General features: G+C 38.5%; 2 protein-coding genes and 1 pseudogene across 2 annotated transcripts; 1 reads left to right on the plus strand and 2 right to left on the minus strand.

Moving 5' to 3' along the window:
• The first annotated feature begins 512 nt into the window (after nt 1–512).
• LOC143625857 (uncharacterized) lies at nt 513–12,361 on the plus strand. The gene is made up of 4 exons (XM_077096084.1): nt 513–1,131; nt 1,540–1,627; nt 11,805–11,982; nt 12,283–12,361. The coding sequence occupies exons 1-4, from the start codon at nt 967–969 to the stop codon at nt 12,359–12,361; spliced, it is 510 nt and encodes a 169-aa protein (XP_076952199.1). The 5' UTR covers nt 513–966.
• A 3,821-nt stretch (nt 12,362–16,182) lies between these two features.
• LOC143625859 (putative carboxylesterase 18 pseudogene) lies at nt 16,183–19,151 on the minus strand (annotated as a pseudogene).
• Nucleotides 19,152–21,032: 1,881 nt separating this feature from the next.
• Nucleotides 21,033–25,943, minus strand: LOC143625796 (G-type lectin S-receptor-like serine/threonine-protein kinase At4g27290). The gene is made up of 7 exons (XM_077096040.1): nt 24,516–25,943; nt 24,251–24,406; nt 23,888–24,039; nt 23,249–23,459; nt 22,749–22,986; nt 21,967–22,117; nt 21,033–21,604 (listed from the first exon to the last, which is right to left on the minus strand). Exons 1-7 carry the CDS (start codon nt 25,783–25,785, stop codon nt 21,302–21,304), a joined length of 2,481 nt encoding a protein of 826 aa, XP_076952155.1. The 5' UTR covers nt 25,786–25,943; the 3' UTR covers nt 21,033–21,301.
• Nucleotides 25,944–72,089: the final 46,146 nt, after the last annotated feature.

Here is a 72,089-nt window from a genome sequence, read left to right on the forward strand (position 1 = left end):
CATCTCATTCATATCTATTCATGGGTCATGGGTCAAAATAATTTTGGCAAAAGGGTTATAATTTCCTTTATAATTTTCTAATTCATCATCTTCTAATTTTCAAATCTCTCATCTCAGTTATTACAGTTATTCATGGGTAATGAGTAAAACAATTTTAACAATTGTTGTATATTGTTATAAACTTGTAATGGTTTATCTCATTCTAATTTCTAAATTTGAGATTATGTACTTATTATTTGTAGTATGTATTTTATTTTCTTCTTATATTTAATTTTGTTCATTTCTTTCAAAAAAACGTACCCTACTTATTTTTATTATTTAACGAATTCCGTGTAATATACGAATTCAAAAACTAGTTGAGATAATAAAAAAATATTTTTTCCTACTAAACGTTAATCATTATGGGTGCGAATTAAAAAGAAAATTATCTACTCCAATAACCGTAGACGTCACGCAACATAGTTTTAAAAGTAATAACTTTTCTATAAAGTGTAACAGAATTTTCTCATAACTTTCAAAAATCATAAACAAACACTATAAAGACAAAAGCAACTCATCATGACCATAACAGAAAGCCCAAAACAACATAAAACACCCATATGTAACCAAGCATCCCTTCATCTCTCAAATCCTCCTTGTAATTTCCCACATTCTCTGTCCTGCCATCGTCTGCCGCCACAAAAAAACATCAAGTTCCACCGCCGCCCCCTGAAAAAACCGTAAAAACAAAAGGTTGGTATTCGACAGGATCAAAAACGAGTCACGGGTTTTGGTTTCTTTCGATCTTGTGATTTGACAACAAGTTGTCTAAATTACATGAAAACTTAACGTTCATAATTTTCCGTGAATAGGGTTGACTTTATGCTTGATCGAAATTAATAGTCATTATGTTTTTGGTTCTAATCTGTTTACAGATCAAACAGAGGAAGGTGCACCAGTTGGATAAATGTGTAAAGTTTGACTTCAATGGAGTCAACGGATTTGGGGTATTTATGGACTTGTGAAAAGGGAGCTCAGAAAGTTTCAGTTTGTGACGAAAATTTGAACATGAAATCTGATAGCTTTCAAGTCGACATGGAAGCTTTCTCGCATCTCACAAACAAAGATGCTACATTTAATTCAAGATTAAACGTAAGCTTTGATACGCTATGTTTTTTTTTTTTTTTCATGTAGTCTTCTTTGTGCGTGTATAAGCACCAAATGCTTTTGGACTAGCAGTATGTAGACTATTGTAGAGGGCTTAAGTTCCACGATGACATAAAATTAGGAGTAAATTCAAATAAAAAATGTGTTTCAATTAAATGTCAAAAGGAACCATTTTAACTAGCCGGTCTAACTAACCAAAAACGATTCAGTTTAGTGTGACTTCCCTCAAAATCATAATTAGCAGTTTGGTTTGAACTTTTTTTCATAAGTGCAACAGAAACTACATTTGTAACAGCTGAATGCTCTTTTGTTTGTTATTTGAAATGTGCTATACTTCTAGTTTCTTTTACCAAAATATGTTTTTTTAAATTATTGTATTTGTCTAATTATTAGTTGCCTAGGAGTTTATCCAGAAAAGAAGATAAGAAGGTGAGTAATCCTAGCGTTGACAATGAGAGAGAAGCTATCTTTTCACCTAAAGGTAACCACTTTTTTCTCTTTTTTTATACTAAATTTCTATATGTTATAATTATGAAATATAACAAAACAATTATGGATCTAATTAATCATAAAACATACTTGCTTAAAATACATTTAAATAACAAAAAGATTTGTATTTATTTTCATAATAACATCCAAGAGGTAGTGAGGAAAACGCATGTTTCTTTAATAAAATAATTAATTTTATTTTATTAGAAGTTATATTTATTAAACAAGTGGTTGTGGATTTAAGTCGTTGGCTCTTTGCACAGATATTTTATCATTGAAAACAACATAAAATGCTTTTTAAAATGTATTATGCAATATTATAGATGGATCATCAAGGTAAGGGCTTTTGAGTTAGGTTAGCTACTAAATATAATGTTTTGCGAGTTGATAAACACTTAATAAATACCTAACTCTAACAGAGTATACGTGTCGTATAGAATCGGATAATGACAAAGGAACATCACATTACAAGTTAAGATACTCTCAAAACCATTTAATATATTAAAATACAAAATTGAGAAAAACAAATAGAAATTGAGTAAGTTTTTCATTTTGGATGACTTATTTACATATTAACATAAATAAACCTTTCATGTTATGTCTACTTCTTTACATACTAACAAAATTATTGAACCTTTTCAGGTTAAATTAAATATTTCAATTTCAACCCGATCACCCCGGTAGCTTGAAATATTTTTAAAAAATTTATATACATGTTTTTTCGAAAAAAAAGTTTTTAATGATTCTCGAGTAAAGCCCTGTCTTGACCTTTAAGACATGATGAAACAACTTTTTCCTCTTAAAATAAATTAATTCTTAATGTTGAATGAGTTATTTATAATAAATTAAATATTTTTCATAATTTCTTTAATCTTTAAGAGATGATAAAACAGTTTTCTCCTCCTTTTTATATGTGTATTGAATCGAATGAAATTTCCTAGTAAATATATATATCATTAATTTAATTACATAAAGTTCAACCCAATCAAACAAAATTATTCCTTTCTGTTCCTATCAATATGATCTCTTGAAGAGGTAGGTCCCAGCAGAGCCCAGTTGGACCCGCAAGACTCACCTAAAAAAGGGACGTCTGCGCAGTTGAACCCGCAAGGCTCACCTTCAACAGGGACGTCTGCGCAAAAGCTAAACTCGCAAGACTCACCTTGAAGAGAGACGTCTGCGCAGAAACCAACTGGATCCGCAGGACCCACCATGCTCAAAGACGTGACGTCCTTACGCGCAGTACGCAAGCTGTTCCTGCAGGAAAAGCCTCCCAATGGTCGACGTACTCCGCCTGTTCCCGCAGCAACGGATACTAGCCATCAGGGAAGGCTACCCGCGCAGCAAGGCTACACGCACAAGGCACTTAACTCTTAAATAATTCAGTAATGTCACCTGAAGAAGGAGTGAGCAAGCCGGGAATATTCCCGCCCAAAGCCGGGAAAACTCCCGCCCAAATGAGCCAGTCCGTACGCTACTGGAGGATCTTTTGTACTGTACCTGACGAGGTATGGACAAAAGATCTGACCAAAGCTGCGACAGCTCACTGACAACAGTACAACGAGCAGCATGCTCTATTACTTAATGTCACTATCAGCCGCTGCCTACTCACCAACCTGTCGTAGCACGTGCATAGCCTGCAGTTGGTGGAAAAGGAATAGTACACAGCCGGCCTGGTCACTATCAGCCGCTGCCTACCCACCAACCACCAGCATGGCATGTGCGTAGCCCACAGTTGGCAGAACAGGAATACTATTCAGCCGGCTGTACCTTCTTGGAAACCTACCTTCGGTTATAAATACTCCAACACCTTGGAATGGTATTATTATCTTATCTTCTCTAGCAATCTCTCTTAATATACACTTATATTCAAGAGCAATCTAGTCTGATTCTCACGCCGGAGGGTGGTCACAAGGAGGTACCCCTCCTTCTCAGTGACGAGCTCACGGTGTCTGTTTTGCAGGTCATCAGAAGAACCATCTTTGCCGGACTTAAACCTCGTGGGAAACATCTACTTAACCCCCAGATTATCCGTAATCTGCCCGGGGTCACTTAGTGTTTCTTCATTGGCGCCATCCGTGCATAAAAGCTAGAACTTATTCTTTTTCAGTTTTTTCAAACTTCTGGAAAGATGGTTAAGGTTACTCCGTTGCCAAGGCCAACGAGTGACCAAGAAACCCCGGTAACCACAACCCCAGCTACTGGGGGGAACACCGGCGAGTACACAATATTTACGAACACTACCCCGGTTACCCAAGCCGGGGCAAGTGCAGTAAATTTTACGAACACTACCCCGGTTACCCGAGCCGGGGCAAGTGCAGTAAACAATCTTTCACTGGGATTCACCGATGCCCAGTTGGAGAGACAACAGACGAAGCTCCCCCGCCAAACACTCGATCAAGTTAAAGCGTGGGCCGAAGCACGTCAGAAGGAATTCCAAGCTGAGTTGGATGAACGCTTACGTTCACTCCAACAGGCTGACGAATTCGGAAGCACTCGACAACAGCTCAACATGAGCAATGAGTGCGAGTACTTGGACGATGATTCGGAGGAATCCGACACCGACACAAACCCTCGCCATAGGGCGAAAGGGAAGCGTAAGGAAACGGACTTCCAACCGAGAAGGAATTTTGGAAACACCTTCAAACCAAGGAACGCGGGGGGAAACCCACGCGATTTCTGAAAAACCTTTAGACCAACTGCTGCAAATGCGGGAACGTCCAAGTTTGCAAGGGACATTGCGGAAGCAATCGCCCCGAGAAGTGCCAAACAGATGTCCAACATCGGCACTTATGATGGTATATCTGACCCAGACGATCATTTGAACAGATTCATAGCGGGGGCAACCGTCAGCAACTGGACGGAACCCGCGTGGTGTTATATGTTCCAGATGACGCTGGTTGGAGCAGCCAGAGCGTGGTTTGACCGTCTACCGGTCCACCACATCTACGATTGGGCAGACTTCCAACAGAAGTTCAGCCAACACTTCAGTCAACAAAGAAAGTACACTGAAGAGCAATGGACGATCCTCAACTGGATCCGAGAGGAAGACGAGTCTTTACTAGACTTCATCACACGCTTCAATTCAAAGAAGCTAAGTCTGGGCGCTATTAGCGAAGATCTTGTTCGCGCTGCTTTCATCCAGGGCGCAAAGGACCCAGAGCTCATCCGCACCTTAACGGGTAAAGACGGCATGCCATCCACGTGGGATGCCATCATGACAGCAGCTAAACGCTTCGCAGAAACGGAAAAGCAACTGGGTAGAGATCTTCCCCAGAGCACAAACCTCTACACCCAGAAAACAAGAGAAAACAACGTCCTTACCGCCCGACTAAACAAAAAGAGGAAGCTAGGCATTTGGCAGTCAAGGGTAAACTTTGACACCTCATCCGGCTCGCACCCTCGGTTAGGCGGAAGGGATAGCATGCAGTTGTCGAACCAGAACTCCAGATGGACGCCACTCACCAAAAGCGTTACCGAGATATTCGCCACCGAGAGGCTCCCATGGCCAGAGGCTCCAATTATCCGACAGCGCCCAAACGCTGATCAAAGCAAATTCTGTGACTTCCACAGGACAAGAGGTCACACCACCGAGGAATGCTTAGACTTGAAGGACATCGTCGAAGCATTTGTCAGAGATGGGACGCTCACGCACCTCATGGCGTAATGAATGCTAAGCAAACTAATGCGTGTAGAACCCCGGTTGGGGAAAACACGGACGAAACTGCAGCTTCAATGTTGGAAACTACATACTGCGTAAACAACGAGATTCCGAACCAGGTGCATATCGGCTCGATGGCACTCCCATCCCAACAACATGGAAGGGAGCTCAATTACACAGTCTGCGTGTAGATCAATTCCAAACTTGTAAAGAAAAGGCCAAGAGCCACTTCTAATGGAAATGATTATCCTTATCACATTGACGCTGATGGTCTTACATTTATATTGAACTTTCCACACTGATATGCCGGTATTCACCGCATAAATAAGTGGGGAGGTCGTTGCGTGTGGACGGCGGCAAAACCCGCATAAACACAAAAAACGGCAAACCTTCACGCAGGTCAGTTATAGGTGAAGTTCAGTCATCCCACTAAATGAAAGTGCCGGTCCTACCCGCACAATCATGATAGAGGAAACTGAACATTAACCTATCGACAACCGCGCGTCGAACGGTTAACTTATTCAAAACACTGATATGCCGGTATTCACCGCATAAATAAGTGTGAAGACATTTTTGCGTGTGGACGGCGGCAAAACCCGCGTAAACACAAAAAACGGAAAACCTTCACGCAGGTCAGTTATAGGTAAAGATTAGTCATCCCACTAAATGAAAGTCTCGGTCCTACCCGCATAATCATGATAGAGGAAACTAAACACTAACCTATTGACAACTGCGCGTCGAACGGTCAACTTATTCAAAACACTTGGAAAATTGCTAAGTTAAACTAAAATATGCACGAGCGAATCATATATTGTTTATGCGGCAAAACAAGTGCCAAATTAAGCTATAATATGCATGAGCAAGTCATATAACGTTTATAAAGCAAGTCATCCAGTGAAAGTGGCGGTCCTACCCGCACAAAGATTTATATTCCATAAAAATTCAAAGTATTACAAGAATGGCCGGGTATCTACCCGCCTACAAGAATATAAATCTATACAAAGACGTAAATCTATCCTAACAGTGGGAAGGGATTTAAAAGATCAAGCTTCAGGGCCACTCCCTCCAAACCCACTTGTACCCGCACCATCGGTTGGCTGTGGCGGTTCAAGGAAGGTCTTGAGAATGGTTAGCCCATCATCATCAGCAGCAACTTCGTTCACCTTCTCCACTACCGGGTGTGGGAAGGCGGCATACTGGTTCACTTCTTGGTCATATACAGCTTCAGTATCCACATCATATAAAGGGAAGTTGGAAGGCGGGATGCCCTTCTCAACGAACCCTAGACCAAGCAGGAAGCCAGCCTCTTCCCCATCCTCATGAGAAGCGTTGAGGGCTGCGCTCATGGCATCGTCATATGATGTGTCCGTGAAGACTCGATGCACAACCTACAACAAGAAAAAAATACAAGTATCAAAACCTTTTCTAAGTACAAAGAAAAGCGTAAAGATATTATGAAGCTATACATACCTGCGACAACGCTTCTCGTAGAAGCCATTCCTTGGTAATCAGAGCTTCCTGGAGTGCAGCTTGAGCTTGGTCACGGGCGCGTTCGGCTTCACTTTTGTTAAGGTTGGCAAGCAACACTTCCTTAGCAGCAGCCTCTTCAACGCCCTTCAGCTTACGCTCAGTATGGTCAAGCATACCCCTCTGATCCAAGTTCTCTTGGAGCTTCTTGGCATCTTCCATGGCCAAGGCGTCATGAGCCTGATGGAGCCTCTCTAATTTGGCTTTGAGCTCCTCATTCTCGGCGCGCAGAGGCTCAGCAACAGCTTCAGCCTTGGTGGCCCTCTCGGTCGCGTTTCGCGCACTTTCCTTAGCCAACCTAAGCTGTTCGTTAATAGCTTGAGCAGCCTTGGAACGGGCCTCGAGACGGGCCTGAACTTCAACCTCGAGGGCCTTGAAGGCCGTTTCCTTCTCCGCAACAACGGCGGAGAGTCTCCTGTTCTCCTCCCGGATAGCCCGCGTCTGAGCCACTTCTTGGATATGCGCAGCCTTTAACTTGTCGTTTTCACGACAAAGTAACTCGACGCGCGGTTGCATCCGGGCAAGGAGAATCCGAAGCTCATTTGTCAGCCTACCCTCCTGGTAGCTGGACATGGCTTCCCCCAACGCGCCACTTGGGGCCGCGTGACGCGCCCACTCGACGCATTCCACAGGCGTCCGAAGGGTTGTTCCCCGGCGGATGTTCCACCGTGGAACATACACCTCATTCGAATCCGACACTGCAAAAACAAAAAGCAGTTAGGAAAAGATGATATATATATATATATATATATATAAAGGCCAAAATAACCCTACGCACCTGTAGGGTCGACAGTAGCCGCCAAACCCATCACCCGAACCTAACGGATATCCATCCAGGAGGTCAGGCAGATGGGAAGGAGGCAGAGATTGGCTAGAAGCCCCGAACATACCTGCTGAACCGGCCGGAGACGAGGTAGTCGCCGGTGCCGGAGGCACGGTTGAATCCGCCGCGGTAGAGACCATCGGTGGTGAACTCACTGGAGGTGAACTCACAACCGTGGCCGCCGCTGCGGAGGAACCCGCAGAAAAACTCACCGCCGGCTCAGTGAAAGACGCAGTGAATATGGCACTGACAGCCGGCAGAGACGTCACAATTGGAACAGTTGCATCAACTGGGTGAGCAACTGAACCAACACTCGAAACAGATGCGGCCGCCTGGGTCGTCGCCTCGGGTAGGTTGACCAAACCTACCGTCACGGGTCCAGAGGTGCTCCTCCCCGCATCACCTTGGAATGCAGTTGCATCCATGCCTGCATGAAGACAAGATATTAAAAACAATGGCGGAAAGGAATTGCGGGTAAGATTAATTTATACTTACAAGTTCTCTTCAACTTGAAGGTCCTGACCGGCGGGGACGAACCCGACGGAGCCTGCCTCTTCACGCCAGTCACCGTCGTAGAACTTGGTCGCGTGGAAGTGGCAGCTGTCTCAACCTCCGAGACCGTTGTCTCACCACCACCAGAGTTCCCCGCCACCTCCTCGCTTTCGGTCTCTGAGTCAGACCGATTCACCGGATCGGCGGTAGAGGCAACCTTCGCCTTGCCCTTTGCGCCAGCAGCCTTCTTCTTCCTCACCAAGAAAGGACCATCTGTGGATTCCTCATCAGAAGATGACAAGATTAGAGGAATTCCAGCAGAGGTTTGAGCATGGAGAGGGCGGGGGTTAAAAAGTTCCTTACCTGGCCGCGTGGCACTCAAAATCTCGTGGCCTGGCGGGTAGACCTCCACAAACCGATCCGCCGTTTGCTCAAGGATGGGCAACTCATTCTCATCAAGAGCACGAGTACCCAGCCGAGCGGGACCACCAGCCTCTCGCGGATGCATGAGAGATTGTAAGTCATTCCCCTCTGAAACAAAAAGAGAAACAGTTAGAAGAAAAACCCTAAATCAGCAAAAGGATGTGAATCATACCGTAAGGGATAGAGTTCAAACCGTATTCGAGGACGATAGGAATCTGTGGCGCCTCCGCCCCAGCATCCTTCCACACCCGGCTCATCCCGAGCATCACCATCCCGGACTCCGCAAAGCGGTAAACCGGAGACTGGACCCGGGAAATCTTGGAGAACCATTCCGCCTCCTGGTAGTTGGAGGCGTGAAGGTTCGGGAGAGCTCTCCCGTTCTTGAACGTCATTGCTATGGGGACGACGCGAGCGGAGATATAGAAGAACTCCCGCTTCCAAGACCGAAGACTGCGCTCGGTAGCGCAGATCTTCAAACCCTTGATCCGAGTGACCAACGTATACCACCCCTGGATGCACCTCCAGGAATAGAAGGTCATCAGGCGGTCGACATGGGGCTCCACGCCCAGAATGAGGCACACCCATTCAAAATGGCGAATCTTGGCGATCGCCATTGGGTGTACCTCCGTCAGATGTACACCGTGTCTCTCCAAAACACGGTACACAAACTTCGTCAATGGGAACCTGAGATTCCCATAGACGAAGAATGCGGCATACACCTCTATCTTGCCCTTGGGGGCATCGTACACCGTCTGACGAGACGCAGGAAACTCAGGCTCGAAAGGCTCGAGCATGAACTTCCTGACGATGTACTGATAAAGATCTACAGGGAGAGCACACTGGCACTCACCAGCAGTACTCTTGTCATCCTTGTCCGACGTGGACGAAGGATTCTCGAGGTATACATCGGACTCCTCGACAGTAACCTCAGGATCATGAGTAGAAGACATGTTTTGGATGTAAAGAAGAACGATTTCAGGAGAATGCTCGACAGAAAAGTTAGAGTATTCGCCGGAAATCGTTTAGAAGAAGAAGAGAGGTGAAACTGTGAGTTGAGATGCATCCTCTCCTCCCTTTATATACTCATCGCAATGAATGCGATGAATTTAATGCGGAAGAGAGAGGAAAACGCAGGTGCAATGAAACTATGACACGTGGAATATGCAAGCTGGCAACAACTGTTGACAACGCGTGCCGTAAACTTCGCGGCCACGCGCCCGAAAACTCGCGCCCACGAGCCTGAAAAAGCGTCTGGAATGACCATATACTGTCACGTCGCCATAACTTCCTGCACGTCCTGACACTGTCAGAAGAAACCGTCGGACGACGTTTCAACAGTTTGGACTGTTCTTATCCTTTCACCAACTCTTCGAATTTCAAAAAGATTCAAAAGTAAGCGGGACTATACCCCCTTACCTTGGTAACCAAGTAACCGTAAGACAGGTGCGGATACAGTGTTAAGGCAAAACCCTTCACATATCTAGCACCCGCAGGGAATTGCAGCCAAGAATACCTCGGCAACCAAGTAACTATAAGACGGGTGCGGGTACAGTGTCAAGGCAAAACCCTTCACATACTTAGCACCTGCAGGGAATTGAAGCCAGGAATACCTTGGAAGTAAAGTAACCATAAGACAAGTGCGGGTACAGTGTCAAGGCGAAACCCTTCACATACTTAGCACTCCGCAGGGAATTGAAACCAAGAAGGATTTTCTGGGCCATGCTTGCGGAAACGGGAATAACATCCCCGCATAGCGGGAACGTATAGAACTAGATTGTTTGAAGCTCCAAGATGGAATTGGTTGTTTAACATAATTGATCACTATGTTCAAAACTACCAAAACCTCATGAAGAATCTACACAAGTGGAACTCAACGCTCCTGACTTGCGAGGAGGTTACAGACCTACCCGCATCATACCCAAAGATCAAGCAGAAAAGTCGGGAATTTCTGCACGTGACATTAGGACTTCCGCGGGAAGAATCCCCATGGAAAACCTAAAAACTAAACCCTTTTCAAAACCCTTTGCTTAAGTCCAAAAGTTCACCTCACTTATTAACAATTCATGAGAAGAACATTGGACTGGGGGGACTTGAAGAGGTAGGTCCCAGCAGAGCCCAGTTGGACCCGCAAGACTCACCTCAAAGAGGGACGTCTGCGCAGTTGAACCCGCAAGACTCACCTTCAACAGGGACGTCTGCGCAAAGGCTAAACTCGCAAGACTCACCTTGAAGAGAGACGTCTGCGCAGAAACCAACTGGATCCGCAGGACCCACCATGCTCAGAGACGTGACGTCCTTACGCGCAGTACTCAAGCTGTTCCCGCAGGAAAAGCCTCCCAATGGTCGACGTACTCCGCCTGTTCCCGCAGCAACGGATACTAGCCATCAGGGAAGGCTACCCGCGCAGCAAGGCTACACGCACAAGGCACTTAACTCTTAAATAATTCAGTAATGTCACCTGAAGAAGGAGTGAGCAAGCCGGGAATATTCTCGCCCAAAGCCGGGAAAACTCCCGCCCAAATGAGCCAGTCCGTACGCTACTGGGGGATCTTTTGTACTGTACCTGACGAGGTATGGACAAAAGATCTGACCAAAGCTGCGACAGCTCACTGACAACAGTACAACGAGCAGCATGCTCTATTACTTAATGTCACTATCAGCCGCTGCCTACTCACCAACCTGTCGTAGCACGTGCATAGCCTGCAGCTGGTGGAAAAGGAATAGTACACAGCCGGCCTGGTCACTATCAGCCGCTGCCTACCCACCAACCACCAGCATGGCATGTGCGTAGCCCACAGTTAGCAGAACAGGAATACTATTCAGCCGGCTGTACCTTCTTGGAAACCTACCTTCGGCTATAAATACTCCAACACATTGGAATGGTATTATTATCTTATCTTCTGTAGCAATCTCTCTTAATATACACTTATATTCAAGAGCAATCTAGTCTGTTTCTCACGCCGGAGGGTGGTCACAAGGAGGTACCCCCCCTTCTCAGTGACGAGCTCACGGTGTCTGTTTTGCAGGTCATCAGAAGAACCATCTTTGCCGGACTTAACCCTCGTGGGAAACATCTACTTAACCCGGGGTCACTTAGTGTTTCTTCATATCTCAATTGCACATGCAACTTGAATTATTTGATACGTTTGCGGTGGAAAAGTTGGTTTCTCTTTTATTTAATTTCCTTTTCTTTAATGTTAAAATTTCGTCAACTCCATTTATCTATTTTATATATGTCCATAGGCAATCCGGAGTCACAAAGCCACCACCAAATTACAATAACTACCACTGCCACAGCTGTCACCACCGTAAATGCCACCGGAACATCGATGAAAAGCATACACATGGGTAAAAGATCAAGTAGTTTCAAACAAACATCGATCATCAACCCTAGAAGAATATTGTTCTTCTTTGCCACATTGTAAGAACAATTCTCATCGATCTTGCACTATATTTCTTTAAATTGCTTCAAATAAATAATTAAATTTTACTTTTAAAATATAATATTTTTTATTAAATTCGTAAAAAGGAGAACAGAAATGCCATCAAAAAGTCATTTCTCAGCGAAAACTTTTATCAAATTAGCATAATTAATTAAATCGGGTTATTCATTTATTCAACTTGACCCGCTTTAATTTTATAATTTTTTTATCAGTTACTTAACCCATTTGACACATGCTTTATGGTGAACTAACGCTTAATGAGTACTCACTTTTAACAGGTCAAGCATGGGAACCATACTACTGATATACTTCACTCTCTCTATGGCCAAACATAACAATGACCACAACTTGCTTTAAATCTTAATTGCGAAAATTTTTTAAGAAAAAAGAGTGCTTTAAATCTTTACATACACATGTGAAACATCTAACATACATTTCTTTAATGATGTTTTTCAACTTTTTGCCTTTTCATTCCCTTTGTAGGATGTTGTAAATATGGATTTATCCCCTTTACTTAATTGTTAAATTTAAGAAAGTAATGTTACTTTTTCTTGATATTATTTCATCATGTTGTGGTTCAAAACTTTTATTAGTATGAAATTGTGACATTTTAGTTGAGCTTTGAGATACTTTGTAGTCTTAATAGTTGTTACAATCATCAAAAGTGAGCACACATAAGCTCAAAGTTTACATGCAAAATGGATACATCTTAGATATGTTTAGCAAAGCCATGGTTACACAATTATGTTATATATACCTTGTCGCACTTATTATTTTAAAACCAATTAAGTGCGACAAGGTATTTTCATCCACATACCACATAGGGTTTCAAGATGACAAATTGGAGAGTTTACATACCACATAGGGTTTCAAGATGACAAATTGGAGAGTTTTAATATATTGCGATGAGTGTATATATGGAAGGGTTTAAGAATTGGCTATACTTATAGTGGTTTAAAAAAGTTATATACGTTAGAGAGTTTTAATATGCCAATGAGTATATATAGACAAGTTCTTGTTCAAAAGATCGCTTCAATTTTCAAAATATATGAATATAGGATAGAGGCTAGGGCTGTTTACGAGTTGAGCCGAACTGAGCGAAGGCTTGCTCGTTGCTTGACTCGTTTACAACCGAATAAAACCGAATGGCTGCAATTCAAACCGAACGAAAACCGATGCGAGCCAAAATCGAATTGAGCATTTTTTGATCAAACATCGAGCGACTTTCGAGCATTATTTATTTATCACTTTAAAATTTTCAATAAGAAACAAGTTTGAATGTTGTAAATAATGTATTTTGTAAACAAATTAGTAGTTTAGACAAACATGCAAAAAGATTGTAATTTTTTATGAGAAATAATTTTGAACTGAGATATAATGAACATGTGAACAAACTTCTGGTATTCTGAAAACTTAAAGTGAACAATTAAAACTATAAAATTGACGGAATTGGGAAATTTCAAAGGGTTTAAAGAATTATATACTTATATTTATGTGTGTTGTCTATATATTTATATATTTATTCATATATAATTATATATATAATAAATTAAAAATATTCGAGCCAAACCGAACCGAGCAGACCTTTGCTTGTTGCTTGGCTCGTTTACAAACCGAACCGATCGGAGCGGCTCGTTACAATTGAGTGAAAAAAGGAGTGAGCATTTTTTGAATAATTTCTGAACGAGCGGCGAGCGATTTGGACGGTCCTAAGCCATGGAGCATGTATTATTATTCTTTCTGTAGAAGCCCAAATAAATACCCAAACAAGACCCAGAATTAGAAGCCCAAAGCCTAGGAAAGGCCCAAACATATCACACACAGAAATGCAACTTAAGGAACTTGGTCATTTTACGTTTTTATCTATGTGGTCGTTTAGGTTATTGGTCGTTTTACAGTTTTAAACTTAGACTTGAAATGTTAGGGTACTTATCGGTTTGGTTGGGTAGGCCAGTAACACCAAATGGAATAGTGATGGTGGGCATTGGATTCTTAGGGTTTGTTTGGTTTAGAGAATCCTTTAGAATTAGGGTGAAATTAATTAATGGGAAAATTCCAAAAATAGTCTTTTTTTAGAGAAAAGTCTCATTTTAGTCCTTTTTTCCTCAAAGTCTTTTATAATTTGGACTTGCAAGACGTTTTGGGAAAAGATAAAAATAAAGAGGGAACATGCAAAATTTCGAAAGAAAGGTAAAAGACGATATTTGAGGAAATAATGCCGTGCAAGTCCAAATTATTTTGTAATCTTCGAGCAAAAGTCCATATTTTTCCAAATCTTTTTTATTCAAAAACCGTCTTAAGAGACTGTTTTTTTATGTTTCCTACCTTTCACGTCCATATTTTCAAATTCATAGAAAAAAATATTTTTTACAATTATAGCCCTTAACCACCACCACCACCTTGAACCACCACCATTACGTCGGCCCCACCCCATCACCACCACCACTCCCACCCCATCACCTCTTCTCCTTATTTGCTTTACATGGTATGTTTTGTACTTTTAGACAAACTCTGTTTATTTATATTTAGCTATTTATGCATGTTACGTTACTACTTGTATTGTTTTTTATTGAAAGCTAGCCACTATGGAGTCCGTACGAGGAGTAAACGTACCCATGTACACCACGCTTAGACGGACCACGGTGGTATTTACAATGTTTCTTGGGTTTTAATTGATATTCTCTGACGCACCATGGCCGGAAAAGGAAGGGTGGCAGTGGAGTTGCCATAAACAAGAAGAAGAATTGAAGGAGGGTGTGGGTAATGAGTGGCGGGGATACAACGGGAGGCGGTGGAGAGGAGGTGATGGGGTGGGGGTGGTTCGGTGGTGGTGATGGGGTGGGGCCGACGTGATGGTGGTGGTTCAAGGTGGTGGTGGTGGTTAAGGGGTATAATTGTAAAAAATATTTTTTTATAAGAATTTGAAAATATGGACGGGAAAGATAGGAAACATAAAAATGCAGTATCTCAAGATGGTTTTTTTGAGTAAAAATGTTTTTGAAAAATTTGAACTTTTGCTCCAAGATTACAAATAATTTGGACTTTCTCGGCATTATTTCCCTAAATCTCGTCTTTTACGTGACTTTCTTTCAAAATATCGTCTTTATTTTTATCTATTCCCAATGCGTCTTGACAGTCCAAATTATAAAAGAAGCTATTTTAGGAATTTTCTATTAAAATTTAATATTTGGTTAGTACCGGAATTGTAATTTGAATATATTCCATCATTATTGGAATGTAAGAATTCTTTACTACCTTAATAGAATTTCAACTTTCCAATAAAATGTTAGCCAATTACCAAAAATATCATATATTACCGCATTCATCCTCTAATTCATCTAAGTTCATTTATCAATTTACCAACTAAACACAATTCTATTTTTTTGTTTGAACTCAGAGTTAAATCCTTTCCATCAAATTTTAATTCCTTCCAAAATAATTCCAAATGGACCTTTACATTTTTCTACTCACATTGAGTCAAGCAAAATATTATAGCTTGAGTCAAGCCAAAAAAAGTCGCTAGACCGAGAGGCGGTTCTAGTGATAAACCACAACAACCGTTTCATTATAACCCATATAACTCATACTATCCCTATTATCCTCCCGTACTAAACATGCGTAATAAAATTGCACCGGGTCAATTCACCCATTCCACACAAAAAGATCAAGCATTTAACCATTTTATACCTCACAGGACAATGTGACAAGTCCAATGTTGAAGTAGGCCTTCAACGAAAATGGGAGAAGTAGCAAAGCTGTGATGATGACATTGTATTGATTGATTTTAGCTGTAGGGAAAATTCCCAAAATAGTCTTCTTTAGAGAGGAAAGTCTCAAAATAGCCTTTTTTTCCTCAAAATCTTTTATAATTTATACTATCAAGACGTATTGGGAAAAAATAAAAATAAAGACGAGATTTTGAAAGAAAGTCAGGTAAAAGACGAGATTTGGGGAAATAATGTCGGTAAAGTCCAAATTATTTGTAATATTGGAGCAAAAGTTCAAATTTTTCAAAAACTTTTTTACTCAAAAAAACCGTCTTCAGAGACTTTTTTTTTATGTTTACTACCTTTCCCGTCCATATTTTCAAATTCATAGAAAAATATATTTTTTACAATTATACCCCTTAACCACCACCACCATCTTGAACCACCACCATCACGTCGGCCCCACCCCTATCACCACCACCGAACCAATTGATATGTTAGAGCAAGATGATGGGCTATGTTACCACCTGCGCTATCACCGGCGAGAAAGCACCGTGAAACATTTACATTTCCCGGTAACGAAGTCAACCTATTCTCCTCATCATCCAAAAACTTCAACACATCAAACCCATCGTCATGTTGCGCAGGGTACCTATGCTCCGGTGCAAGCCGGTAGTCAACTGAAACAACAATAGAATTCACTTTCCTCACCATCTGGCGACACATGGCATCATAATTCTTCATGTCAGGGGACAAGAAAGCAAACCCACCACAGTGGAAGTACACCGTCACCGGGTTATCTTCAGTTGCGTCTGTGGGAACAAACACTCGGAACCACAGGTTGTGAGTTGAATCCACGCTCACATCGTATCTCTTGACGCCGTTGATCGGTTTCAACGACGGTGGGACTCGGAAGTCGAAGAGTTTGAGGAAACCGCGGTTTATGGTGTCGTCGGTTCGTCTAGCTACGTAATGCTTGTCGAACTAATTTCAATTGATATGTTATATTTATAGATTGTTTATTCAGAGTTTTTTACCAAGTAAGTGTAGTTAGAAAACTTATTTATCAATTAGGTGTGTTTTAAAACTTATTTACTAAAATGAGTACTTTTTAATTTGTCTCTCTCATCTCTCCTAATTTAATTAGGTAAAACATAATTATAATTATTAGTCATTATTGTCATTAAGTTCTTTTTTTATGTTCTTGGTGGTAGGATAAGACTTATTGACCATAAGGTCCTGGGTTCGAATCTCATAAGAGGGGGTTTTTCTCAAATATTGAGTTTCCTCCTGAATTGGTTGCTTGGTGGTGGATGTGATTGTGTGGTGTCACTGGTGGCACGATGATACTCCAGTGATCCGTATTAGTCGGTCAAAAAAAAAAGTTCTTTTTTTATGTAATGTTTTTTTTACTAATTAGTTTGTTAATTTTTTAAGTATAAAATCTTTTATTATGAATTTTCAAACTAGCATAGTGAAAAAAAATCAATATCAATATAGTTATTAAAGCAAAAATTTAATATGAACTTTGTGATGTAGCGCTGAACATTTACAACAATGATATGTAATATGTTCGAGAAAATTATTTTGATTATCAAATATTAATTTTTACTTAGCTGTTTGGGAATTATATTTCTTTCAACCAATTAAATCAGGAGAGAATGGATATTATTATTTACTAATTATATTTTTTTTCCTTTTCTTTTCTTTTGAACGAATGTTATGTTATTTTTTCTTCTTTCTTTTTAACTTCTATATTTCGGTTTGTTATTTTATTTATTACAACAGAGAATAGAGAATAATAAGTTATACACTAAATTGCAACTTTAATTATCAAGGTAAGTCAACACATACTAATCCTACTCGCAACTCTAAAGTTTTCTAATAAACTTTTTTTTATCTAAAGATTATTCAAAATATAATATAGTGTTTTTTCATATTAAACCGTTCGTGCCAATCTACGAACAGTTGTTGGTTTCTGGTTGATGTTTCGAACAAACTTTGCTTCTTTTTGTGTTCGGGTTCAACCCACGAAAGCAACCTGTTCAAACTCTAAATTATTTACTATTAAAAATATGTGTTATGGTTTATTTGGTATTCAAAATAATTCCACCTAACATACTTTTATATGATATATAAGTTATGATTCATTAATATTACGGTATGATGACTTAAAAAAACATAATTATCTTCAGTCTCTAAAACTAAAATATCATTGTTTAAAAATATAGTTAGTAAAAAAAACATTACATAAAAAAAAGAACTTAATGACAATAATGACTAATTATGTTTTACCTAGTTACATTAGCAGAGATGAGAGAGACAAGTTAAAAAGTACTCATTTTCATAAATAAGTTTCAAACTACACCTAATTGGTAAATAAATTTTCTAACTACACCTATTTAGTAAAAAACTATGTTTATTCAAAACTGCAACATCCCTTTTGCAATTGATTAGTTCAGTGGTGGTGATGGGTTAGGGGTCGACGTGATGGTGGTGGTTTAAGGTGGTGGTGGTTCAAGGTGGTTGTGGTGGTTAAGGGGTATAATTGTAAAAAAATATATTTTTCTAAGAATTTGAAAATATGGACGGGAAATGTAGGAAACATAAAAAAATAGTCTCTTAAGACGGTTTTTTTGAGTAAAAAATTTTTTGAAAAATTTGGACTTTTGCTCCAATATTACAAATAATTTGGATTTTACCGACATTATTTCCTCTAAATCTCGTCTTTTACCTGACTTTCTTTCGAAATTTAGCCTGCTCCCTCTTTATTTTTATCTTTTCCCAAAACATCTTGCAAATCCAAATTATAAAATATTTTGAGGAAAAAAGAGCTATTTTGGGACTTCTCTTTTTAAAAGAAGCTATTTTGGGAATTTTCTTTTTTATTTATTATTTTGAATTAATGAAGTTTATTATTTTTTAAGTGATTTGGTTTTATTTCAGAAAACATAAAAATAAATTCGGTCGATTCTTTGCAAGTGCCCTTACCAATGTAGGGTATATTTTCATGGATTTGGTTAAAAATGAGACGACTAGTCTTAATTGGTTGGTAGTTTGGTACCACTCCATGGATTTGAGTATTTCAATGTGTTCTTGGTACTTTTAATAAAAAAATGACAAAAAATAATAAATTCGGGACTCTAACTTTTGATTTAAAAACTTCGAATAAATTGCCACCCATGAACAAATTCTTGTAAGTGCAAGTTACTGTGGAATTATAGTGTTACATAAGTTTGTTGTTAAAAAAAAAGAAACGTCATAATTGTTCGGAGCTTAGGTTACACTACAAGAAATTCAGCTTTTAGCGGCAACAAAAGTCGCCGCTATTACCCCCAATTGTCGCCGCTAAAGGTAATAGCGACGACATGTCGCCGCTAACTTGTTGCCACTGCTGAAGCTCCAGTTGTCGCCGCTAATGTGTCACGCGTCGCCGCCATTGGGTCACCGGAGGCATTGACGGAAAATTTGCCGGAAACGGATTTCTTGATTAGAAACGGAAAAAAAATTATTATTAATCGTACAAAGCTTTAAAAGGACAACACTACACGTTTAATTTCTCATTAAATCTGTTCATTTACATAATTTCTAAATAATTTACATAACATTTCTAAATAACAGTGGCTTGATGATGACGATGGTGGCTGTGGTTGAAGATCTTGACGAAACTTTTACCTTGAAGGTCATGGATCTTGAAGGTCTTGAGGGTCTTGGATCTTGAAGGTTGGATCTTGAAGATCTTGACGGTGACGAAGGAGTTCGGTGGTTGTTCCCTATGGCAGGATACGGTGACGGAGGAGTGTCGGAGCTTACAAAACAAGTCGGTTGCAACGGTGGCGGAGGTTCAGCGGTGTCGAAGCTTCAGCTACTTTCACGGTGGCAAGGCTTCAACGGTGGCGGAGGTTCAACGGTAGCGGAGATTCTCACTTTTTTCACACGGATTGAGCTATTAGCGACGACTCCAATAGCGGCGACTCCAAGCAATAGCGACGACGGTTGTGGCCGTCGCCGCTATTTCTTAGTGTCGCCACTATTGGCGTCGCCGCGAATAGCTGAATTTCTTATAGTGTTACCTTTGTGACCCCCCCCCCCCTCCCCCTCTTTTCTTTTTGCATTTGGAGCTTTAGGTTTGTCAATTGTTGGCAATGTTGTCCGAATCAAGAACTCAATTTATTTTCATCGTTAAGCTACCGACAATTATGTCTTCTTCTTTTTTTTCTATTTGGATGAAAGTGACAGTTGTGACTAAATCTTAGAGAGAAAAAAAAGTTTTGATAAAATCTTAAACCAATGCCCACCTTAGCATTCATCCGCCCACCTTAGCATTCATCATCCATAAACATTCTCTCAAACATTCCCGATTATCTTTCTCGAGCGCCACCAAATTCCGGTCACTGGAATTCAGGCTACCCACAAGGAACAATATTAGAAATCCACGATGATGGCCTGTAAGGGTGTGCATGAAATGAAAAAACCGATCCGAAACCAAGAAGCCAATCCTATATAATCAAGCTGAAACAAAAACCTATGGTTTAGTTTTAAGTTAAAAAAAGACAGAACTTTTGGTTTAGTTTTGCGTTTAAATAACTAAAAATTGAAAAGACCGAACTGAACTTATAGATTTTTATTATTTTATTTAAATTTTAAGTAATATGTAATAATATAATATATAGGTCAACCCAAATGTTTTACCACAAAGGCATAACAATCGAATAAAGTATAGACTAACAAAATAATTTAGGCTTAAATACGTTATTTTTTAGGCAAATTGGAAAATAAATAATCCTAACTTTTGTATATTGACCAATAATAATTCTAATTTTAAAATTCACTACTAACAGTTCCATCTTTTAACTATTTTTGTCCAAATGGACCTCTGTTAAAATGCACTTAACGCCGTTAAGTTTTTTCCGAGTTTCAAACCAGTGTTTTAGGGCAGCTAAAGTCTAACATGCTATGGTTGCACTTCCCGAAACTTGCACCAGGTTTTCTTAAACCGATGGATTATCATAACTCAAAAGACGTTCTTGGTGTTCAGACTCAGCTAACCTATTATTTCTTGCTCTTCATGCCCGAGTTCACACGTACTGTCCTAGCTTGGTAGTTTTCTTGGGAATTCATCATTTTATTTTGATACTACCTATACTTTTACTTTGTTAACTCATATATAAGAGGATAGTGCGATAACATCCAGTTTTCTAGTTAGAATAATGTGTATCACACCGGTTGAATAAAAACAATATTAAATAGTTATAAGAAGGTTTACAAAATAAAATATGATTGATTACAGTTAACTTGCTTTTCTAATTAACTTTTATCGAGTAACGCAAAAGTGGTTTTATTTTTGTGCCAATGCCAAGTTTGAATAGATCTTTTCCAATTCCTTACGTTGTGAGTTCAAGTCTCCTAGGCCGGGACACCAGAATATTAAGTTGTTGCCATTTAAAAAAATATTTTTCTTATGTAGAAAGTCCTATAATTATAAAATGACAACACCAAAATGTTGCAGGCAACATATATATATGAACTTCAGAGCTAGATTATGGTACAAGTTAAAAGTGCACACCAAGATAAATACACATGCATAACGTTAACGTCCACCCAATGTAGTCATAGTTACTTCATTAGCTGTTGTTGAATCACTAGTTGACGTATCAAACTTCTTTGTATAACTTTCCTTGCAAAATCCTGGTTCCTTAGGTTCGGGTAGGTCAATGTTCTCATAACTTAACATGGCATATACTGTAGACATTTTTGGCCTAAATTCCGGATATTGTTGCACACACAAAAGAGCAACATGAACACATCTTATAATTTGATTACCATAAGACGGATCTTGTACAACCGGGTCGAGTATCTCCAATGGTTGTCTTCTTATCCAAAGCATCCATGCCTGAGCCAACCATTCTAGCAACACTTAGCAAACTCAAAAAAAAAAAAAAAGCATATGCATATGTCTCAACATTTGTATGATCATCAGTGGATCCAAACATTTTAACAAGGATATACTGTACTATGTAACAATCAATAATTCAAATATGTATTAATAAGGTTGCAATTAATTTTTATGTGTTACTTTTCTCTTCTTGCATTGTAAATAACTTTTTGTTGTTTGCGTGTATATACCATGAACCGGTTGGGCTGGTTTGGTCGATTGTTGGACCGTTCGATTTAGTTTGGTGTATTGAACCAGCTTTAGTAGCAACTCATAATGGAATAGTCAATGAAAATAGATTAGTTGTGTAGAGAACTTACATGTCCTAAGAGGTTAAGATCATGATCAGGATGGTGAAATGCCCAGTTCTTGTAGCCGCTTATAATTTCCAGCACAATAACACCAAAGCTATAAACATCTGATTTCACAGAATAGTGACCATTCATTGCGTATTCCGGAGACATGTAGCCGCTGCATTAATAGAAAGAAATACACAACATAAAACTGGCAGCAATTGGTTCCGATCAGAAAAAGAGTTAACCTTGTTAACCAGATTACAACACCAGATCGTCTTGCTGCAATTTTTACACCAGGGTGATATAGATTAAAGGGAAAATCACGAAAATAAACATTTTGACTCACCTTTTTGCTAACATGGACATTGACTTTAATCCCTTTAAAAATAAACATAAAATACCAAAATCAGGCATCACCTAATAAGCTGCATTGACTAAGGAGGCCAAGATTTAGCCCCTGCTTTTAACCGTCGACTAAATTTTAGTCTACGCTTTACACGTATATTAATTTGATTGGTTGTTTTTGTGGACTCCGTTGTACTTTTCAAGTTTTTTTTTCCAGCTAAAGTCTTAACATCCTTAGCCGGGCTAAGCTTATTTGGCATTGCATTATTGGTTGGTTTGGATATGCCTATTTTTTTAAGGGCTAAAAGTCCTTGCCTATGTTAGCAAAAAGGTGGGCAGTAATGTCTATCTTGGTAATTCTCCCTAAATTAAATTATTTAAATAGACGATTATTAATTAACATCTATATTAGTAAAGTGAAATAGAGCCAAATGAAATTGATCATCAGAAAGACAGCTTACTAGGTTCCTATAATTCTCTTTGTCATTTCTTGTATTTGATCTGTTCCAAATATACGAGCAATGCCAAAGTCTGAAATTTTTGGATTCAGTTCGCTATCTAGTAAGATGTTACTAGTTTTGAGATCTCTGTGGATGATTCGCAACCTTGAATCTTGATGAAGATAAAGTAAACCTCTTGCGATACCCTTAATGATGTGGTAGCGCTTTATCCATGTAAGTTGTCTTCGTGTAGGTTTATCTGTGTGTGCAAAGAACCAAGTTAAGAAAAAGAATATGTAGGTCATTATCATGAAAATTGAATATTTAATAAACGAATAATGCGATTGATTTATTATGCACATGATGACAGGACACGCGATAGAAGCATCCAATGTATGCTGCACAAGATCACACAAGATGCCTTCTTCTTGGTCCATGACACTAAATGATTCTACTTATTGGAATATTAATATTCAAAATCAACATAACATCATATTTTTGGGGGAGGCAGAGGTATGCACCATAAATGAAGTTGTTTAAGCTTTTGTTGGGCAAATACTCGTAGATTAGCATTGTTTCTTCCCCTTCAATGCAGCAACCCAAAAGCTTAACAAGGTTGCGATGCTGCAACTTTGCGATCAAAATAATTTCATTCTTCAATTCTTCAACACCTTGTATCGACTTTTCTACAAGCCTTTTAACTGCTATCTCTTGTCCATTCGATAATGCACCCTGCATCATAAAAAAGTGATCCAACAAAGATAGTTAGCAGCCACTTGCTCTTGTGTTCATATAATAAAACACAATTCGTTATATGGTAGCACTCTGTAGGAACAACATGAACCCATTAATATAGAAGGAGAAGGTTAATCAAAGAACCACAAATAACCAGAGAACAAAAAGGACTATATATGTTGAGTGGTCAGATATAGAAGAGTCAAAGTGTGGTTACTTTTGTTCTTCCAATATTTATCGGGCTCCGATGAATCTCCCTCTTACATTAGATTTGCTAGAGTTTGAAATTGTCATTTACCGCTCATCAAATAGATGAATAAAGATTAAATTGTTATAAAGTAACCGGTTAAATTTGAGTTAAGACACTCATTGAACCTCTTTTATTCAACAGCTTTACAAATTACAAGTGCTTCGTGAAGAATTACCCTATATACAGAACCGAAACCGCCTTGTCCAATTTTGTTCCTTTCTGAAAAGTTGTTACAGGCAAGAAAAATTGTTTCAAAATCGTACAGCGGTAATTGAAATCCCGAGTCTTGATCATCTTCAACATATCGAAAACTCCCACTTTGATGAGCTGTCACACAGTTACACTATAAGCAGATGCAAGTCTATTTTTAAAAGAAAATTGAACACTGAAATCATCTGCTTGAATTAAAGAGCTTTCAGCGTTTACTATTTTGAAGAAAGCAAAAATGAAACGTATAATTGTAGTGAATCCCCTAAAACAATTGTGATCATATAGTGAATTATAGTCTATATATATGTTAATGGGATTGTAATAGTACCTTTAGAGCTCCGCCCTATTTTGTCATGTCTTCTATACCGCACTATCCTACCAAGGTACCATATGACACCACCAGATATAAGTAGTACGCCAATAACGCTTATTACACTCACGACTTTTACTGTTACGCGTTTCCTCTTAGCATTAGCAATGGACTCTTAAGAAATTCAATAAACCAAACTTTAAAATGACATGTAAAGCTTTGAAAAATGCATGAATGCAGAATCCAGAATTATACGTGAATAGAGAAAGTAAAGATGACACACGTAATTCAGCGTGCCCCATTCGTATGAAAATCTGCTGATCCCCGCCATCCGGAAAGTTCTTCAAATCAACCAAATCACCAATCCAAACCAGACATTTACTGCCATTCCCGTAAACATCAACATTAGCATAAGCCATACAACTACAATTTTCCAAACATTGGGCTTCACATGCATGATTAGTGTAATCTCCCCAAACAATCGGATTATCAGGCAACTTCAGTGCATCATATTTCACAAATCCATCACCATGGCCACAGTTCAGTTCATGCTTCCTCCTACATCCACCTGAATAACTAAACAAACCCCAATCTCGCGGTGAATCAGGAGTAAATCCACTCAAACACTTGCAACTACTTAATGAATAACAGATCCCATAATGCCCACAACTTGCATAGTTATCACAAGGATCACTGTTGAATGTTACCAACAAATTCCATTCTTTGCTGATGTTAACTTTCCATGTATAATACTGAATTAAACCCGTAGGTGAAATCACAAGTCTAGATAAAATTGATTCATCCAAGATCTCATATTTAAAGTAGACCTCTTCAGAGTTGTAAACAAACATAGTTTTTAACAAGGGATTTGCTGCCACAGTGCTGCCACTAAATGAGCTCCCATCAAACGGACCCCATCTGAACAATTTTCGTGAACCACTTCGTAAAACCAACTGTGGCGCTTCTGGTGGATCCAGGCTAAACAAGTACTCACCTTCCGAGGGATCATCGCTGCTGTTCCAGGACCTAATGATCCATTGCAATCCAACATCCAACTTCCAACCCAACTTTATATCCGGCAAAAGTGTATCAGTTGGAAAATCAAAGCTTTCCCAGAAGATGGTTTTGTTTCTTCCATCATCTCTAATCACAAGATTACCTGTATCTAATAGCTTCAGAACCAGAGTTAAACCACTTGCGACGGGTATGTTATTGGTCGACCATACGATACCGAGTGAGCGATTATAGAGTATTAAAACTCCATTTTCATTTAAAGCTACCTTTCCAAATGAATCATGAATAGGGAAGTTTTGGTTGGCCACCCAAACCACAGTGAGAGGCAGATTGTGATACCAAATTCCCAGATAGCGATCTCCAGAAGAACCATTACTAGGACTGAAAAAGCCGAATTCAAATCTCTGGTTGGAGGAAATTAAAGTGAAGCCATCGTCAAAGCTTTGGTTGCATCTTAATGTATCTGTGGAAAGGGAGGTTTGAAAGTTTAGAAAAATAAGTGAGCATACCAGTTTGAGAAGTAGGAGAGTGTTCATCATTTCGCAGGACTGGGTATGCAATTAGGCTCCTGTTTGGGAATGGTAAATTGGTAATCACTGATGCTCTGGAGTTGATCCAGACAAAAGAGCATTCAAACCAATATTTACTGACTGCCAAAAGCAAACAACTGATAAGTGTGATCACAATATTATTATAGAAACCAAGACTTTTGCAAACTTCAAAAGCATGTAAAATTATGTAACAGCAGAAGTTAACGGGCACAAGAAAACCCAAGGAATTCAGACTGCTAGTATGGGAATGAGGTACATAACTGATCCGGTGCTATTTAAATACGATTATCGGTGATATTTAGTAATTTATTGTGTAGTGTTGGGTTAACTTCGTATTAGTTAAACATTCTTGTGGTTTTCATTAAATATTCCTTTATAACATTAAAAAAAACAACCATGTGGGCAGCTAATGCCTTTTTGAAGTGATATCTTATATATCTGTCTAATAATTAATCAGATATGATATGTACGTACTAGCGGATGATTTAGCTAAATTTTGATTTCTTTCTTCAATTATCTACTAGATTCGAGCCTGTCTTCCTTTCCATAATACATAGCATAAGGATGAACTTACCATCCTTTGCTAGACCGAGTTTTGTCATACCAGGCAGCCGTTTTCTAGAATTTCCTGGTGTTAGTTAAAAAAACTGATGTAGGATATGATGAAAGGCTTCTAGGGAAAATTAATTAAACAGGTACTAAAAGTTTATAAATATCATCAGCCAAGCATAATAGGTTTAAAGTTGCATGGCTTTGGGAACAAAAAGTTAAGATTTACAGCCTACAACCTAATGTGTATATCTTGTCCTACTTCTGTTTTATCAATAATTAATTGTGGATTAGGTATAATACCACGTGAAAGGAAAAACAAAGTTATAGTAAATCTAGAGCAAAGGGAAAAAGCAGGCTCTTAGAATAATATAATCCTAAAATGATCCGCTCATCTCCTCATTTTGTGTCCAAGTAAATGTTTTAAGGCATAGGTTATTCAGACATCAGGCCCCACCTATACAAGTCGATTAGCTCAAACTTTTAGTCCAAAATGTGTGTGTTGGAGGGGGGGGGGGGGGGGGGATACAAGCTACGCCCTTGGCCTAATACTACTCGAAGGTGTCATATCTTGTCCGGTAGTGCTGACTAGCTCTATACGACTCGTATAGGCCTACACGATACTCATATAGGCCTATACTACTCGCATAGACCTCTAACTTTTATTTATTTTTTTAATTAAGTAGACAATCGAGAGAATACCAACAACTTTTTTATATTTTTATAATTATCTTTTTTTATATAAGACTCATAGATACTAGTGTCAGTGAATAATGAGCAACTTTTATATTTTAATCAACATTAATACTCCATTACGTTTTCTGTGACAACAAAATTGTGAAAAAAAAGTTGAAAACTTAGTGATTTGTCATTCATCATGTTGTTTTCTTTTTGTTGATTATATGAGATTTAATATTGAACATATGTTAGTGAGATATAATAATGTTATTACTTTTGATTCATATTTTGTTTGTTTTTAGTTCTATTATAAAAGATATCTACATAAAAATCTTATTAAGTTCCAGAATAATTTTTTTTATTTTAAAACGTACGAGTCATATAGGCTTCCTATACTACTCGTGTAGACCTACGCTAACCATTCTCGACTGCTTGTATAAGCCTATACTACTCGGATCCAATATGCTACTCGCAAAGGGTCATACTCTGACTCTGGTATGTTGTCAGGTACGAAAAATACACACGAGTCGTATACAATTATACACCTTGTATATATGGTTTCTAGCGAAATGGGGTGATGTCTGACTTGCAGGAACCTTTAGTAATTGGGAATAAGTGAATAACCGTATGAACCGGATACATATAATTAAAATTAATCAACCACATGAGTCTTCTAGTTCACATGCCGAAGAGCCACATCCGAGGCCGGCAAAGCCACACCAACGCGGTTCTGGTAGCTAAAGACTCATCGGCTCCTTTGCGGATGCAAATTTTACGCATTAAAGAATCCCGCCGGTCAATACAGGATAGAATAGTTTACCAAAGCGACAGCAACATATTTATCATCGACTCTATTTGACGTTTTCCATTTGTCGTCTTTTTTGGTCCATATATTCTGCAAAAAATAACTCAAAGATTCAACTAGGAGTTATCCTAGTTTGAAACTAACAGCGCTTTTCATGGAACAGGACAGGAGCCTCAATTTACCAACTCCTGTTTGAATGTGTTAAAGTGATTATATTATTTAAAATTAGACAATTGGGTGTTTTGTTGGGATTAATCAAGTTATTTTGCATTTACCAAGTAACAAACTATGATAAATACTAGAGTAAACTGTTGTTTTCGTTCCCATGGTTTGTCCAAATATGCTCTTTTAGACATATAGTTTCAAATTTGCTATTTTCGTCTCTGTGGTTTCATTTCACTTGCAGTTAAACCCGAATTCACTAATACCGCGGCCATTAAGTCTGGTCGTTAAACCCATCAGCGTGTCCTTCATGTGAGGGACAATTTTGTCATTTTTTTCTCCAAATAAACTTCAGTCCTAATTCGCAAGCCCCCTCATGTGAGGGGTTGGGGGTGTATTTTTGGAAGAAGGACAAAACTGCCCCTCACATGAAAGACATGTTGACGGGTTTAACGACCAGACTTAACGGGATTAGTGAATTCGGGTTTAATTGCAAGTGAAATGGAACCACAGGGACAAAAATCGCAAATTTAAAACTATTGGACTAAAACTGTAAATTTGGACAAACCATATGGACGAAAACCGCAGTTCATTGTAAATGATAGGGGCATAAGGGGGCTGTTTTTACTCTATTTGGTTTGTTATGCTTACTTTTGATTGATCACTAAAAGAATGTTTTTGTTTCATTATAGTCATTAAAAGTTACTTGTCTAGGTTCTTTTAGTTCAATATTGGTACAAATATCGGTGGTAAAAATGGGTTGTTCTACATGTTGATTTGTGACATGTCAAGTTAATCGACGTGTCAAAATCGGTCACATTAAACAATTCAAAGCGTCTAAATGGTCGACTTAAAATAGTTAACAGGTCAAATTGAATACCTAAATTAGTCAAATGATCAAAAGATAACTATTATAAAACTTTTTAACCTAAATTAGTCAAATGATCAAAAGATAACTATTATAAAACTTTTTAACTTTAAAAAATCTAAAAAAATTAGCATACTCACAACCATTTTAACACGAGGGTGGGGCGGGCTGGATATATTTTTTTCTTTCTAAAACGACTCATTTAACTAGAGTGGGGTGGGGGTGGGGTAGATGGTGTTTTATTTGTATTTTTTGTATTTTCCTTTTTCTAAAATAACTCATTTTAACCTAGTGGGTGGGTAAGCGATTAATTTTAACCTACGGGTGGAGTAGGATGTCGGATGGGGTGGGGAGGTGGATGCGGGTGTGTGGTAGGCGAATACTTTTTTTTTTCTTAAGCGTCGACGCATTTTAACACATGGATGAACTGGGGTGGATGATTTTTTTTTTTTTTTGTAATTTAAAGGGACTCATTTTAACCAGGTGGGTGGGGATGCGCGCGTACTATCTTTAGTCTATTGACCCAAATTTATTTTCCTTAGAACTTGTAACCCGAACTCATATTACTTAGAATCCATTTTGACATGCTCCCATTTTGCTTAGAACTCGTTATGACCCGAACCATTCTGACTTGAACCAGTACTTCGCAATCGAGCCATATAAATTATACAATCTCTATCGCAACGTGCATACTGTATTTTTTGGTATCTGATCAACATAAATTTTATTAAAAACCGAGTTGCTCTCAAAATAAAGTATTTTTTGGTATCGGATCAACATGTTTTACCGAGTACCAGTACCCAAAAAAAAAATATGGTGCATGCATTAATTTTATAGTTTTTGGTTTCTATACCATTTCAGTATTATACCGGTGCCAAAGTGTATCTACCGTTATAATTGGTACGCTATTTGGTGTACTTTTTTTTATTATCAGTTTCTGTATGGTACTGATCTCATAGCTGTATTCAAAATAAAGTATATTATTGTATCAATGAAATATAATTACGTACTTTATTTGATGATGATGAAAAATATATACCACTAGATTTTATCTCCCGTATTACGGGGTTGTTTTACATTATTCGTTTTTAATATTTATATATGTATATTTGGATTTTAATTTTATTTATTGTAACAAAGTTAATAATTAATATACTTGATTAGATTAATAATTAATCTACTTGGATTTTATTTATTGGATTTTAATAATTAATATACTTGATTACATTAATAATTAATAATTAACATACTTGAGATTTGATGATGAAATGGTTTCACAAATAAATGATATGTTAAAATCCGGTTTAAAAATTATCTGGGTTTGGTGATACCCATTACCCGTTTATTTTCTTTATTATAAAATTGCTTCTTAATTATAAATAATATATATATTTTTTAAATAAAATAGGATATTAATTTTTTGTATATCCCTATTTTATAGGATTTTCATATCAAATATTTGATTAGATTAATTTTTAATATAATGAGATGTTATAATCCGTTTAAAAGCTATCTGGGTTTTGTGAGACCATTACCCGTGAATTCAGGTTAAATGCGTGAAAAGCCTTCATTTACAAATAAAACAATATGATGGCTTGAGAGAATGGTTGTTTTATATTTTTTATTTTTTAATATTTATTTTTTGGATTTTAATTTTCTTTATTGTAAGAAAGTTAATAATATACTTAGAGTTTGATGATGAAAATGTTTCATAAATAATTGGTAAGATTAATTTTTAATTTAATGAGATTTATAACCCGTTTAAGAGCTATCTGGTTTTGGTAAGACCCATACCCATGAATTTGGGTTAAATCAATAAGAGACCTCTATTTAAAAATTAAGCAATCTGGTGGCTTCATAAAAGATGGGAGCGACCACATCACGACACGTAGTATTTTAGGGGTTTCGTTTATATATATTACGGATGTTTCTTTTGTATTTAACGTCAGCCTTTACTAAATACCTTTTTAGTAATTGTTTTATGATTGCTATTATTCTATTAATTCTTGTTAATAATTGTTATTATGTTGATAAAAGCTCTGACTATTTTTTCAAGAAAAATTCGGCTACCCCTATCCTCTTTTTAATCAAGAGCCCAAAAGGCCGAAATACCGGTGGTTTGATTTGACCATTAGGTGGGCCGGAACTAGGTTTGCATAGGCACTAGAGGTGAAAAAAAACTTGAACCCAGACCTGAAAAAAAAAAACTCGGAACTGGTTTTTATACCCGGAATTTTAATACTCGAACCTGTACCGGATTCTACTTGTAGGGTACGGATAGGGTATGCATTTCAATACCAAAACTCGTATTTGGAACTGGACACGATTTGCACCTGCTAATACCCAAAAACCGTAACCTATTCCATACCCGCAACCGAGTTTTTCCAATACCAGAAACTGGGTTTTTCAAATACTCGATCTACACCCGAAATTACCCAAAAAATACTTGAAAAATACCCCAAACCAGAACCGGGTTTTTCTAATACCCGAAACTGGGTTATACATATTTTTTACTAATAAACGGGAATGTGTCATAGAATGGTAACCAAGTTTTAAAAGTGTTCAAATTAGGTCACTCATGCATATTTTCCTCAAATCGGGTCACTAAATCTTCAAATCGAGTCTCACCGATTTTTTTGTGCGTTAAGAAAGAAATAGAGGATAAGATGTGAGGGTCGGAATTTGCAATATGTAGTTAAATTTAAAAAATTTTAAAAAACGTTAATTATATTAAAATTTAAAAATAAAAAATAAAATCCACGTCGCCATCAATATAAAAAAAGATAAAAAGATTTCGTATGTGAAACAAAAAAGAAAAAGGCTAAAAAAACATTTTAAGACATTTAATTTAATAAAATATAAAAGTTGAGTAACTCAATTGGAACAACTTTTAAAGTTGAATGACTTAATTGAAAAACTTTTAAAACTTTATTACTATTAAATGAAATTGCCCCCTTTTAAAGTTCAAGTTGTGAAACCAAAGCAGAACCATTAAGTTACTAACGGGCTAACGGCTCGGTTTTGGCTTTTTTGGTTCAAACCAGATCGTAAAGTGTGACTTTGTTTCTTTAATAATATAGAGAGTTCTATAAAGAAAGAAAGAACAAAAATGGAGTGAGATGTCAGCAAAAGAAAAAAAAACTGAAAATAAAATAAACACAAATGAAAGTTGGGGTATAACTTGTAGCTCCCCTAAAGTCTTATTCCTTGCTTCTGATTTCACATCTCGTTAGAGAATCTCACATTCCCTATAACGTAGATAAAATAACTGGGACCACATAAAAATAACGTTTTAGCTATAGACGTATTTTAATGGATGATTAAGTGTCCTTCACTATTCTTTTGTCCGGTTAATGATCCGAACAAGTACTAAAATGTTGATTGTATAATTCTATGTTGTTTAGGAGGTTGTGAACTCGGATTGGCCGAGTAGGCCGGGTAGTCTGGAAAACCGCCCCCAATAAGATTGCCAACACCCCTAATAACAAAATGTGTTAAGGTTATTCAAATTTTGCATCTTCTTAAAATGATTCAGATTATAAAACTATGTTGAAATTCCGGTTGACTTGAATAAACAAATTAGTGATAAAAAAAATAATGTATACTTATATATTTAAAATGTCGTATGATTTGAATTCGAATAATTAGGTCCTTTGGTTTGAATTCTAGTAGGTTCTAACCCTATTGAAAAATCCTAATTCGTAATTCGTATTCAGTTAAGTTCATTTGTTTTTAGTTTTCTTGTACGAAAGAACATGCTGTAGAGCAATTTACAAGGAACATGATTATCTCATCTAATATTAATAGTTTCAGGATCAAATACAAATCATTTTTAACATGAAAACAATGAAAACCAATTTTGCTGTTATTATTATATTGTTTTTATAAATGTTTGTTGTTATTTTTTGTTTGTATTTCCTGATTTCCGATTATGAGGCGGAAATGGAATGGGAGAATAAATGGAATGGACAAGGGAATGAAATTGATCATTATCATTTCTTTGTCTTGTTTGGTTAATCTATAGAAATGAAATCAATTATTAATTTTTATTGTTTGGTATCCAAAAGAATTGTAGAAATAAAATAGAAATAATAAAAACACTCCTATTTCAAAATACTTTTTAACCCAAAAAAAAAAAAAAAACCCTACAATGGCGACGGTGGTAGCTCTAGCGACGAAAATGGTAGTGGCGGTGGCGATGGTGGTGGCGGTGGCGGCGATGTCGGCGAAGTTGGTGGTGGTGCCGATGGTGGTCGTGGTTGTTAGGTGGTGATGTTGTTGAGAAAGTAATGTGAAGGAGGAATGTAATGAAAAAAAAAAAGAAGGGGGGTGGGAAGAAATAGTTTTGATGGAAAGAGATTCCATGCGTAATGGATGATTCCATTTCCTTGAGCAACCAAACATGTAAGGCCCCCGACCCGGGTGCCTTACTTTCTCGCTAGTTGGATTTACTCATTTACATAATTCGTAAAATCAGAGTTAATTAAAACATTTCGCGGAAATAAAAGTCATTCATTCTTACATAACATAAACATCCTGTCTTGAACAGAAATAACATAAATCTTAAACATTAAATATAAATAACACGTGACTCTTCTTTTATTCGATGTCAGTCTTCTTTTATTTGCCACGTGTCCCCCTCACGCAACTTGTCTCATCCTACTCACCTGTGTGCTACTAAAAGTCAGCTACGCTGAGTGAGTTGTAGTTAATCAATTAACTTACAATACGTTCACATCCATACTTATACGCGTCCGGAGATACGTATTTCGTACTTTATTTGCTAATACTCATTCATATATACTTTACGTTCATACATACGTATTTACACACTTCCTTTCCTACTTTCCTAAGGTATACCGTAAACTACTCTACTTTTACTATCTCGGATATTATTAGGGTCTGGTCCTTCTATCTCATATATTTTTAGGGTCTGATCCCTCCTCTCATATATTAATAGGGTCTGGTCCCTCTAATCTCAGATATTATGAGGGTCTGGTCCCTACTATCTGATGCTCGTTGTTTGAGTCATGCAAAAACCTAATTAACCTAAGCAGCTAGGGTAAGTCAGGTATCGTATCCACCAGGAGTATGTGGTCAGTGTGAAGTGAAATCAATTTCTAAACTTATGAAGTAATTCAATTAAAGTGCTGATCACACTAGCAAATGGTTTATATGTTGTAACAAGCAAGCAAGTAATCACGTGTTCAATCAATTAACAAAGACAAATCACACCGGGGAATCCAAGTAATTAACCTAACAGCAAACTCATGCAACTTAACAGATTAACAATCACTAATCAATACCGATTGACTAACTAGATAAACCTTAGGCATCAACGCTTACTAACACACGGCACTGGTTATCAAACGGTCCCTGCCAGTGTGACTCAACTAAGGGAAAGCGTATGCTTCATCACATTCAACTAGTCAAAACAATCCTAAAAGCAATTATCATAGCAACTGGCACAATAATCGTTCTGATCGAAATAAACCTAAACCGACTGAGTGCACAATAATACTAGACATCAATACTCATAGATTAATCAAAGATCATTACAATCAATTCGTTCTAAATACATGAGAAAAACTGAAAGATACAATACTCTACATCCCGGGTATGACTCGAAGAAACTAGCCGCGCATCGGCATCTCTCGAGCCTCGGTTATGATCTGGTAGGCCATGTAGGACACTTAGAGATGATTGGGATGATCGGGACTTTCTCTTCTGCTCCGGAAATCGCCTGGAAGGTGAAGAATCGCGTCTAGGGTCGTCCAAATGTGTTATATAATAAAACCCTAACTTTCACGATTCTGGGGACCATCGCGTAGCGCGATGGCCTCCTCTCCTGGTCCATCGTGCTACGTGATGGACCAAAAGTCAACGCAGTCTAAATTACAAGGCATCGCGTAGCGCGATGCCCCACCTTCAACACCCATCGCGCTACGCGATGGGCCTCTTTTCTCAGCAACTTCGTTTAACTGCCTCGGTAAGCGTGCTGGACATCCCGGGTCTTCATTCCATGCTCATACAGGTCCAAATTAAGCGCGTTAAGTACCTGTGACCTGAAACACAGTAAACATGTATGAAGTACCAAAGTTCCTAAAACAAATACGTTAACCCAAATAAATATGTACAAATAAACCGAACATCACATCCCCACACTTATCTTTTTCTTGCCCTCAAGCAAACTCTAAAGTAAACATGAACCGCCATCATAGGTCAACAAATTATCACCATTAATACTAGCAAGGTTTAAGGTCATACCCAGTTTCCTAGACTGACACTTTCTAGATTGACAACCCACAAATAAAGTTAATGCCACCATAAAACTATAGAATCGTCCAGACAAGTGTACTTTGTTTTCGGTTAGGGCATACATGTTCATACCCCTCACACTATCAACACTCCACTCGGTTCAATATCTGGACTAGCAAAAGATGTGCCAGTATATGTCTCTGCCCTCAATATACCTAATATGAGTTACAACTTAATATGCTTGCAAGTCAGTCTTATCTCCACCCATTAACCACCGGTTGCATAAAGACTCGGACTAGGGTTTTGCTGAGGCTTAGGTTTGGGTGCGGATTAGGCTTATTTAGTGACTCAAGTGGATGAAACCCAGTTAAACAAACCAAAATACAGACTCACGAATATAAACGAACTAACTACATAATCAACTGCTATTTACAACTGAAATACTAACTGATAACTTCTTTTTGTCTTTTTCCTGATTTTTCAATTTTTTTTTACATCAATACTAATTGAAATGACTGATAATTACAACTCAGAACTTAACAACTTTACAACTCGTCTGACTAAGTACAACTCGATATATATACAACTCGATATATATACAACTCGATAACGAACTAGATTTCATCACACGGGTAAAAATAAAATAAAGGCCAAGGCTGAAATGGTGTGTAATGTTCAATTTAACAAACAAAAAGGAATAAGGTCCAAACGGGCTCCTAGGGGATAATGTCGGGTAAGGAATTTATTTAGTGAGGAAAATATGTACGGAATGGGTTTTCTAAACTCCTAATCTCCATACAGGTGGTGGTATTAAGATCTTGAAAAGCATGTGACAAGCAAGTTCTAATTCTGTAAAACATACCGGTTTCCCTCAATAAATGACAAGACATGTTTTATAACTATTATATAATATGTGTATTAAGTATAGGGGCTAATCTCACAATATGTTTGGAAATATGGGCTGCTGATATGAAACATGTATACCCGTCCCCTTGACTCGTTATCCCGGCCTAAACGATTCCATTTTCCAACTTCTCATTTTAAAAACATTTGTCGGGAAAACTATCAAGAAGCTGAAAAACCAACCATGACCAAAAACCTCTAACTTGGCATTAATAGCAATAAGTGGCAGTTAACAAGTTAAGTTTCTGAATACTCTTCGAGGTACTATTGGGCTAAAAATTTTCAATTTTCCCCCATCCCCACACTTAAGGTTGACATTCTCCTCAATGTTAAAATAATAAAACAATTAATAATCATTTGGGGGACAGGGTTGAACTGACAGTTTGACCACTAAAAAACTCGGGGAACAAATGTGATGAACTAAAGCAAAATATACAATTACATTTCTACCAACTAAACTAAAAAAATAAAAAATACAACTACAAAATAGTTTATGAAACCGAAATCACCTAATAATAATGATAATGCAATGCTAACTCGGCCCACAACTCTCAACACACTCGTGACACACGTCTCCACCACTGACCAATTCTGTGTAACCAAATCTGCACAAATCTCGAGACATGTATAAGTAACCACTCACAAGTATAAGACTTAGGTCTTTCGAGAGTTAATGTTATTATTATATTATAAAAATCATTACCAAGCCGAGTTAGTCAATTTCATAAAAAATTTTGTTAATTAATTAAAAATAATAAAAGACCTAATTCACTTTCGTAGGAATCACGGTTGCATTTAGCGTATGCAACAAGCCCTTTAAACCCCCCGGTAGCCCGGGTGGACGAGTGAGGTCTCGTGAGGGTTTATAGTGAACACACCCACAAAGTTCCAAAAGAAACACAAACAAATATACAAATATACAGATCAAATACAGCTAACAAGGTGGGAGGGCTGTTATATATAAATATTATTATATTATTATTACTTATTTATTTTAAATAATTTTTTTTTTCGTTTTTTTTATTTTTATTATTTTTAGAGATCCGTGGATCCATCGCGTAGCGCGATGGGTCAGGTAAGCACATGTTGCGCTACGCGACCCAATTAATTCAAATTAAGGTTTGGACCTCATCGCGTAGCGCGTTGGGGTTGGTTTTGGCGTCATCGCGCTACGCGATGACGTCAAATGTCTGGGAAGTCCCGGCCACCATCGCGTAGCGCGATGGTGAGCTGTCTAGGGTCATCGCGTAGTGCGATGGTCCCCAGTGAACAGAAAGTTTTTGCCGATTTGGGGTCGGGCATTTTCTGACCCAGTCACTTTTCGACATCCCGACAACACCCTGAACATGTTTCCGAAGTCGGAATTTGCAATACTTACATGGAAAGCCGTGAAATTAACCAATTACTTACCGAACCTCCAAGACGCACACTGCATCAAAAGCCTCCCCACACTTGAGATATGCTGCACAGAACTCGAGACCAAATTCAAACAACGACTCAACGAAAAGAAAATAAAATGGAACACTCTTACAAACCCTGGGTTGCCTCCCATTCAGCGCTGAATTGCGTGTCTACAGCTCGATAATGCCTCGAATGCTTCAAGTAGCTTCATAAACCGGTGAGGTCACCATAGAACTCACCGATTTCTTTCCTATCCTTCCTTTCCTCTCACTGCTACCCTTCAGGTCGTTTCTGTCAGTTACAAAACATCCCTCTCTTGTATGATTTGTGCACGATGGTATGCACTTATCAACAAGAGGGTTAGTATCAATTTCAAACAATAATAACCGCTTAACACGGTTCCCACACTTAATGCCCAAAAATCCCTCAGCACAATCAATTACCGCATGTGCTGTGGCAAGGAACGGCCTGCCTAGTATGACTTCAGATTGTTTAATATTACCCTAAGCATAATCAAGTACCAGGAAGTCAACTGGGTAGCTAAAATCGTCCACTTGAACCATTACATTAGTGACCATGCCCCGGGGGTGTGTATGAGTTTGATTCGCCAACACCACGGTGGTGTTTACACTCTCTAACGGGTCAAACTCATACTGATCATATAAACTGCCGGGCATGACACTAACACATGCTCCAAGATCTAGAAGTGCCCGATCAGTTTTGAAATCTCCAATTTGAATTGATAAAAGTGGCACTCCCGGGTCTTGGAGTTTACTTGAGGTGGTATTATCCTCCACCTCTTCATCATCCGTGTTGGTCAATTTGGCATTTAAACACTTTTCACAAATGCAATTTCACAAAAAGTTGATTCATTAGAGTTCGATTTCAATTCATTTTGAGAAATTGTTTCCTTTTGACCAACACATTCATTCTCATCATTAACATCATTCACCACCGCCTCAACAAACTGCGGTGGTGACTCAACTTCAACACAAGTAATTTCAAAATGAGGCACAAGACTTACCGCGTTTTTGTGCACACTGTTACTCTTCTTTGAGCTTGAGCTGGCATGTTGCGGGTTTACTGTGGTATCGCTTGTAGCTGACCCGCGTTCTTCTGAAATCTCGCCACGTCTGCTGCGAACTGACCAATCTGCTTTGACATCGCTTCTGCTGACTTGTCTCTCAACTCGAACTGTCTCTGCGTTTCCTTCTGATTATCAGTCACGAGCTTCAACAACGCATCGAGTTTCGAATGAATTGACTCGTCTGAATTTCCTGAACTACCCTTCTGATGGTCCTGATTCTGATTACTCGACGAACTGTTACCCCGGTACCCATCTCTGTTGTACTCCCGACTGTTATACTGACTGTTCGAACCACCCTGACGGTAGCTGCTCTGCTGCTGGTTCTGACTGGACCCCTGAAAGTTCGGGTTCGACCTGTTCGACGTGTTCCCGTATTTGAAATTCGGGTGATTCCTTAGGCCCGGGTGATAAGTGTTCGAATTGAACCCTTGGCCCTTGGACTCCCCGTACGCGTAACTGACTTCCTCCTCATCGGTATACTCGTCATCATCAAACCCGGGGCAATTTTCAACCTTATGCCCCAATCCACCACAATCTGAACAAACCGGGAATTTCACCCCGACTTTAACAACATCCTTCTTTTTCTTTTTCCGATAACCCGCGAGTTTCCGTTCCAACTCTGCAATTCTGTCTGACTCACTCGAGGCTGATTTAATTGTTCGGGTGATCCCGACTTTTCGTCTTCGTTCAACTGCTGCTTCTGACTTGGAATCCTCACACATAAACTCAAGAAAATCCCAATCATCCTCTTCTGGTTGGTTCAATAACATTCCATTATATGATGATTTCAAATACTTTCGGTCCTCGTAAGTCAACCCGTCAATGAAACATTTCACTAACTCCCACAACTCAATCTGGTGGTGCGGGCATTTCCTGATCATCTCCTTATAACGAATAAATGCCTCATGAAATAACTCACCCGGTGACTGTGCAAAATGTCGAATCTCCATCCGGGCTTCGTTAGTCTTCGACTGCGAATAATACTCGTTAAGGAAAACCTGCTGTATCTCGGTCCAGCTCTCAATACTATGCATCGGTAGCGAGTTGAACCAGTATTTTGCTTTGTCCTTTAATTAAAACTGGAACAACCGCAACCCGACCTCATCTTGATCATAAGTACCATCACCAATAGACCCGCAAATCATTAAAAAATCTGACAAGTGTGAATACGGGTCTTCTGATCCCAGTCCATGAAAATGGGGAACTATGTTGATGTAGGACGGACGGGATTTAAATGTCGGCTGTCCCTGAACACGCACCTGAGGGACAATCGGTGATGCACCATCTGAAATAGCCTGTCTGAACCGACTGTTAACACCCTGAACCGGAGGCCTGTAATTCCTTTCTGGCCCTTGGTTCCTCAAAACCGCCCCGATTAACCTGAATCGGCTGTCTCTGTTCCTCCCGATATCTTCCTATACCACCTCGATCAAGATTCCTGTTCCTCCACCTGTTACCTCTCACCCTAACCGGTTCCTCAACCTCATCAACCTCATCAATAGGTAAACCCGCATTTTCATTTCTCAGGCCAAATTCCTCATCATCTCCCTCTTCTTCATCTTCAGTGCGAATACTGACATGGTCAAACTCTTGAATAATCGTCTGTTGGTGACGAGGGGTATTGTTCGGGGCTGATGGCTTGGGTCTTTCATGGTTTCGGTTTCTGGAGTGTCGGGCTGAATTATGAGATTGTTGATTGGTGTTTATTGGTGGTTGTGGATCATTGTTTGGTGGATTCAATTCGGGTTGGAAAACGTTAATTTCGGGTGGTGGGTCTTGGTTTTGGTTTTGGTTCTGACCTTCCATATCTGGTTGTCTGATCTGAGCTTGGTTCTGCCGAGCTAACCGTTTGATTTCTGGCTTGTAAATCAGTGGAGAATTTCTTCCTGAATGGCGGGTGTGCATAAACCTGTTACCTGTACAAATAACACACCCCGCGTAAAATGGGAAAATAAAACTAAACTAAAAATAAAAACAAAAACTAAATTAAACTAAAGTAACTAAGAAATCAATTAATCACACAAACACTAAGCGCACTAACTCCCCGGCAACGGCGCCATTTTGATGCTCGTCGTTTGAGTCATGCAAAAACCTAATTAACCTAAGCAGCTAGGGTAAGTCAGGTATCGTATCCACCAGGAGTATGTGGTCAGTGTGAAGTGAAATCAATTTCTAAACTTATGAAGTAATTCAATTAAAGTGCTGATCACACTAGCAAATGGTTTATATGTTGTAACAAGCAAGCAAGTAATCACGTGTTCTATCAATTAACAAAGACAAATCACACCCGGGAATCCAAGTAATTAACCTAACAGCAAACTCATGCAACTTAACAGATTAAAAATCACTAATCAATACCGATTGACTAACTAGATAAACCTTAGGCATCAACGCTTACTAACACACGGCACTGGTTATCAAACGGTCCCTGCCAGTGTGACTCAACTAAGGGAAAGCGTATGCTTCATCACATTCAACTAGTCAAAACAATCCTAAAAGCAATTATCATAGCAACTGGCACAATAATCGTTCTGATCGAAATAAACCTAAACCGACTGAGTGCACAATAATACTAGACATCAATACTCATAGATTAATCAAAGATCATTACAATCAATTCGTTCTAAATACATGAGAAAAACTGAAAGATACAATACTCTACATCCCGGGTATGACTCGAAGAAACTAGCCGCGCATCGGCATCTCTCGGGCCTCGGTTATGATCTGGTAGGCCATGTAGGACACTTAGAGATGATTGGGGATGATCGGGACTTGCTCTTCTGCTCCGGAAATCGCCTGGAAGGTGAAGAATCGCGTCTAGGGTCGTCCAAATGTGTTATATAATAAAACCCTAATTTCACGATTCTGGGGACCATCGCGTAGCGCGATGGCCTCCTCTCCTGGTCCATCGTGCTACACGATGGACCAAAAGTCAACAAAGTGTAAATTACAGGGCATCGCGTAGCGCGATGCCCACCTTCAACGCCCATCGCGCTACGCGATGGGCCTCTTTCCTCAGCAACTTCGTTTAACTGTTTTGGTAAGCGTGCTGGACATCCCCGGTCTTCATTCCATGCTCATACAGGTCCAAATTAAGTGCGTTAAGTACCTGTGACCTGAAACACAATAAATATGTATGAAGTACCAAAGTTCCTAAAATAAACGAGTAAAACAAATACGTTAACCCAAATAAATATGTACAAATAAACCGAACATCACTATCTCAGATATTATTAGGGTCTGGTCCCTTCTATTGCAATCTCAGATATTATTAGGGTCTGGTCCCTTCTATCACAATCTCATATATTATTAGGGTCTGGTCCCTCTGTCTCATTTAACCATACAACCATACATGTCTCGTTAATCATCCATACATTACTTCCCATGTTTCCTATCATACGTGCATACTTTACACATCTTCCAATTGCATATATAATAATTATATTTGTATAGGCACATTCATACAACATTCAATAATAACATTAAGTAAATAATCATACACATATCATACACTTATCACTTAGGATAAGTGTATTAACTATCACTTAGGAGTATGCACACAGACCCGAAAACGTCACAGAGAAAGGGGGCTAGAACTCACCTGGATCCTGTTGCGTTCACCGTTAATAGTAATTCCTTTCTTCAACTATACCCGACTAACTGTTAATAATGTACATGTATTAATCCTCTATAATTTCTTATCATTCATTTCCAAAGTTTTTTAAATTAATTGAGCCGACATATAACCTTCTTAACCGATCTCATTTATTTAATATACTTGGCCTTATCTTATTAATGAACCGTCTTTATTAGTTTGCATTTTTAACGATATTTATTGTTATCGCATTTATGTTTATTATTATATTATTTCATTACTATTCATATTTATCATTATTATATAATTATTTATTTTCGTAAGTTATCCATCGCTCGCACGTTCCTTTCAATTTCTCCATTTACAACGGGCTCTTAAGTGTTTCTGAATGGGTCCCATAAACCACTGGTTTGACATAAGGCGAGTTATGGGTTTGGGTTTCATTTATCTTATATCCTTTACTTTTACCTTTCAAGTCTAACATTATTATTATAATTATTATTAACAACTTACTATTATTATTATTATTATTATTATTATTATAGATTTATTATTTAAGTATTAATATTATTGTAATACAACCTTTATTTATTATTATTAATATATATATATATATATGTATGTATGTATGTATATTATCTTCACTTCGTTATTATTAATTCACGTCTTCACGCATTTACAAGTTAACGTATCCTTAAGCGAGTTCGGGTCGTATCGGGTATATACCTAACTGCATTAATAACTTCATTTCTTCAACGAGTGGGCTCTTGTGTTTGGTTCACCTTCAATTGACATTCCTTTACCTGAGGCGCGTCATGGGTTGATAGACGAGTCGGGTCTCGGGTTTGGGTTTCGTTCAAGTCTTTACCTTCATATATTATATCATTATTATTTTTATTATTATTTTACTATTACAAGATTAACAAGTTATTATTAGTATTATTATTACTATCATTATATATATATATATATATATATATATATATATATATATATATACCCATTACCCACCTCAACCCTAACCCTTATCTACTTCCTTCTTCTTCTTTCTTGTTTACCGGAACACCACCGCCGCCGCCCTTCCATCTCTGGCCATCCACCACGCCGCCACTTCCATCACCGGTCACACACCGCCACTTCCATCGTCGGCCACACACCACACGCCACTTTCATCGCCGGCCTGCACTGTCTCCCTTCCCAGCCACCATGACAATCATTTCGCACGGGATGCGAATATCAACGGTTCGCATAGAATTTCGCTTGTCGGATTTCGCATACAGGTTTCGCTTGCCAGATTTCGCATATGGGTTTCGCTTACGGGTTTCGAATACAAGTTTTTCACATGGGATGCGAAACCCCTGATTCGAATGGGATGCGAAATCCCTAATTCGCACGTCTTATTTCCAGATCTGGTTGCCGGTTAGGTTGGTGTTTGTCCGTTCTTATTTTGGATTTGGTTAAGGGAGCTTGGGTTTCGATCTCGAGGTTACAAGAGTCGGTTGAAAGGTTCGGATTCAAAACCCACCCAGTCCGTTGGTTCTGATTTGGGTTCGACTTTTGCGGGTTTCGGTTTCATGCTCTCGGGTTTTGTGTTTCCTTCGGATCTCGCCGGACCTTGATTCCTTGATTTCTAGTAGCTGAACATACATACACGTTTATATATATATATATATATATATATATATATATATATATATATATATATATATATTTATGACTGTACAGTTCACACTCAATCATATATAGTATTATTATTTGGTATTATTTATCAAATCTCATGTTATTGTTATCATTATAAGATTTGTTCGAAGCTTGTTTATCTCGGTTTGTTTATGTCGGTTTGACCCGGTTCAATTGTTATTAATATTACAACAAAAAAATTAAACGAAAATGAATACAAATTGTTTACCTTTTGGGTGATTGAACTAGATCTAGGATGAATGGAAAGATGGAATGTTGATGTACAGGAGGTTTTGTGTGTGTGTATGGGTGTGATAAGGATTGGATGATGATGGTGAAATGATGAGGAAAATGATAGATCTAGGGTTTTAGGGTTTAAATAGGCAAAGCCTAAAGGCTTTTAGGCCTATAATCACCCTTAGTCCAATAAACTCTATTAGTATTATCCATACTCTTCCTATTATTTAATTAACTTAAATGCCGTCTCTTGATACGATTACTAAAATAAACTTGATACACGTTATTTATTTGTTTAGCGGAACGAGGACGTTACAAAACACCACTGTTTTCATTACCACGTAATGAATCATTTCATTCCTACTGTCATTCCTGCATACCAAACGCTACCTAAGTATTTGTTGATTTGCATTTGTTGTTATTATTAAGTTTTTTTTTATTATGTTGTTATAAGTATTTGCTGTTATTATTTTGTTTCTAATTTTGATTCTTTTGTTATTATTATAGTTTATTCTTTGTTATTATAAAACATTGCTTATGTAGATTGGTATTGCAGTTGATATTGTTTCCTACATTCTCATTTTGTAGATTTGATGTGTTGTAAAATACACGTATTTTCCGCACCTTTTATCTACATTATTATATTATATTTTATGTATTTTAGCTTGTTTTATATAGGTTTTACATATTAATCTTTATCTTGCAGGTTTTGGGTGAAAGAATGAAGAAACCGGACTTTTCGAGGAGCTTACGGACCTTTACGCATACGATTTCAAGAAACAACTCAAAGCCCGACCCATATGCATCATGGAAGCCCAAGATTTACAACATTATTATAATATTAAAAAAAAAGAAAAAAAAACCTTAAGGGGGCAGCCACCTGCGATCGGACTCAGCAAGGGAAGAAAGAAGGAGAAAATCTTTTGTGTGCTAGGGTTGGAGTGTTGTGGCGGCTAAGGAAGGAAGAAAAGGCAAGAACCAAAGCTCGGGATCATTCACCATCGGTTTTTACAGCCAAGAGCAGCCCCGAAACAGCCATATCCTTTCAATTATTTCATTGTTCAACACTTTGATTTTTCTTGTTCAATTGATTAATAGTTTTGCAATTGCTTGAGATATTGACTTGTATATGATTAGTATTGATCATTGAATGTTTGAATTGATGTTTGAGATGAGTTATAAGATGTTTTTATTGAGTATTTGCTGTTGTCCAAATAATATGCTAGGCTAATCTTGTCGGTTCTACCTAGGAATGATGATAATTGTTAGCATTTGATGAGTTTTATGGATTGTTTGATTAATAGACCTTAATTGTTATTGTAAAGTTTGATTTAGACATGAAATAGGTTGTGTTTAAGGGCTGGAAATTTTGGTAATTCATTGCATAAACTCCTTGCGTTGGTTGATTAGTTTTGTATTGATTGATCGGTGCTTGTTTGATTCTAGACTTTGTGTTTAGGGTTTGTTTGCGGTAGGAACAATCGTAGGGTTTTGTTGCATGAATTTGAGGTTAAATTACAGCGGTTAAACACCTTCTTAGAGACCGAGAGGTGATAAGAAGTTAGGGTTGTCTCATTGCCTTTGCATGCTAGAATAAGAATTGCGCGAGAGCGAGTTTGTTTCTTGTCAGGTTTAGGTGTTTTGAGCGACTAGTTGATCTATTGTGGTTTAAGTTGAATTGTTCCTCCATCCTTGGTTGTGTAGTATTCATTGCCATTAGGGTCGAGTGTTGGTGAGACCGAGAGGTGAGTCAACATTAGAACACGTTAACAATTGTTTCCCGGTTTGGTCGTTTTAGCCGATTAAGAGCAGTTAAGGTTTATTGAGTGAGACCGAGAGGTGATCCAGTGAGTCTGAGCGATCCTTAGTCGTGTCATCTTTAGGGACCGGTGTCTAGATATCATTCAATCCATGAGCTTGTTACGCCTACAGTTGGATTCAGACCTAGGTAGACGTTTTTCTCCATCCGAAGTCAACACAGTTAGTTTGTCGTTAAGTTTTCTATTTTTGGTAAATTTTGTCAGTCAGTCTAGTTAGTCCAATTAAGTAATTAAAAATCAAAAATCAATTAAATATTAGGTAGGTCTTGTCTAGGGTTAGTGATCATTAGCGTCCTTACGTGTCCACGTGTTCGATACTCGGACTTCCTAGGTCTATACTACTTGCGATCGGTACACTTGCCGGTTGTGTGTGGTTTTAGGATTTTTGTTTTATATTTAAAGCTTAGTTGTGAGGGTTATCCGACGCACACCAAGGTTTGTATTGTTTCATACGTTCTCATGTTAAGATCATTTTTGTACATGAACCTACCCCTATTTATATTACGTGAGTTGATTAAATTAAACGAACATATGCATGAATATGTTTAGGGCTTTTCTACAGCCACCCCCTAAATTGCTAAAAAAACCGACTAATACGTCGCATATAGATACGCGGCGTATTGGTCGGTTTTTCTAGAAAAATCCACCAAGTTTGTTTTATTATGTTTCTTTTCTTTTTTTTCTTTGTTTTCTTTCTTTTGTTATTTATCATTATTAATATTAATATTATTTATTTATTAATAATTTGTTATTATTCAAAATTTGGCAAAGGGCGTTTAGTTACAGGGCTTATTTGGGAAAATTGACATTGCCAAACGAATTTTCAATTTCTTAGTTGCTTTCGTTATCGGCATCTTGAGTCACTTGTAGGGCTTATTTGGGAAAATTGACATTACCAAACAAACTTTCAATTTCTTGACTGCTTTCGTTATCGGCATCTCGAAACTCCTCTAAATTTCTTCAAACTCCAACTGTCTTGACCGTCGGCCACCACCACCAACCATAGTTGCCTTCATTTCAACACATTTCCGTCGTCACTAAGCTTAAGCCTAATATATTATTATAATTGTTATTTATTATTGTTATTAGTTATTATTTATAATTATTTGTTATTATTTATTATTAGTTATTATTATTATTATTATTTGGGAAAAAATTGACAGCATGGGAGGAGAAAAGCGTTGTTATCTGTATTATTGTCAAACCAACATTGTCAAACAAATTTCAATGTATGTGTGTGTATCTATATTTATACACCGATTTTTAATATTATCATTCAACAACGAACCTAAATCCACGTCAGCAAAAACGTGTTAACCGGTTCAGGTAAGTCCGAACTAATATCTCAATTTGGTGCTGTTTATGAATGATCGAATTTCCATTTCACAGTTCAAATTATGGACTCCATTATCGCTACCGTTAGCCGATACCACGGATCCGAGAGATTCAAACTCGTCAAACTAATATCTCAATCTGGTGCTGGTTATGTCGGAGCAATGAATTCTTTTACTGCGTATCTACTACACAAGAATATTAAAACACCATTGTTAATATAAGAGTTATATATATAGGGGTGAGACTAGTAAAAACTCATCTTAAAGAGAAAACTTAAAACTTCTAAAAAACTATTTTTAACATTTTTTGAAGTTTCTTTTTCTTCCATTATTTTTATATGTTGTTATTAATTGGTTCCAAAAAAAAAAACCTTGTCGGTATAGTGCGCATGTGTAATAGTGTGCATTGCATATATGCAAAAGTGTTTGTATTGCATATAATACAACACTATTGCATATATTTGATACACACTATTGTATATATGCAATATAAGACTAATACATATATCGAATACACATTAGTACGTATATGTAATACAACATTAACGCACATGTGCACAAGATCGACTTTTATTTTATTATTATTTTTTCCATATAATATAACACTACTACACATATACAATACACAAATATTGAATATATGCAATTAAACACTATTAAACTCAAAAATACAATAGGAATACAAATGTGTAATACAACGGTATCGCACAGTTATAATACGTATGTGCATTACAGCGGGTTTTTATTTTATTTATTTTTTATTTTTTTCGAGCAAAGGGTAAGAAAATATAAGAATAATGGCAAAAACATAAATTTGAAAATATTTTTTCATTTTTAATTAAAAATAATTCTTTAGGAGTTTTTAAGTTTTCTCTTGATCCTCTCCCTATATATATATATATATATATATATATATATATATATATATATGATAAGTATAGTTTGAAACCCCTCTTGAGTTGAGAAAACCCGTCAAAAACCCTATGTAAGATCGTTTTTTTGTTACATGTAATATATGTTGTTACATTTAATACAAAATATCGAAAACATAAAAAAAAATGTTTTGCTATTTTTTTTTATATTTTTGTAGTAATTTTTATATATGTTTTCATGAGAGAGAAAATGTAAATAAACTTTTATATTTTTTTATTAACTATAATTTTAGACCACAAGATTTAATCTTTAATTAAAAACATGTGGTTGAGAATGAGTTTATGGAGTTTTCGCAACTCAAGTGGATTTTTATTCTAACCTAACCCTATGTATATAAGCCGATAATTCTTCAATATACACAAAGATGATCAACTTATAAAACCCTCATCTAAACATAAAAATAATAATAAGCTTAAGCTTAGTGACAACGGATATGTGTTGAAATGAAGACAACTATGGTTGGTGGTGGTGGCCGTTGGAGTTTGAAGAAATCGAAGGGCCAGATTCGAGATGCCGATAACGAATCAGCCAATAAATTGAAAGTTCGTTTCGCAATATCAATTTTCCTAAATAAGCCTTGCAACTGGACACCTTTGCCAAAATTTGAATAATAATAATATATTATTGATAAATAAATAATATTAATAATAATAATCATAAATAACAAAAGAAAAGAAAAGAAAGAAAAAAAAACATAATAAGACAAAACTGATGGGTTTTTCTAGAAAAACCCACCAATACGCCGTGCATAGCTCTATACGCGGCGTATTATTCGGTTTGGGGTGGCTGTAGTAGGACCCTATCTTTATCCATTTTCAATTTTTGAATATCGATTTAATAATCAATTTGAGGTTTAAAATTGGAAATCGAATTTAAATAAATATGTGATTTTCAATATGTTCCAACTCGACGATTTTCATTTTATTATACGAAGTTGCAACTTAAAGATTTGATCATTTGACTGATTTTGTAGAGTTGGTTATTCAAATCTAAATTAAATAAGAATCAACTTCATATTGATTTTCAAACTTTAAAAATTTGAGTTATCCGATTCGGTTAACACCCCAAATTCAACTTGATTAATGCTCCTCCTATATGTGAGGAGGAAGAAGCTTGAGGAGTATAGCTTGCAATTTACAGATTCTTATTCTATAAATTCTTTTTATTGAACCACATGAACAAGAATCCGATACTATTTGATATTGGCATTTAAATATATCTGGTTGCTCACCAAAATTGTAACCTTACACAATCAGGTAACTGGCCGGCCGAGCAGGAAGTTATCGTGTTCTTCAGGTTCTCTCTCTCTCTCTCTCTCTCTCTCTCTCTCATGCGCACACATGTAGCTAGGTATAACTAGAATGTGAACTTATGACAATACCAATCCAACACAAAATTTATGAGTTTGTGTTTTAGTATAGAAAAGTGTAAATACTAGCCGGTTCAATCAGTTGCCGGGATATTGCCCGGTAATTTATGGCCTGGTAAATCGGTCAAGCGGTGTGAAGTTTAAACCGCTAGTAAAAAACGGTTAGACCGGTTCAAGCTGGCATACCGTTTTTTAAAGCCTAATTTAAGTTGCAAAATGTTAAATTTGGGAGTCAGCTGATGTATTTTAGTTTTTACCATTTTTAACCTAACAAAACTTTATTTATTTATTTTCAAACCTAGCAACCATTGATTCAGTTTCAATTTTCAGTTCTAACTTTCTACAATTTTCTATACAATCAATTGGAACTCCGGAAGAGCTCTAAACATTGCCTATTACAGACTTTTATATAAAAAACTTTGATTATCTAATTATGTACTTCTGGATTATTTTTTAATTTGAAGTTGTACTTTTATAAAGTTATAGTGTTAACTAGTCAATACGGTTGTACCACCCGGTACAATCAGTGGAACCATTTCTAATCCCAACCCGATAAGATTAAAAAACTGGTTTTTAAAACATTGGTTAAATGGGTCTTTCTTTAGTCCACTTGGTATTGTAGGTTGATTTGTTTAACGTGTTCACCTTTTATACTTATTTTGCTAAAATGGTTACCAAGCCATTTAAACTGAATGGGTAGTTTATCAGAAAATTGAAAGAGAAAAAAATTATCAAGTTTTATAATTTAAATGTAACTATTTTAAATATTTATAATTATAGTTGTAAATTTGTATTTTTAAGGCATTGTTTTGTAATAAAATAAAAATAAAGTTTTGAGTTAAACTGATCATATATCAACCTGTTCGAAAATTTGTGTGTACGGGGTTCATGTGTGATGTGTCTAACACGATTTACGTGTTCATAACGTGTTCGAGTTCTACACAAACATGTGAACAAATTAAATGACTATTCCCTCAGCTTTTTTAATAACTATTTCAGGGGATTGTAATGGTTCGTTTTTTACGTTTAATAGTTTTTTTTTTTTGTTTAATTCTCAAGCTTTTATGTTCGAATTTACCATCGTCAAAGCACACAGTATTACATGTTAATTGTTATGGCACATGCACATATTTATTTCTTGATTACCGGTATGATTCTCTTATGACACGACAAATAGTTGATACAAATTTCTATGATGATATTGTATTAACAATATTATTATTGAAAAAAAGTGAAGCTAGCACAATAATATACTTCACCACCAACAAAACATTACATGATCGATACTGATCTCATAAATAAAATAAAAAAAAATACATAAATTTAGGGGTGTTTTAGGGAGAGGGGTGAGATGGGTCAGGGTTGTGTTATGTTGTTGGAGATGCTTCGGTGGTGTAAGATGTTATGGTGGTGTTCATAGTGAAAGTTAGATGCTGTTTGTTTTTTAAGATAAAAACCATCTGCAATTTGATTTCATCTGATTTCATGTTTGCAACTGAAGATGTGGTCTGAAGGTCTGTAATTTGAAAATATAATACTGTTTGTTTTATAATCTGGGTATCGTCTACATAAGTTGAAATTAGTTACCTATCATATATATCACAGTAGATAGAAGTCATTTAACGTCTGCAAACTAGTAAAATAGTTGGTGGTGGGCGGTGGACGGTGGGTGGTGGACGGTGGTGGTCATTAGCATCATAAATAGAACCCTTGTTAAGAAGCGTCGTGTATCGTTGCCACTTGATTAATTCCACGACAGACTGACGAACCCGTTTCCATCTCCAATTCCATGATAACTTATGATTTTTCCTAGTGTAAAAATCTTTTATTTTGCCTTTCTTTTTTTGTTCCAAAGTGAAGATTGCTAGAAAAGTGATCTTCTACGGCTTGGTTGGATGCCAAGGATCGATCCAAAATTTTTTGGTATCATTGGTTATTAACTCCATGCTCATAGGTATAAGGTTATGACCCTCATTGATGATATCTCCTGATGCAACTGACCTACGTTTGCCTCAAGGTCTGATATCGTTGTCATAGTCTTATAGTGGATCTATGTAGCCTTTAGATGAACAAATGGTACTCATTCTCACCCTAGAGTTAGCCACACATGAAGCTTGAAAACCCACAGAAGTTTTTTTTTTTAATGATAAGCATGCTTCAACTCGAAATTCAGCTTTAGGCTACCAGGGACATGCTCATAGTGCGCGCGGGAAAATTTCAACCCCAATGGGCCGCGACCACCATTCCATAATTGGTGCAATAGCAGGCTCACTCGAGGAGGCCAAAACTACAATGGGTCACACTAACATAATGCCTAGTCAGAATGCAGCCTATATGTTCCCTTGGTTGGCTATGCCACCTTTGTGCCCTTTTCAAATGCAGCCTGGATTCCATTATCTGGCCAACTAGGATACCTCTCATTTTACTACAAACCAAGGTAATATCCTATACCTTGGTCTTGTTCCATTAGTTTTACATTTTTCAGGAATGGTAATTGTGTTCCAATACTTGAATCTGACCACACAACCATACTCCAACCGTCAAAAAACTTCCAAAAAACATTCTTTATGCCCCCAACATAATTAAAAATCTTACCTCTTTCTGAAAGTTTAATATTGACAATTTTGTTTCGCTTGAATTTGACAAATTTGGTTTCTGAGAAGGACTGCAAGAATGGTGAACTTTTAACCCGTCACAATAGCTCAAGCAATCTCTACCCGCTCACCAACAACACCACTTCCTCCACCACTTTGCTTGGGTCGTCGTCTTCTTCATTGCATGATCAACCCGGATAACTGGGTCAACCTCTTATGGATTTTGTATGCAAAAACAATTTACTTTTTGTACTCAGGCTAGCTCATCTATTGTTTGTCGTTCTTTTCAGTTATTTAAGCAAAAACGATTACATTAATCTGTTTCTTTGTCTAATACAATTTTATCTTTAGATATTGTTTTTATGGACCTCTCCTCGACTAAGTCACTCAGCATATAAATATTATATGGTCCTTATATGAAGGTTAATCTTGAATTAGTAATAACGTTAAGAGTTTATTTTGTTATGTTTTATTTTAGTTAATTAATTTGTAACATGTTTAGGAAAGATTTTGCTTTGAAGAGAACGTTTAGTAATTAACTTGGAGAGCAAGTTTAGTAAGCCTATAAATAGGGGTCTAGGCTATTGTTTTTTGTGTGTCATGGAGTCTTTTCTCCTTGTAAGTTTGTTAAACTCATTTGTTAAGTTCGTTTGATCATACGAAAAGAGTTGAGGGTTATCACCCCGATATCTGCTGTTTGTTTGATCCATCAGGGCCAACAGTTGGTATCAGAGCGGTTATGCTCTTGGTGTTCATCAATTCGTGATTGAAGACGAGATCCGAAAGAGACCGAATTTGGTCAATCAAAAAAGGTGTGTTCGCTTGGGTTCTTTGTTTTGGTTCTCGTAACTCGTAAGGCGCTTTGAAGAATTAAGCAAAGTTTGACCATTGGTGCAAGTTACTAAGTTTCCTTTGCTTTTGTTGTAGACATGAAAATTGAAAGAAAAAATCGTGTTATTTAATAAATAACACAATTGTGTTTGCCTTTGGGAATATCACAAGTGACACATTATTATTTGTGTTTGATTTATTTTTTTCTTGTACGGAAAGCTATTTCTACCAATATATTATTATACTAGATTTTATCCCACGTATTACGAGGGTTGTTTTATATTATTTGTTTTTAATATTTATATATGTATATTTGAATTTTAAATTTATTTATTGTAAGAAAGTTAATAATTAATATACTTGAGGTTTGATGATAAAATGGTTTCACAAATAAATGATATGTTATAATCTGGTTTAAAAGCTATCTGGGTTTGGTGATACCCATTACCTGTTTATTATAAATAATATATTTTTTTTAAATAAAATAGAATATTAATTTTTAGTATATCCCTATTTTATAGGATTTTCATATCAAATATTTGATGAGATTAACTTTTAATATAATGAGATTTATAACCTGTTTAAGAGCTATTTGGGTTTGGTGAGACCTTTACCCGTGAATTCGGGTTAAATGCGTGAGAAACCTTCATTTACAAATAAAGCAATCTGATGGCTTGAGAGAATGGTTGTTTTACATTTTTCTTTTTTTAATATTTACTTTTTTGATTTTAATTTTCTTTATTGTAAGAAAGTTAATAATATACTTAGGGTTTGATGATAAAAGGGTTTCATAAATAAATGATATGCTATAACCTGTTTAAAAGCTATCTAGATTTTGTGACTCATGACCCGCTTATATTTTTTACTATAAAACTGTTTGTTAATTATAAATAATATCTTTTCTTTTTAAATTGGATATTAAATTTTAGTATATCCCTATTTTATAGGATTTTCACATTAAATAATTGGTAAGATTAATTTTTAATTTAATGAGATGTTATAACCCGTTTAAGAGCTATCTGGTTTTGGTAAGACTCATACCCATGAATTTGGTTTAAATCAATGAGAGGCCTCCATTTAAAAATCAAGCAAATCTGGTGGCTTCCATAAAAGGGGGGAGCGACCACATCGCGACACGTAGGATTTTAGGGTTTTCGTTTATATATATTATAGATATTGCAATTAGTTTTGTAAGTGATCGATTATTATCGTCCTCTCCTAATTAACCATTGATCAAAAGTCTTGGAAAACTCAAAATCGTTTGAGTTGTCATTGACCGCGTTAGGATTGTGACATGGCCGATGATAAAGAAGTAGGGAGCTCGAGGACAATGAAAGAAACGGTGGGTGGTTTTGTTTTACAAGCACCGAGTTAACTTCAACCAACTACACATCACGGTCAATTATAGTGAAAATTGTTTTGGATGCGAATGGTTTGCAAGATGCAATTTATAAGGAAAGCGTGACCATAATTGAAGAAAGAAAGAAGTTTACGGCCTTAGTTGTTATATTCCAAACCCTACCTAAAGACGTGATGCTTCGGATGACCAAGTATACAGAACCGAAAGATGTTTAAGCACTAAAAGTTTCTTTATCTTGGTGCAGAGAGAACTCAGAAAGCTTGTGTTCAAATGCTAAAAACCGAGTTAGATGGATTAAAGATTGGGGAGATAGAAAGTATTGATGAATATGTAACGAAGTTAGATGGAGTACACTCAAAGTACAAGAGCTTGGGAGCAGTATTTGAAGAAGAGGATTTTGTAAGAAAATTCTTGAACTCTATGCCGGATAAATATTTGCCGATTGTTTCTTTAATGGAGCTACCCGCAGACATCGAAACAATAGAGTTTGAAGATGTGGTTGGACGTTTGAACACATTTGAAGAAAGAAACATGTTCAAGAATGTGAATGGAATTTCATCCCAAAGTCAGCTTTTGTTCACCCAAACCAAAAAGCAAGTTGAAAACTATCGAGGACGTGGTAGAGGTCGTGGAAGATACAACAAACGAGTAAGGGGGATCCAAGATGGAATAGTGAACATGAGAACGATGAACGGGGTGGTGACTAGAAAAAAAGCCTGCAGAATGGCAAGACATGAGGAAGTACATAACAAGATTGGGCACTACTCGAACGAATGTAAAGAGCCGAGCAAAGAAAAAGAAATTGTGAATTTGACAAAGATAGAAAATGATATTGATCCTGCTTTATTCGTTGCAGGTTGTTCAATAAAGAAAGTAAGTTTGAATGAGGAAAGGGTTATCCCTGGTGTGTTTGAAAAGAATTAAGGAACGTCAAGTCATCATATGTCAGGAAAGAGTTTTTACTACCTTTGATGAACAAGTTTCGGGTCAAGTGAAGTTTGGTGATTGATCCGAGATCGAAATCAAAGGTAAAGGTAATGTGACCGTGGTAAGAAAACGTTTTGTGATATTTTCTATATGCCTAAGTTAAAGACCAATCTTCTTAGCTTGGGACATTGGATGAAGAGGGATGTAAGATTGTAATAGCCAATGAAATATTGAGGCTACATGCTCAGAAAGGAAGATTGTTGATGAAGGTTCAGAGAAACCTGAATACAATGTACAACATCAAGCTTCAGGTATGTTGTAATCCTATTAGCTTTGAAATTAAAAAGAAAGAAAGTGATCATGATGTGAAACCGATTATAAAAGTGAGGGAAATTCGGTTTGGAACGATCCCAAATGATTTGTTTGGAGTTTGATAAAGTATTGGTCAAGAACTAATTGATGAGAAAAATCGAATTGAGAAAGAAAATGGCAATATGGCTTCAAAGTTAAGTACTGAATGAACGAATGCTAAGTTTAAAGAATCGGTGAAGCAAGTATGCTATAGCTAGTTAAAAAGAAGGAATAAAAGCAATGAGAAGAACAATTCAAGATTAAGAGGGTGAATGAAATCTTGAATTAGTAATAAAGTTAAGACTTTATTTTGTTATGTTTTATTTTAGTTAATTAATTGAATTGTAACAGGTTTAGGAAAAGTTTTTCTTTGGAAAGCAAGTTTAGTAAATGGCTTGGAGAGCAAGTTTAGTAAATATATAAATAGGGGTCCAGGTTATTGTTTTTTGTGTGTCATGGAGTCTCTTCTCCTTGTAAGTTTGTTAGGTTCGTTTGATTGTATGAAAAGAGTCAAGGATTGTCACCCTAATATCTCGTGTTTGCTTGTTCATTTGTTTGATCTAATTGTTTCTGAAGAAACACTAACCGGACCCCGGGCAGGTTACGGGTAACCTGGGGTTAGATAGATGTTTCCCACGAGGGGTTAGACCCGGCAAAGATGGTTCTTCTGATAACCTGCAAAACAGACACCGTGAGCTCGTCACTGAGAAGGGGGGGGGGGTTCCTCCTTGTGACCACCCTCCGGCGTGAGAATCAGACTAGATTGCTCTTAAATATAAATGTATATTAAGAGATTGCTAGAGCAGATATCAGGTATAATATGTAATACAAGATAAGATGTGATGATCATATCATTTGGGGTATTTATAGCCGAAGGTAGGTTTCCAAGGAGGTGTAGCCTGCTGAATAGTATTCCTGTTCAACCAACTGTGGCCTACGCACGTGCCATGCTGGTAGTTGGTGGGTAGGCAGCGGTTGATAGTGACCAGGCCTGCTGTGTACTATTCCTTTTCCACCAACTACAGGCTATGCACGTGGTATGTCAGGAGTTGGTGAGTAGGTAGCGGCTAATAGTGACATACAGTACAAGAGCATGCTGCTCGCCATACTGTTGTCAATGAGCTGTCGTATCTTTGGACAGATCTTTTGCCCATACCTCGTCAGGTACAGTAAAAGATCCTCAGTATCGTACGGACTGGCTCATTTGGGCGGGAGTATTCCCCCTCCCGCCTTTGTGCGGGACTGTTCCTGGCTTGCTCATTCCTTCTTCAGGTGACTGCTGAATTATTATGAGAGTTAAGCCTTGTGCGTGTAGCCATGCTGCGCGGGTAGCCTTCCCTGATGGCCGGTATCCGTAACTGCGGGAACAGACGGAGTACCTGGAAACCATTGGGAGGCGTTTCCTGCGGGGACAGCTTGCGTACCGCACGTGAGGACGTCACGTCTCTGAGCGTGGTGGGTCCTGCTGATCCAGTTGGTTTCTGCGCAGACGTTCCTTTAGTTTAGTCTTGCGGGTTCAACCGCGCAGACGTCCGTTAAGGAGTCTTGCGGGTTGAACTGCGCAGACGTCCCTTTTCAAGGTGAGTCTGCGGGTCCAACTGGGCTCTGCTGGGACCTACCTCTTCAAGTCCCCCCAGTCCAATGTTCTTCTCATGAATGTTTAATAAAGTGAGGTGAACTTTTGGACTTAAGCAAAGGGTTTTTGAAAAGGGTTTAGTTTTAAGGTTTTCCATGGGGATTTTTCCCGCGGAAGTCCTAATGTCACGCAGAATTTCCCACTGTTCTGCTTGATCTTTGGGTATGATGCGGGTAGGTCTGTAACCTCCTCGCAAGTCAGGAGCGTTGAGTACCTCTTGTGTAGATTCTCCATGAGGTTTTGGTAGTTTTGAACATAGTGATCATTTATGTTAAAACCACCAATTCCATCTTGAAGTTTCAAACAATCTAGTTCTCGACGTTCCCGCTATGCGGGGATGTTATTCCCGTTTGCGCAAGCATGGCCTAGAAGATCCTTCTTGGTTTCATTTCCCTGCGGAGTGCTAGGTATGTGAAGGGTTTTGCCTTGACACTGTACCCGCACTCGTCTTATAGTTACTTTACTCCCAAGGTATTCCTGGCGTCAATTCCCTGCAGGTGCTAGGTATGTGAAGGGTTTTGCCTTAACACTGTACCCGCAGCCGTCTTATAGTTACTTGGTTGCCGAGGTATTCTTGGCTTCAATTCCCTGCGGGTGCTAAGTATGTGAAGGGTTTTGCCTTGACACTGTACCCGCACCCGTCTTATAGTTACTTGGTTGCCAAGGTAAGGGGTATATTCCCGCTTACTTTTGAATCTTTTAGACTTGCGTTATAAACGTTATATGAATTGCGCATGCATATTTTAGTTTATTTTAGCAATTTTCTCTGTGCTTTGGATAAGTTAACCGTTCGATGCGTGGTTGTCAATAGGTTCGGTTTCTTCTTATGATTTGTGCGGTTAGGACCGGCACTTTCATTTAGTGGAATGACCAAAGTTTACCTATGACTGACCTGCGTGAAGGTTTGCCGTTTTTTGGGTTTATGCGGGTCTTGCCGCCTTCCCCACGCAACAACTTTCCTCGTAATTATGCGGTGAAGACCGGCATATCCGTGTGGAAAGTTTACAAGTATAAATGTAAAATCATCAGCGTCAATGTTCTAAGGAGAATCATTTCCATTAGAAGTGGCTCTGGGCCTTTTACAAATTTGGAATTGATCTACATGTAACATTTGCGTAATTGAGCTCCGTTCCATGCTCTTGGGACGGGAGTGCCATCGAGCCTTTCGAGCCGGTATGCGCCCTTTCCCAGCACTTGTTTGATAACGTACGGACCTTCCCAGACAGGAGTCAGCTTTCCTGGGCGATCTTGGTTCGAAGCCTCGTTGTTACGCAATATGTAGTCTCCTACATTGAAGTTGCAGAGTTTTACCCGCGTGTTGTAGTACTTTTGCATTTGTCGTTTGTAGTTCTCTTCACGCATTGCGGCTAAGTCTCTGCGTTCCTCGGTTAGCATAAGGTCTAACCGTCTTTCCGCATTATTGTCCTCTGGTTGAATCATGACCCTTGGTGAGGGTAAACCAATTTCGACCGGGACCATGGCTTCAGTGCCATAAGTGAGGCTGAACGGGGTTTCTCCCGTACTTGCCTTTTTCATCGTTCTGTGTGCCCAAAGTACGTGTGGAACTTCGTCCACCCAGCCGGATCTGTGTTTCAATAGTCTTCTCTTTATGCCGTCGACGATGCTCCTATTTGCTCTTTCCACCTCACCATTACCCTGCGGGTGCGCCACCGAGGTAAAGGTGTGGGTGATTTGAAGTTCTTTAAGCCACTGTTGTAGCTTCTTGTCAGCAAAGTTGGTGCCGTTATCGCTCACCAAATTCTGTGGGAGCCCGAAACGACAAATGATAAATTCCCAAATGAATTTTTTGATATGTTTCGCGGTCGTTTGGGCTAAGGGTTTTGCCTCTATCCACTTGGTGAAGTAGTCGATGGCTACCACTAGAAACTGGACGTTCCCTGCTGCTGTGGGAAATGGGCCAGTCACGTCGATGGCCCACTTCTGAAATGGCCATGCAGAGGTGACTGGAACAAGTTCATTCTTCGGGCGATGCGTGTTGGGTGCGTAGAGATGACAAGACCTGCATTTCCTGATGTACGCCAGCGCATCCGTATGCATCCCCGGCCAAAAGTATCCCGCGTTGTTTAGCTTAGCTACAACTGCGCGTGGACCTGCATGTATCCCACAGATGCCTTCGTGTACTTCCCTTAGGAGGTAGTTGGCATCTTGGTCGTCAACGCATCTGAGGAGGGGGCCAAGAAAGTTACGTCTGTAAAGGACGTCATCAATGAGTTGATAGTTCAGTGCTTTACAGCGTAGTTTTCTTGCCTGTGTTTTTGACTCTGGTAGTATGCCCGCCGCAAGGTAATTTATTATTGGTGTCATCCACGTTTCTGTGCCGGTTTGGATGACACAGACTTCCTTGTGTGGGACTGATGGTGCTCCCAGGAGTTCAATGCGGATGTCCTTTCCCAAGTGAGTGAAAGCTAATGACGCAAGCTTGCTTAACGCATCCGCAGATTTGTTTTCGCTACGCTTGACGTGTATGACTTTACAATCATTAAAATCGCGCATGAGGGTTTTTGCTTGAGCGAGGTACAGGGCCATTGTGTCGTTCACGGCCGTGTACGTCCCGTTTATCTGATTGGCAACTAACATGGAATCCACATGGGCTTCCAAGTTCTTTACTCCCATTTTACGTGCAATCCTCAACCCGGCTAAGAATGCTTCATACTCAGCTTCGTTATTCGTACTTGGAAAGTCTAGTCGAATAGCGTAAGTGTATTCTTGGCCTGTTGGGTTGGTAAGTTTTAACCCTGCGCCTGAGCCCTCGCTGCTGGCCGCTCCATCAGTGTAAAGTCGCCAGACTTCATTGATGTCTAGTGCTGGAGAGGGTTGAGCCTCGTCCTGGCACTCTTTCTCCCACGATGCGGGGACTTCGGCAATAAAGTCGGCCAAGACCTGGCCTTTTATAGCTGGCCTTGGCTTGTATTTTATCGCGTATTCTCCCAATTCTATTGCCCATTTGGCTAGGCGTCCCGAAAGTTCGGGTTTGCCTAATACGTTTGCAAGTTTGAAGTTGGTGAGAATAGTAATTGGGTGACCTTGGAAATATCGTCTTAGCCTGCGTGAAGCCTGTACAAGTGCTAAGACTAATTTTTCCAGGGTAGAGTACTGAGTTTCGACGTCTGTTAGGAGACGGCTAACATAGTAGATTGGCATCTGGATGCCTTTTCGCTCGATTAACAGGACGGCCCCGGTTGCTCTATCTGTGGCGGAGAGGTATAGGATTAATTCCTCTCCCGCTTCTGGTGCTGTGAGCGTTGGGAGTTCGATCAAACGTGACCGAATTTCCTGAAAAGCTGCTTCCGCTTCTGGTGTCCAGCGGAAGTGCGTTTTCTTTAGACAGTTTCTCAGCGTCGACACGAATGGGAACGACCTATCCGCATGATTTGCCAAGAAGCGGTTGAGTGCAACTAGGCGTCCGTTCAGTGTCTGAGCTTGTTTGATGGTAGTAGGTGATTCCATTTTGATAATGGCTTCGACCTTTTCAGGGTTCGCTCTGAAGCCATCTTTTGTAACGATGACTCCTAAGAACTTCCCTTCTTCCATCCCAAAGGAACACTTGCTCGGGTTGAGCTTCATGTTTATCCTTCTGAGTGTGTTGAATGTTTCTTCGATGTCTTTCAACATCGCTTCTGGGTTAAGGCTTTTAATGACCAGGTCATCCATGTATACTTCCAAGTTCCTCCCAATTTGGGCATGAAACTCTTTGTCCATCAGGCGCTGGTATGTGGACCCGGCATTCTTAAGTCCGAATGGCATCATTTGATAACAGAATGTGCCATCGGGCGTCCGAAATGCGGTTTTGTCCTGATCGTCAACGGCCATGTGGATTTGATGGTACCCTTTATACGCATCAAGGAAGCATTTAAGGCGAAACGGTGATAACGAATCTACCTTAAGATCAATTTCGGGTAACGGGTAACAATCTTTGGGGCATGCTTTGTTCAAGTCTTTGAAATCTATGCACATGCGCCATTGCTTTTTAGACTTCGGTACCATAACGGGATTTGCAACCCAAGTTTGATATCTGCTAACGCATACGATGCCCGCGTCAAGGAGTTCCTTGACTTGGGTTCTACACGCGTTAGCTTGTTCCGCCCCCATTACTCTACGCTTTTGTATGACCGGCGTGAAAGCCTGGTCACACTTGAGCTTATGCTCTGCTTTACCTCGAGGTACACCAGTCATGTCTGCTGGTTTCCATGCGAAGATGTCAGCGTTTTTTTGTAGTAAGTGTTTGAGTAATGTGCGCGTAGGATCAATTATTGTTGGGCCAATGGTAACCGCCTGGTCGGGGTATTTTCCATTAAAAGCCCATTCTTCTGGTTCGGTGATGGTAGGTTTAGCCATCTTTGGTTTGGGTGTTGATGAGACAGATGCGATGCATACCTGGGGAATACCGGTGACCATCGCCACGCCCTCAGCTGTTGGCCATCCCATCATGCCGTGGACTGAAGATACTACGGCGTTGAATCTTGCCATCCCGTCTCTCCCGAAGAGAATGTCGTACGTGTGGTGTGGCTTCCTCATTACGAAAAAGTCCACATCCTATGTGCGGGAGAGTTTTCCGTCTGTGAGAGTGACGGGGAAAGATAGGATACCCAGAGGGGTGTTTGTGCTGCCGTCGAACCCTTCCATCGAGGCGTAGACCGTTTCCAAGCGTTCCTTATCTTCATCATCTAACTTGTCGAAGAACTGCCTGTACATAACTGTTGACGAGGCACCGTTGTCAACAAGAGTGCGGGAAGTGATGTAGTGCCCCAGCTGGCTTTTGATGACGATAGGGCCTTCTTTGCTGGGTCCTCCTGGCACTCGCGGGAAGCGCACCTCAGCTTCTTTCCATGCGCATGGTTCTGTCGTCTGTCTTTTTCTTCCTCTGATGTTACCACGAACCATGTGAATGCTGATGTCAACGGGCTTTCGTCCGTTGTTTTTGTATCGGTTGTCATTCTGCCCTCTATTCCTGATTGATGCCACCAGGTGTGTAAGTTTGCCCTCCTTGACGAATGTTTCGATAATATTCCTCAAAGATGAACACTTCTCAGTGGTGTGACCCTTTGTGCCGTGGAAGTCACAGTATTTGCTCTGGTCCGCGTTAGGTCGTTGTCGGACCGTTGGAGCTTTTGGCCATGGGAGTTTCTCAGTGGCAAATATCTCCGTGACGCTTTTGGTGAGGGGCGTCCACCTGGTGTGTTGGCCTGATGGGTGTGTATTATCCCTTCCGCCTAATAGGGAGCGAGAGCTGGATGAGGTGTCAAAGTTTACCCTTGACTGCCATATGCTTGGCTTCCTCCTTTTGTTTTGCCAGGCGGACTGGACGTTGTTTTCTCTAGTCCTCTGCGTGTAGAAGTTTGTAGTCTGGGGCATATTCCCACCCAGTTGCTTCTCCGTTTCGGCAAAGCGCTTGGCTGCCGTCATGATGGCATCCCATGTGGTTGGCATGCCATCTTTACCCGTCAACGTGCGGATAAGCTCTGGGTATTCGGCGCCTTGGATGAAAGCGGCGCGAACAAGGTCCTCGCTTATAACGCCCAGACTCAGCTTTTTCGAGTTAAAGCGGGTGATGAAGTCTAGTAAAGGTTCATCCTTATCTCTAACGCAGTTGAGGATCGTCCACTGTTCTTCAATATATTTCCTCTGTTGACTGAAGTGTTGGCTAAACTTGTGCTGGAAGTCCGCCCAATCATAGATGTGGTGGACCGGTAAACGGTCAAACCACGCTCTAGCCGCTCCAACCAGTGTCATCTGGAACATATAACACCACGTGGGTTCCGTCCAGTTGCTGACGGTTGCCCCCGCTATGAATCTGTTCAGGTGATCATCTGGGTCGGATATACCATCATAAGTGCCGATGTTGGGCATCTGCTTGGCACTTTTCGGGGCGATTACTTCCGCAATGTCCCTTGCAAACTTGGATGTTCCCGCGTTTGCAGCAGTTGGTCTGAAGGTTTTGGAGAAGTCACGTGGGTTTCCCCCCGCGTTCCTTTGTTTGAAGGTTTCTCCGAAATTCCTTCTCGTTTGGAAATCCGTTTCCTTACGCTTCCCTTTCGCCCTAAGGCGAGGGTTTGCGTCGGTGTCGGATTCCTCCTGATCCTCGTCCGAGGACTCGCACTCACTGCTCATGTTGAGCTGTTGGCGAGTGCTTCCAAAATCGTCAGCCTGTTGGACGGAACGCAAGCGTTCGTCCAACTCAGCTTGGAAATCCTTCTGACGTGCCTCCGCCCACGCTTTAACTTGTTCAAGTGTTTGGCGGGGGCGTCTCGTCTGTTGTCTTTCCACCTGGGTATTATTGAATCCCAGGGGATGGTTGTTTACTGCACTTGCCCCAGCTTGGGTAACTGGGGTAGTGTTCGTAATATTTACTGCACTTGCCCCGGCTTGAGTAACCGGGGTAGTGTTCGTAAAATTTGTGTGCTCGCCGGTGTTCCCCCCAGTAGCTGGGGTTGTGGTTACCGGGGCTTCCTGGTAACTCGTTGGCCTTGGGACCGGAGTAACGTCAACCATCTTTCCAGAAATTTGAAAAAAAAAACTGAAGAGAAATGAAGTTCTAGCTTTTATGCACGGATGGCGTCAATGAAGAAACACTAACCGGACCCCGGGCAGGTTACGGGTAACCTGGGGGTTAGATAGATGTTTCCCACGAGGGGTTAGACCCGGCAAAGATGGTTCTTCTGATAACCTGCAAAACAGACACCGTGAGCTCGTCACTGAGAAGGGGGGGGGGGGGTTCCTCCTTGTGACCACCCTCCGGCGTGAGAATCAGACTAGATTGCTCTTAAATATAAATGTATATTAAGAGATTGCTAGAGCAGATATCAGGTATAATATGTAATACAAGATAAGATGTGATGATCATACCATTTGGGGTATTTATAGCCGAAGGTAGGTTTCCAAGGAGGTGTAGCCTGCTGAATAGTATTCCTGTTCAACCAACTGTGGCCTACGCACGTGCCATGCTGGTAGTTGGTGGGTAGGCAGCGGCTGATAGTGACCAGGCCTGCTGTGTACTATTCATTTTCCACCAACTACAGGCTATGCACGTGGTATGTCAGGAGTTGGTGAGTAGGTAGCGGCTAATAGTGACATACAGTACAAGAGCATGCTGCTCGCCATACTGTTGTCAATGAGCTGTCGTATCTTTGGACAGATCTTTTGCCCATACCTCGTCAGGTACAGTAAAAGATCCTCAGTATCGTACGGACTGGCTCATTTGGGCGGGAGTATTCCCCCTCCCGCCTTTGTGCGGGACTGTTCCCGGCTTGCTCATTCCTTCTTCAGGTGACTGCTGAATTATTATGAGAGTTAAGCCTTGTGCGTGTAGCCATGCTGCGCGGGTAGCCTTCCCTGATGGCCGGTATCCGTAACTGCGGGAACAGGCGGAGTACCTGGAAACCATTGGGAGGCGTTTCCTGCGGGGACAGCTTGCGTACCGCACGTGAGGACGTCACGTCTCTGAGCGTGGTGGGTCCTGCTGATCCAGTTGGTTTCTGCGCAGACGTTCATTTAGTTTAGTCTTGCGGGTTCAACCGCGCAGACGTCCGTTAAGGAGTCTTGCGGGTTGAACTGCGCAGACGTCCCTTTTCAAGGTGAGTCTGCGGGTCCAACTGAGCTCTGCTGGGACCTACCTCTTCAGTTTCCGTATGGGCTAACAATGCATAGTTGACATAATCTAATATATATGGTATTTCCATTAAAATTTAAATTTGAAACCTTTCCCAAATTTTCACAATTTTACACCTGTATTGAAACACAATCTAACAACCGATTTGTATCGTTTTAGTCTGACATGGGTGGGGAATTTAACAACCATCAGTTTAAGGCGTTTGCCTCAAACAGTGGTTTACAATTCTGATTCTCTTGCCCCAACACACCACAACACATTGGCTGAACGCATGATTCGCCAACTAAACGAAATCATGCTCTTCCGTCTTGCTTGAGCCTCACAACCTTCTACCTGTTGGGTCGAGGCTCTTCACATTGTGACCTATTTCTGCAACATTCTTCCCACCACAATCCGAAACCATAGTATGTTGGTTTAATATTGATAGTTTCATGTTAAGAATGGGTCATAGAATGTGTCCTCAATAGCTAACGGATCAAATAATTTGAAGAATTAGTTATGTATTGACTGAGTTTGTTGGAGGCAGATGTCATGGTTAATTAAGTGAATGCTGGGAGTTGTTGCAACAAAATGGAGCTTCATGAGTTAAATTGATTGCAGGAATTTAGTTGAATTCGTCACATGTTTTTCTGTTGCAAAGTAGTGGGGTTGTGTTTACTAAAGTGTAGGAGGTAGTGGTCTTAGTTGGTAGGCTAGTTTTCTTATGTTGAGTCTGTATATGTACGTATTTGTTTATTAATGAAGTAGTGGTCTTCACGGTCTGGTTTTCGTGTTTTTCATGTCAAACCGTAAACTAAATCGTTAGTAACAGTTTTGATTTTCGTAAACCAAAACTAAACCGTTTAACTCTTAAACCGAACCGTTAGTAACGGGTGGTTCTAGTTTGGTTTCACGGTTTAGGCTTTTTGGGGTTTTATAAAAAAAATCCAAATTAATTTATTATATTGTATAGCTCTCAGCCTCTCACTAGTTTACAAAATTTAACTAACACCAACTTATTTTTAGGTTCTCATATGAATATTTGAAAGGCCTATTAACGTTTTTGCGTTTTTAAATTTGGGTTGAGCCCACTTTTTTTGTACTCAACATTTAGTAAAGTAATGTATATAAAGTTATAAACGCACTAATAATAATTATTTAATTATGTCTTGTAACATATTTGTTTGACGCACATATATAATATATAAAATACTCTTAAAATATATATAATTAAAGCTTTCGGTCTAGCCCGGTTTTATATGGTTGGTTTTCAGTACAAACTGTAAACCAACCGTTAATAACGGTTTGAAAATTTTCAAACCAACCAATCGAAAGTTAAGAAAGAAAACAAATCGTGAAACCAAACCGATGACCGGTTTGAACAGTTTCATAGTTTCGAACCAAACCGTAAACACCCCTATTGTAATGAAGGGTGTGAGTTTAAGTAGTAATTAATCCTATATTTTCACATTTGAAAACATCAACAATAATAACAATTCGAAACTAGGGGAAGCATGAAATTCAATTTTTAAATGATTTAAAGATGCAATCAAAACCATATTGAATTTTCTTAATATTAGAGAGCTTTGCATTAGAAAACATTTTTACTATATTTCATGATATTTTCAGCAATATGTCCGAAGATAAACGCTCTTTCTCAGCCGAGTTCCAACATGACCAGCTTTCTCAAACTGCCGACAATTCGAGCCAGAATTAAGCTTTCAAAAAGGACAACCTTGCAGCAACGACAACTAGTGAATCAGCCAACCCTCCCGCTAGTCTTTTCCTTGATCCATCTTCTGAGTCAGTTACCACAAGAACATCACCTAGTAACAAAAGCAATTCATCACTGTCTAATGTCCAACCAAACGCCACCCTTGAAACCTCCATCACTCAGGCCCTCGAGTCAAACATAACCACAAAAACTACCCATGATTCGGATGCCAGTAAGCCTATTAGCGATATCTCCACGACCTGTTTCCCCAATTTAAATACAAACAAGAAATCTACTACAATCTCCACCGACGATCATTTGAACTCATTACCAACTGCAGAACTTTCAACTTCTAAAATACCTGATTCAAATACCAACAAGCAAGCCAACACAATGACTTCTCACGGCTCACTGAAAAGTTCTAGCACTATGGATCCAACCTCCAATGAAGATCTTAACTCTGTGGATCATACCAATCCTTCGATAGCCAATAACGACACTAAGCAAGCCACCAATCAGAGTACCGACATGACTGCATACACTGACCAACCACCCAACAAGGATAACAATGGCAATATAATACCAACTAATGAATCTTCTACCCCCCAGGTCCCAAAATCAGATGACAACAAGCAAGCGAATATGATCGCCACTAATGACTCGCCTAAAAGTTCCACCGCCATGGTTACAACCTCCAACCAAGATTCTAACGTTGTTGATCAAACTAATCATGCTACAGTCGAGAGTGATGCTAACCAAGTCACAAATCAGAATAATGAAACTGCCGTTACTGAATTACATTCCAACAAGGATGACCATGGGAACCCTTTACCAGCTGATGAATCTGCTACCTTTAAGATCCTTTATTCGAATGCCAATAGGCAAGCCAACATGATTGCCACTGATGTCTCACCTACGAGTTCTACCACTATGGTTCCAACCTCCATTCAAGATTCTAACTCTGTTGATCAAACTAATTCTACAAAGGCAACCACTGAGTTGCCGGGCATCAATGATGTCTCTTCCCAATTTGAAAGTTTAAAAAATAAAAACTTTGATCTAAAGGAACTCGAAGGTATCAAGAAAACCGTTACCATATTGAAGCTTCAGAAACCAAAGTACCAAGAATCTAATGTTGAAAACAAAACCGACAACATTCCTGAGAAGTCACGTAAACAAATGCCTATATTGTATGACAAGCTCTTCAATGAAAGTTCTATTTGTAAGGCTATACATATGCGTTTTAACAATCTTAGAAGGGAATTAAAGCTTTGTTTGCTATGTTTTTCAATATTTCCTGAAAATGCAATCATAAGTAGGCGGTTAATGGTATACTGGTGGATTGGGGAAGGATTTATTCCTCGAGATGATGATGAGGCTGAGGGCTATGCCAATGGTTTATTCAAAGAGCTTATTGACTTGGATTTCATTGAGCCCATATCTAGAAGTTATGGTCGTCATGTGGCCGTTTGCAAAATGAACCCACTAGTTCGCGCTGCATTGGTTATGATCGCTGACAGGGTAAAGTTCTTTGATTTTGATGAGTATGGTAACCCAAAGGATTTCGGTAAATTTGATGAGCCAAGAGAGTTATTTAATGGTTTTGATGCAAAAGGGGGAATAACAAAACAACAAAGTAAAAGTACTACAGAAAAATGGATTAATTATTCAAGTGAAAAAAACTATTCTTTCCGTAAAAGGAAGATCACAAATTCTTATAGGTTGTGCTTGATGGATAGCGGGCTATCACAAGGTATTCCTTGGGAGGACCTTCATATGTTGTTTAATGTTCAGGCCAAGAATCTTGAGTTTAGGCAGTTCTTACGAATGAAAAATGTTAACGTGATGTTCCTAGGAAGGTGGCAAAGCTCGATTACTGACCGGATTGAGGTCGAGGAGTTTGAGTTTGAAAGGAGCTTGGACAATCTGAACCATGTGCGTTTCTTTAGCCTTCATGGAGTTTCAAGGGTTTCCAGGATTCCAAGTTCTATCTCAAAGCTAAAAAGCCTTCTAATCCTTGACCTTAGAGCCTGCCACAATCTTGAGGTAATCCCGAGAACCATTGGTTCACTCAACTGTTTGACACACTTAGATATGTCTGAATGTTATTTGCTAAATACAATGCCAAAAGAGATTTCGTTTCTTAAATCCCTTCAAGTCCTTAAAGGGTTTGTAGTTGTTGAATCTCCACGAACAGACATATGTACCCTCGACGATTTAACGAAACTGGAAAACTTAAGAAAACTTCACATGTACACACATATGAAAAACTTTCCTCAAGAATCACATCTTGATGCCTTAGAAAAGTGTGAAGTGCTTACTAAGTTAACAATCTTATGGCGCGGCAATGAATCATTACCCCTCACTAATAATAATAATAATAATAATAATAATAATAATAATAATAATAATAATAATAATAATAATAATAATAATAATAATAAGAAGAAGAAGGAAAGTCTTGTATCCAAAGTTAAAAAATGTATTCCAAGGAACAAATGGGTTGAAGGGTCTATGAAAAGAATGAATGCTTTCGGTAGTTCAGCTTTGGGTTGGCGACTTGAAAAACTAGATCTCAGGTGCTTCCCTAGGGTTCAGAAATCAGAGTGGCTAAGTGCAGGCAAACTTGAGGGGTTAAAGAAACTGTACATTCGTGGTGGAAATTTCTCGGACCTAGGTCAACATGATGACACTATTGACTTGAATGATTCACCTATTCTACTCAAAGAAACATGGAATGTTGAGATATTGCGATTAAAGTACTTGGAGGAACTGGATATAGAATGGAGAGAATTGCAAACTTTGTTCCCGAAACTCATATCTTTGGAGAAAGTTAAGTGTCCAAGGCTTACTCATTTTCCATGCAACGAGCAAGGAGTCTGGATGAAGAAAGGATCAATGACCATCTGATCGTAAAAAAGAAAGTTGGCAAAGTTAATGCATATAATTTATTTGTTATGCAAAAACTAAGAATAAATAATATGAGATTCAAACTCAGAGTATTGCTTGGATAGTGGGATTATTTATGTAAATTTTGTGTTTGTAATGTTATCGTGTGTGTGTTTTTTTTTTCCTTCATATATAGGTGTTCTCAAAATAAATGAAATGCTGTTTTGATAAAATGTTTAGAATTGAAGGGAATCTTTGTACTAAGAGTATTGCAACAACAAATCTTTGAAAACCTTCACATGAGCTTTATCTTTGCTAAAATTTCAAATTTTATAAAAAAAAAAACTTTTTTTTCACAATAACAAACTCTACAAATTATCTCATCATCACCAACTACTAAATATAATTTTATATTTAAAACAGTTACTTTTATTAATTAATTATTTTTTTTAATATTTCGTATAGCTAGAAATCAAAATTAATGAAATCTAAAACTATAACTAAAAATCAAGTTATATCTAAAATATAAAAGAAACATTGCATAACTAATAATTAAACATTACATAAATAAAAGTTTGCAAAAACTATACATATTCGTTAATAGACAACAAATGTTCGACTACGTCATCTTAAACCGCTTTATGGATTGCTTTGCGGCGTAAATCCTTAAACCATTCCTAGCGTTTTTTAAAATCCATTGTCACTCGTGTTGAAGTATATAGGAGTATTTTGAAAGAAATATGGTCGTGTAAGTTTGAAATAATTTTAAGTGCTTTTAACTCTTTTTTAACTAAATTTACTTTATTGTTGGATAAATAAAAGATTTTTTTTTTTAAAAAATACAATTTGATCCTTTTTTTTTCATTTAAAACAATTTGATCTTTTTTTAGACCCAATTATAAATTTTGTCCTTTAAAAAAGCCAAATTACGGTTCGTGTCCTTTTTTAAGTTTCCTTGCAGGCGGTATCCTTTAAACATTTTTTTCCTACACGTTATGTCCTTTACGCTAACTGGGTTAGAAAAACTCAGTTAAATACCCTCACGTGAGGCGCATGTGAGGGCATTTTTGTAAAAGACATTTGAGATAAAATGGGTAAAAGACATTTGAGACATGTAGCTACGGCGGCATTTTACATATCTCAAATGCCATTTTACAAATTTTATTCATCACTGGGTTAGAAAAACTCAGTTAAATACCCTCACGTGGTGTTGCCGTTTTCCTCGCCGGCCACCATTACGGCAGCTTCTACTTCCCTAGAATCACCATCGCCGTCACAGTCGGTTTTTCGACCACCATTACGGCAGCAGCTACGGCGGCTCCGGCGAGGCTGTGGGCGGTAGATTGGTTGGTGAGATTGATGATGGCGAGGTTGTGATTCCGGTGGTGGTGGTGGTGAGTCCGGCGGGGGTGTTTAGGGTGGATTCTGTGATGGGTAATTGGTTGGTGAGATTGATGATGGTGATTGAAGAAGATGTGGTTAGTTGCAGAGATATATGAAAGGACAAAACTACCCTCACATGCGCCTCACGTGATGGGATTTAACTGACTTTTTCTAACCCAGTTAGCGTAAAGGACAAAACTTGTAGGAAAAAAAAGTTTAAAGTACACCGCCTGCAAGGAAACTAAGAAAAGGACACGAACCGTAATTCGTCTTATTTTAAAGGACAAAATTTGTAATTCTGTCTTTTTTTTATTTAAGAGGTTAATACAATTTTTGTCCGTGTGAATTATGGGCAGGACCGCATTAAGTCCTTCAAACTTAAAACGGGCAGTTGACTCCCTATGGGTCCATCCGCTTATTTTCCTTAAAAAAAATTAAAAAATTGAAATGACTTTTATGCCCTTTTATATGATCTAATTACGTCCTTGTCGTTTTTAAGAATTACAGTTTGCGTCCCTTCATCTCCTTAACCTTCACCTCCATCTCCACAACCACAATCACCTCCTCCATTTCCCACCTCAACCTCCAAAATGAAGTAGTCAAAAGTCGGTGCCAACCCATTTCTACACACTAAACCCAAAACCGACATTACAACTCACCAGTTCCACACCGTGCCATTGATCTCCGACCACCATAACGCCCTCACCCTACTGAGCAAAAACCAACCACTCCTACCCTGTGAAATCTCATAAAGCTTCCTAATTTCTTCAAATTACATGTAGTGGGTTGTTATTTAACAAATCATTCCACACCCACCAAAATCCATTTTCACCTCTGTCTCCGAGTCCCCGTTTGTAGGTGTGAAGAAGAATGTAGGGCTTTGTTATAGGTGTGAGTAGAACATTTTTATTTTTATTTATTTATTATTTTTGGGTAAAAGGCCAAACATTTTTTTAAAAAGAAAGAAAGAGTGATTACAAACAAGTGCATCCCTTCCCCTCGGTATAACCATGGCGGAGAAAAAATCACAAAAGCAAACAAAGACCTAAGCCTATACAATCAAGTCCAAACTACATGTCAAGCCCCAACATACTAAAACAACAAACTAAAATCACAAAAGCAAACAAAGACCTAAGCCTATACAATCAAGTCCAAACTACATGTCAAGACCTCCCCGTTTCATTGCCTTTCGACTCCACGTCATCATTATCATCACTAAAAAGTCTTTTTTAGTAAGCTCGGACACCCGAAGATCATTTAGAAAACACATTATCAGGTGGCTTCAAGTTCTTATCACAGTATCTATGAGCTTCAACTGGTTT

This window comes from Bidens hawaiensis, unplaced genomic scaffold, assembly GCF_021521415.1.
Source record: "Bidens hawaiensis isolate Kalapana, Puna unplaced genomic scaffold, B.hawaiensis_p1.1 tig00004242_1, whole genome shotgun sequence".
Taxonomy (NCBI): Eukaryota; Viridiplantae; Streptophyta; class Magnoliopsida; order Asterales; family Asteraceae; genus Bidens; species Bidens hawaiensis.

Coding starts and splice junctions, on each gene's coding strand:
- LOC143625857 (XM_077096084.1), top strand. CDS start 967: ATGGAGTCAACGGATTTGGGGTATTTATGGACTTGTGAAAAGGGAGCT. Junction 1,132..1,539: donor CATTTAATTCAAGATTAAAC/GTAAGCTTTGAT, acceptor TCTAATTATTAG/TTGCCTAGGAGTTTATCCAG. Junction 11,983..12,282: donor TTGTTCTTCTTTGCCACATT/GTAAGAACAATT, acceptor CACTTTTAACAG/GTCAAGCATGGGAACCATAC.
- LOC143625796 (XM_077096040.1), bottom strand. CDS start 25,785: ATGATGAACACTCTCCTACTTCTCAAACTGGTATGCTCACTTATTTTT. Junction 24,040..24,250: donor AATAGGGCGGAGCTCTAAAG/GTACTATTACAA, acceptor ACTGTGTGACAG/CTCATCAAAGTGGGAGTTTT. Junction 21,605..21,966: donor ATCTTAACCTCTTAGGACAT/GTAAGTTCTCTA, acceptor TGGTTGGCTCAG/GCATGGATGCTTTGGATAAG.